The following is a 72,089-nucleotide window of genomic DNA, read 5'->3' as shown; positions in this document are numbered from 1 at the left end:
GCAGGTTGCACAAATATGACCAAGAATTCCCGAAGGGCAATTAGATGCTCCACAGATATGTCCTGTTTTCACCTGCTGCCTCAACCCCATGTCCTGCTGTAGATCGCTGCCTGAAGGGCTGGGATTACTGTCTCCTTTCAGTGTATACTACTCTCCATTATACTACTTTGCCCCATGCATGAACAGCATTGCTAAAACAGGCTGCAATTTTAATGGATTTTACTGAAATGAGGGAAATGAAAGAGAAGTAGAACCCAAAGAGTAACTTATAACCACTAATAGGTATATCTATTATTAGAACTCATAGGTCTAGATCCATCCTTGAGTTTGGACAGTACCACATGGTCCCAGACCATCCCAGACAGTCTCTATGATACAGAGAGGCCAGATTGCCTTCAATCTCTCCCACCCTTACCCTGCTTCTTGTTTCCTATCCCCAGATCAGTCTCTTCCAAGGATGATTGATAACACAAATGAATTACCTTCAAAGGAAAAGTTAACCCCCAAAGTCTTCTTACCCACATGCGTGAGATCCACCCCTGTGATACTTAGCTACACTAGAACCCAACAACCCATCATCGATAAAGGCTGAACTCATACAGTGTTTGAGATACTAACAGGCCAGTCTAGTCTGAGCTTATCCAAACCGAGTCTAATTCTTTTCCATAATTCAAGGTAAAGATTAGGCCGCCTATACATCCTTCCTGCAGGATCTCTGTTCATATGATGAAGCAGCAAGTTTTAGGCATAGTTCATTCTAGGTCCATATTTAAAACAGACTTAATTCTCTCAAGGACAGAGCTACAGCTATGCAACCCTGTCTATCATATAGACCATCTCTAGTAATGTCACAGAGTAGTTTACTTCCTTCAAATTACAGTGCCTCACAAAATCTTCAAGTTTGGAGTATGTCTTTTTACTTTTGCATAAAAAAAAATTTACTTTGGTTCCTCCAACACAAAGATATAACTTGCACCAAACGTGTATTCAAGTCTCCACTCTCAGCAAAACAGAAAATGATTAAAGCTTGAAAATAGACATGTAATTTTCTTCCTTTCTAGCTTAAAAGAACTATTGCATTTGCCTTCACCAAGAATATAAGCTTGTTTTAATTGTAAGTCATTGCAGTAAAACAGCTCTCTTCTTCAAACTCTAGCTCCAAGGATTCTCTTCAGTCTGCTACCTTTTCACTGGATCATTATTGCAGACCCTTCACTTTGATTCAAGTTCTTGTACTTCTCCCACCCATGGGTACAATTTTTGCACTGTAAGGAGGGCACCCTACCTGGCTCTCACGCAAATCCTACTTGTCAGCCTGATCCCATCCTGTGATTCAGCTCCTGAGATCCCAGTCTAGCTCAGAATTCTATTCACACACCACACCAGCCTCCAGCATCACCTGAAAGATAAATTGGAACTGTTATTCTCAAACAGTTGAGAACTTCAAGGACTCCTCTGTGAACTGATGTTGTGATGCACACACGACAGCATCTCAGAAGCCAACATAGCTCAACCTCACCTCCACTGGGATTCAGTGGATTGTAGGGAATCTGCAAACTTCATTCAACATGGGAAAAAATACGCTCAAAGGTTTCAATGCCAATAGCCTTCAGTATTGCCCCACTACCCCACCCCCTCACCGACCCTAACCCTTGCCCAGTGGCCAGTGATGGCTAGTGTTTTGTTCCAGAGCTACCTTTTCCCATAGCTATTCTAACAGTGCCCTCCAGTGGCAGGTGATTCAAATGCAATTAAAGAAGCCTGATGAGGGAATTCCCTGGCAGTCCAGCGGTTAGGACTCCACGCTTCCACTGCAGGGGGTCTAGGTTAGATCCCTGGCGGGGGAACTAAGACCCCGTGTCCCACAAGCCACATGGCGCAGCCAGAAAGGAAAAAAAAAAAAAGCCTGGTGAAGAATCATACCATAAAGGGATAAAGAGTCGATTTAATCCAATATCTACCCAGTGCCTAGGGATGATCTAAGAGCTATTCACCTATGACCTGGATGATTTCGAGTTCTCTGTCTTGTACAGATATCTGGGTACATGAAATAAGGGTCACACAGACTTTTTCTTCCAACTGGGAATCCACTGGTCAAAGACCAACTAGTCTGTCAGATAGTACTAGGAAAGCCATATCATCAACAATAGCACCACCATTAGCCACAGACATTAAGAAGGGGGTGGAAAGAAGGGCCTGTAGCTCTACATATAGAGCTACATATAACTATGTCTTATAGTAACGGCTTCTCACAGAGCATCTGAAATAAAATAGTCTAGTTCTATGGTCTCAGTTTTGGAAAGCAGTTAAATATGAGCTCTCTAATAGCTCTTCGTTATTTCAACCCTAGAAAGTGTTTAATGTTCACATTTTCTAGGCTGAATTCTATTAACTCAACAAGTTTGGGGTGGGGAAACAGGTTGGTAGAGTGGACAGGCAGGATATCCAATTCTGCCTCTGTAGAGGAGCCCACTGCCCTCTCGTCACCATGCCCTGAAGCTTAATGGAAGGATTCTCCTCATTCTGATGTAGTACAGCAGGCATTCCTGTGAAAATAATTGTGTATTCATGTGTGGAGAGCAACTTTATAAAACAAACGATTTATCATTTCTGTTCAATTTCCCACAAAAACCATAGGGCAAATATTGCCAATGGTCCCATTCATATTCCTTATCCCATTTGCCACCACTATGCTATGAATTCCAGATAAATGCACCATCTCTGGAGAAGGTGTATCAGACAAAGAAGTAAAAGTTCCCTTGGTGATTATGATACCCAGTCAGATTTGGGAAGAAATGCATGCTACCCTCAAGTACCTTCAAATGCTGATGTTCCCATAATGTTTTCGTGTTATAATTTAATTAACTATTCTCTTTAAGTGGGATTTGGGTTATTTCTAATTTTTCAACATGAAAAAAAAAATCCTGCAATTCAGTGAATGACTTAAAATTGAATTTCTTTTCCCTTTTTGGTAAATTCTTGGTCAAAGGATATGACAATTTTTAACTCTTTTTGGATAATATTTAACTGCTTTGTAGAAATACTAAATCCTCTAACAGTGCTACCAGCGGTAAATACACTGCCTAAAATCCTATCAACATTAAATTTTATCATGATCATTAATTTTTGTTAGTGTAGTGGTTATATAACAATATAGTCAAGCTGTTTTAATTTACATTGCTATGACAACCCTGCAAACTTCTATGTGATGGAAGCCTTCTGAATATCCTAGATATAAACATCTAGGCAAGATAAAACTCAAGCTAAATACTACTTGGACTAATAGATGTACTAATGCAGTCTTGTGATAAATGGATATTATTCTTTTCTAGGACAAAGTTATTCAATGAATATGCAATGAACTGAAAACATTCCAAAGGGATTTATTTTGGGTATACTGGGAATTTCCGTTTTGTCAACATTCCTTATTGCTATGATAGCAAATTAGGCAAAATCAAACACATTTGTTACCTCTCAACTTTCATGATCTCTGATGAGTAGCTACAGGGTTTTTAAATAGTGCAAATTAAGGCAATTTTTAGAGTGCTGAGTAGGTTTAATAAATCTATTTAAAGCTATTTTTATGATTCCACTAATGCAAACAATAAATGAGACCAAGGTAGAGTTATAACATACTGGAATCTTATTTATGCCTTTGGCTGCCACTAAAATCTGAAAGGAGCACAAGAGTGTAGTCCTAGGGTAAAGAACAAGATTACGAAATATTTCAGGGTCATATACCCATGGCTATGAATCTTTAGTAATAGGCTGAGGCAGACCTGAAACAGTCCCTAGGAATACAATCATTTTTTACTATTCTGGCTCCTATTCTGTTATTACTCCAAAGAAGACAAAATGAGAGCTGGTTAAACAAATATTCTCAAAGTTTGCATATAAACAAATTTTAATGCAATATCATAAGTATGTCCTTGATCTATTCTCTGCAAAGTTTTATCTGTAAATGAACTAGAAAGCACATGCATAAATGTGAGTGAGAAAAAGAGCTTAGGATAGAAGATATACTGGATGACAGATTCCAGATCTAAAAGAGCCCATTTGGGCCATAAATGGGAAAAATGAGGACAGAGGTATCTGGTTGGGGGGACTGTTGTTTGGGGGGGAGGGGGGTGGCGAGGTTCAGTATAAGCAAGGAACACTGTGAGGCAAATATCCCAAGATGTCTTTCTGTTGCTTGCCAGCCATAACGCACAGTCTCCCGTTTACCGATTTCAAGTCACGGAACTTGGCCCAAGCAAGCTCATCTTCAGCATCCCTTTCTCCTTGCTTTCTCTCAGCCACTTACAAAGCACAAGTTATTTTCTGCCTCCCTCAAGTTTAACAGTATATGTTCTTATGGTCAAGTGCGTAGTAAAGAATTGGGCTTTGCCCAAAGAGAGATCTGGCTTTTTCTCTTGGCTTCTGGGAGGTAATTTATGTCATATCTGATAGGAGTATTTTTGTTGAGGTGGAAGCTGGCCACACTGGACTTTTGGGTGTGGCCAGCCATACCCAATAGAATGGGGGGCTGGCTATGCCAGAAAGACCAACTATGAGATTTAAGATGGGGGCTTTGGGTCATTCAGTTTCAGTCGACCTGGAGACATTCAATTATGTGAGCAATCAATCATACCCACATAACTCCCAAATAAAAACTCTGGAATGAAGCTCAAGTGAGATTCCCTGGTTGCAATACTTTCTGTGTATTGTCACACATCAAGGCCAAGGGGTTAACACTTCCTAACTCCATGGAGAGAACAACAGAAGCTTCATTTGGAATCCTAGTGACTCTGCTCTTTAGCTAATTTTCCTTTCAGCTTTATCAAGATAAAATTGACAGATAACACTATGTAAATTTAAAAGATACACCTTGATAATTTGATATACATATATATTGCAAAATGATTACTACAATAAGGTTAGTGAACACGTCCATCACCTCACATAGGTACCATTTTCCTTTGGCTGAGTTTTACGTGTATCCTTTCCCGCAATAAACCTTAACCATGAATGTTAACAGACTTCAGTGAATTCTGTGAGCTCTCCTAGAAAGTTATGTAACCTAAGGGTGGTTTGGGGGACCCTCCAAACTTGCAGTTGGTGTCAGAAGTAAGAGAAGTCTGTGGACTGTGCCCTCACACCCCACAGTTTGGTTAAATCTGAATGTGTATATCTGCTATGTAGTATGTTTTGAGGTTCCTCAAAGAATTCATCAACTGTGTGCCTGTTCAAAGTGCTACTATGCATGGAAGTCAATTTACCTTATCTTATGCAAAATCCAAGTTCACTGCACTGATATGAAGGCAACCTTCTCATATGAGAGAAAACTAAAGTTTTTAACTTCTTTTTATCTTTTGAAAAGGTGAAATTTCTTTGTGTTTTATAACAGCTCATGCAGACCTTTGAGTTTATTCTCTTTAAGCATTAGAAATAGAACCATAATTTCAGGTAAGTACCATCCTAGGTGCTAACTGCAGCGGGTCAGTAATTTCTTTCACACAGAAATATGTGAAAAGTACTATATAGTAATAAAAATCAGGCACTCCACTTCCTAGCTGCTGCTTCATTCTCTTTTTTCATCTTCCTGACCTATTGAAATAGTATTTTATCTTTTCCAACATATGTTCTAGATACCCCAGAGATTATTTCACCCATTAAATATTCTTTACTAGGAGATATGCCTAAGGTCAATTTAATCAGCTGTTATAAAAAATGGAAAATTGACTTTTTAAAATGAAAAAGCCTCTTACTGCTCAGCAGAAAAGTGAAATTGGACCCTTAATTGACACCATATATAAAAATCAACTCAAAATGGATTAAAGATTTAAACATAAGACCTGAAACTGTAAAACTACTAGAAGAAAACACAGGGGAAAATCCTCTTGACAACGGTCTGGGCAATGAGTTTCTGAATATGACACCAAAAACAGAAATGGAAAAATGGGGTTGCATCAAACTAAAAAGCTTCTTCACAACAAAGGAAACAATGAACAAGTGAAGAGACAACCTATAGATTAGGAGAAAATACTATAATCCATATAGCCAATAAGTGGTTAATAAACAAAATATATAAGGAATTCAAACAACTTGAAAGAAAACAAACAACTCAATTTTAAAATAAGCAAAGGAACTGAATAAACATTTCTGCAAAAAAGATATACGGATGGCCAACAGGTATATGAAAAAATGCCCAACATCACTAATCATCGGGAAATGCAAATCAGACAATTATCAAGAAGACAAGAAATAACAAGTGTTGGCAAAGATGTGAATAAATAAAGAAAATGTGGTAATGACCTAAAATGGAATAACACTGAGCCTTAAATAAGAAGGAAATCTTGTCATTTGCAAACAACAAAGAGGAACCTGGAGGATATTATGCTAAGTGACATGGAAAGCCAAACATAGAAACATGCCAGATGTAGAAAGACAAATACTACTTAATCTCACTTATGCATGGAATCTAAAAATAAGCTGAACTATTAGGAGCAGAGAGTAGAAAAGTGGTTACCAGCGGCTAAGAGGGGGAGGAAATAGGGAGATATTGGTCAAAGTGTACAAAGTACCAGATATCCAGGATGAATAAGTTCTAGAGATCTAATGTACAGCATGGTGACTATAATAATAATGTATAATGTACTTGAAATTTGCTGAGAGAATAGATCTTAATTGTTCTCACCAAAAAAAAAAAAGATATAGATATAAAATAAAACAAAGGCTAAGAAAGTCATATCCATGCTTAGGTCTCATCAAAAGGTTGAGTTTTAATCAGCCTTTTTTATTCATAGTTGATTCTATTTTACAACCCAGTTTGAAAATCACCGTTAACGGTCTGTTAAACTCAGCCATAATAACCAGGAAGCACTACTGATATTCTGTTTCTTTCATCTCTACCAAAAGCCATGGGGTCATCTGGTATTTTAGCTGCCTTCCACGTTATTGTAGCAAACTTTATATCAAATATCTCACCACTGTGTAACTTGTGCTCCATCTTTCTAGCTTCCAATAATAGGTTCTTCACCAACCACTGCTCACCTTAAAGCCAATGCCACATATTTTCAGTTTTTATTACAGCAGGTCTCCACTTGGTGTTCTAAGCATTGACTTAATTAAGGCAAGTCATGCTATGGTACTGATAAAAAGTGATGCAAAATTCTCATTGGCTTACAGCAATGAACACTGATTTCCTGTTCATGGCTATCCCAGGTTACCTTTAGTTCTGCTTCACAGCACCTCCACTCCAGGACCCAGGCTGAAGAGGAAGCCCAAGCCACACATCCAGGTCTGTGGCAAAAGGAAAATAAAGATTGGCAGAACCACAGAATGGCTCTTAAAGTTTCTGATGAAAAGAAGTATATGCCACTTCTGTTCATAGTTCATTGTCCAAAACAATTACAAAGGCTTGTCTTGTATCAATGGAGTAAAGAAAGATAACCTTCTCAGAGGGGCAGGCAATAAACACCTTGGACAAAAATAAAATCTACCATACCATTGCTCATAGATCTAATGCATTTTTACTTAATCATTGACCACAAGAGTGAGGTATAATGGGTGTTGAGAATATAATTTAAAAAAACCTCATCTATTCCTTTTTAATTACTAAGGAATTTTGAAGGCATATCACCTTTGCTTAGTAAGTGAACAAGTGCAGAGGAGATGCACAAATAACTTGGCCTCCACGACTGCTGTCCCATCCTCCTCCAACCTTTCTCTAATTGTTTTTCTATAGTTGAATAACAAATTACCACAAACTTAAGCAACTCAAAACAATACCCATTTATTATCTCACAGTTCTGTAAGTCAAAAATCCTCTGCTTCACATCTCACAGGTCAAGGTGTTAGCCACCTGAGCTCTTGTCAGAGGGCTGGACAGAACCATTCTAAGCTTACTCAGGTTGTTGGCAGAATCCCCTTCCCTTGCACTTATAAGACTGAGGTCACCAGTGACTAATGAAGAGGAAAGAGGGCTGCAACATCAAAAAACGTGAAGAAAATGCAGCAAAGAAGCCATTTTTTCAGCCAACAAATCCCTAGAAAGATGATCTTGAAATTCTCAATACAATGTAGAGCAGGAGTTAGAAATGGAACTGAAAAGAGGATTAACTGATACTCCACATATGGAACTGTCACTTTTAATCCCTGCTCACCAGGATAACATAGATAATCGTAGATAACAGCCTGTAGGCAGTCATTTACCCCCAGTCAAGAAAAGGAGATGGACTCAGAGTTCATTTGAAAGAAATTAAATGAAGTGTTTAGGGAGAACTCTGTGGTGAAAAGTAAATAGACAACTGAGTATCAACAGACTTTTGAAGGAAAAAAAATTATGGCATAAAAAAGAAGGACCAAAACAAACAAAAAAGGAGGAGATGACCCCAGAGTAAACAGAGATATATCAAGGAAGAAAAAAGAAGTTTAAAATATTATAATAGTATTCTAAGAAATAGCTCAGAAAATATGATATCCATAAATCATAAACAAGCCACTGTGAAAAAATAAAAATAAAAGAAACCAGAAAGAGCTCTTGGGAAATCACAAAACAAGATTAACAAAATTAATTTTTCAATAGTCAAGTTGTAAAATAAAATTTTAAAAACCTCACCAAGAGTGGAAAGAAATGAAAAATAAAAAAGAAAATATAAAGACGTACCAAACCAAAAATTTCAGTACCTCTACCCAAGTAATAGGTTTCCCAAAAAACATATTACAGAGAACACAGGAAATAAAAAATTACCAAATAAGTAATGAATAGGAATTCCTCAATGCCAGTCTTCAAGATAAAATCCTAGCAAAGGAAATAAAGATCCACACCTAGGTCCATCACTGTAAAATTTGAAAATGCAAGCAATAAAAATTCTAAAAACATGAAGAAATAGGCACAAAGGCAAGCTGTTACTTGCTTAAAGTCGTAAGGGTTAGGAGAGAGTTAATATATGGGACCACAGTTCTTTATTTCTGATACCTATTTTCTTTCCTCTGTATCATGATGCATTTATAAGGTTGTTTTGGCAACTTCACAAATAGATTTAGGAAATTATTTCCTTTATCCTAATTTTCCCACTCACCCTCCTAGCCCTCCTCCCCCAAAATAATTCTTACTGGTTCACTTTTTCAGTTGCTTACTGGATATTTTAACATGGATGACTCTGTGCAAACCCAACATATAGGAACCAGTACACTAGAATTTTTAATAACTGCTCCAAACTTTTAGCCTCTCCCTGTCACAAATTCATCCTTCAAATGGCACCAGAGATATTTTCTAAACTATCAATACAAACCTGGTTCATTTCCTTACCTCTATAAAATGTTTCAGAGAGAACAACAAAATTATGGCTGTCATTCAATCGCATATAATATCCCATCTCCTTAATCTTCTAAAATGCTCATTTATACTTTTATTTATTCATTTAATTAATAATTAGAGTACCTGCCATGTGCAAGGTACTATTCTAGATGCTGTAATACATAGTACAACATGAATAAATCTCAAAATAATCATGGTAAGTGAACAAAGCCAAAAAGTATATAATATGTTATTCCATTTTATAAAATACTAGGAAATGCAAATTTATAAATAATAGATGGGTGCTTGTCTGGGAATGGGAGCAGAGCAGGAAAGAGAGGGAGAGAGAGATTATAGGACACAAGGAAATTTTGAGGATGAGGAAGAAGTTTATTATCTTGATTACCGTGGCAAAAGTTTCATGACTATATACATATGTCAAATCTTATAACATTATACATATTTCTTACTTTCAGTCACTGTATGTCAATTATACCTCAGTAAAGCTATTAAACCCACACATATAAAACACACATTTTTTAAAAGCCTGGTCACGGGCTGAATTGTCTCCCCAGACTTCATATGTTCAAGTCCTAACCCCTAATACCAAAGAATGTGACTATATCTGGAGATGGAGTCTTTAGAGAGGTAATTAAACTGTAATGAGGTTATTACGGTGGGGCTGAATCCAGTACGACGGGGTCTTCATAAGAAGAGGAAATTAGCACAGAGACACGCATGTATACAGAAAAAAAAACCTTGTAATGACACAGGGAAAGACAGCTATCTACAAACTAAAGAGTGAAGTCTTAGAAAAAACAACACTGCCAACATCTTGATCTCAGACTTCTAGCCTCCAGCACTGTGAGAAAATGAATTTTTGTTCTTTAAGCCACCCAGTCCACAGTGATCTATTATGGAAGTCCTAGCAAACTAATATACCTGGTAAGAGATTACACAATTTATATATGTAACTCATGCTCTCCATGTGGCTATAGCATGAGTGCTTTATTTCCCATCTCAGTGATTTCCTTTGTGCTTTTTTTTTTACAATATTCATGTGCTTCTGTGATAATTATAAAAATAGTCATAAAATGTTATATGGAACCATTCACAGGTTTCAATCTGAAAATCCTAACAACAAAAAAAAGCCATGGTGGAAAACGTCCCATTTTCTTATTCTAAAAGAAGTGTGTTTCTAGTATAGGAGAAAACACAGCAATTTTAAAAAGACAACTTAAAGAAAATTGGTAAGTATACTTTAAAAATCTTTCTATAAATATTCAGGAGGAAGCCTGCCGACTCTAAATTGCTGATACTGCTGTTTCAAAGATGCCTGCAACACACACAGGAAAGACTCAGTGGAACTATAAATGAGCTGTTCATTAAAGATACCTATGTAAATTACAAGACAAAAGGTAATATTCAATACAAAATGCTCCCATTTTCTCAGAAAGCTTCACAAAATGAGTTTTAAGTTGGCAGTGATTTCCAGCAATGTTTTTGTTAGGAGCTTCACAAGGCTTTCTTTTATTCTTAATTACTCTTGTAACTACCAACACTTATTCAGTTAGATATGTTAATAGTCTCTGGATTTCTGTACACCTGTTTCTTCCAGCTGTCTGCAAGGCTGGCTCCCCAACATCTGTATGGAATTGGTAGTTCTATTTTCTACCATTAAAATCACAAGAAAAGAAGTCCTAGGATCAGTATGGGGTTAAAGAGCTTAAAATAAAGACAAAAGTTAGTCAAGCACAAATATTCTTGCAATGAAATCAGTGCGATGAGAATAAAATCTGGGATGCATGCAATAATTACCAGAAGGTCCCCTATGCTTTCATAGATATAAAAGGAGGGTCCCTTACTTTATAAGCCTTCTGGTGCTTTGGTTGTATTTATCACTATATATATATATATATATATATATATATATATATATATATATATGGTCCAGGTTGTAGTTTTGATATGAAAATTAGAGCAAAATTTAGAGCAAAAAATTAGAGCAAAAATACTTTAAAATTGAGCCATTTATAATAGACTGAAGTATCTACTAAAAATGCTTTCAGAATACACTTTCCACCAGATTTTTATTAAGAAAATACTTATAGTGCACAGTAATTTAGGAGATAGGGTCTTCAGAGAAGTAATTAAATGAAAATGAGGTTATCAGAGTGGGACCTAATCCAATACAACTAGTGTCTTTATAAGAAGAGATCAGGACACAAACATACAAATATACAGTGGGAAAACTATGTGAAGATACAGGGAGAGTTTCCTAAATTCAGGAAGTACAGCAGCAAAGACAATGCCCTGGTCTCATGGAATTTAAAAAGGAGTAGAGGGGACTCATAAATCCAGATTAGTTAAGTGTTAGAAAAATGATATAAGATAAAATTACATTGAGTAACTGGTTTGCACAGGGGAATGCTATTTATGTATGGTAGTTAGTCTCTTCAAAGAGATAATATGAAAATGAGATAAAATCTTCAATGTATACAACAAAAAAGATTAAAGAAATAATTATTGTACCCAGTGTTGAAGAGCGCGCTGGAGAATGGGCACTGTAAATTGAAGTAACCTCTACTGAGAAGATGCAGGCAAAACAGAACATTATTTTAATGTACGTAAATTAAACTACAATTATATTTGTAGGATTTTATCTACAAAGTGTTTGCACTTTTACCTACAAAGTGTTTGCAAAGGTTTTATTCTAAGGCTGTTCACTGTATAATTGTTTATAGTAATACAGATTTTGGGAAAATTCAACCCCAGCTACAGAACACTCATTAAACAAATAAAATACAGTGCATCAGCAACACAGCATATTGTGCATCCACTAAAATGATGCTGTGCCATTTCTGATGCAAGAGGGCAGATCTTCCTTACCCTCTTCAGATTCTTTTATGATAGTAAGGGGATGTTTAACAGGCATAAACCTACAACAAATTAGAGAATAGCCAGCAATAAACAATGGGATATAAGTGGAAGAATACTGGCAGATGAGGCATATCAAAGGAAGCCACAGTCTGGAAATCATGTGGTATAAGCATCAATATAAAGTAAGAAGTTGATCCACCCAGCAAGTACAAGGAAAAGTATAAGAGGAAGGAATAGTAAAAAGAACTAAAAATGGTTGGTAGATGAGGGTCTATCTATATACAAAGATTTGTGAAGTAATTGGTCCCCCTCCTTTGCCTGCCTCTAGCGGCCTGAGCTTTATACTCAACACCAAACAACAATCCAGAAAGAACTAAGGCAGCTAAGGCTGGGTGTGAGTGCCACAGGAGAAATACTTCCTCATTCCATCAAATAGGTGTACCTTAACCTAATAACCAATTTCTGTCCCTTACCCTAAAGAAAGCCTGGCAGCAATAAACCTTAACTAGCACCACAGATCGTGCAGTCAGACTGAATTTCAACCAATTCTAAATGTGAGCAAATGAGACATTTGAGGAAAGGCTGCAGCATGCAAGAGAAACACCAAAATTTTAAAACAAACAAGGAAAAAATGAAAATAGCCTTTGGAAAAAGTAAGAAAAATAAGAAAATGACAAAGAAGGCCATTTGAGTCAGAGTCTTCAATGACATTTAAGAATATATCACTTCTCTAAAACAAAACACTACATTATAAAAGCAAAAACAAATCAGGGAGTAAGAAAGAACTCTTTAAAATTAAAATCTGGATTTGGAGAAGACAATCACTTAAACATATCCTACTGCCATGCCTTCCTGGTTCCAATCCAACTTTCAGCCTCTTGAGTGCAGAGCTGCCAAGCAGGCCTGGAGATCATAAGTCAGATCTTGGGCTCTTCTGAGGTCTGGATGAAGAGAACAGACCTACAACCTCTTCCCCTTGGGATGGAGATGAGCCAAGGATGGCGGCAAAAAGCCCAGGGACATGGAATACAACACCTGGCAACCAGGAGGGATGTCAGTCCTCTGTCAGCCAAGGATCCCTGAGAGGAAGGGAAATTCTTGAAGAACTGCAGGGAAACTAAACAAAGCACCTGAGCTGACCTTGGCCATGATGCTGGTAAAGGTCTAGCCTGGTGGTTCTCCAAATCGGAAACACCTGGGGAGCTTTTAAAACTCCCTGTGCCCAGGCCACATTCCCCACCAACTAAATCAGAATCTCTGGTAGTGGGATAGAACCATAAGTATTTCTGAGGTTTGTCAAGTGATCCCAATGCACAGCCAAGTTTGAAAACCAGTTGTCTTACAACTTGGGGCAGCAGCAGCATCTGGGAATTTGTGAGAAATGGTGAATCAGGTCTTACTCCAGACTTTCTAAACCAGAATCTGCATTTCAACAAGATGCTCAGGGACTTGTATTTATATGAAAGTATAAAACATTTTGCATCTAGCCCGAAAACTAGAAATCCAGACCAAATAAACCAGGGGTGGGGACTAGGCATACAAATGCCTAATTGGGAATTACTCCTAAGGTAATTCCCAAATGCACACAGGTTGAAGACCCCTGCCCTAGATATTGCAATTGAAGAGACAAGAGCAGTACAGAAGTCTTCCCTTTGGGACCCGAATGGGAGACTGACAATCATCACCTATTACATCATTGGCCATCAGGGAATGAGACTGCTGCAATTCTCATCTCTATGTAAGTTAGATTCTATATAACACAGTCAAGCAACCCCATACCCAAAAGATGAGACCTGAACAGATGAGGAAAAAAAAAGACATCTATGGAGCATCAGTCATCCAGAGAGAGGTATGTCAAGCAGAACACCTAGAACAGGCAGTTTCGAGCAAAAGAGCATTAAAAACCCTTAAAGAGATTCAATTACAGTGCAAAATAAAAGTATTTTTATCAATTAAAAACTTTTTAATGTTAAAATTTAATAGATTAATTAGAGGTGATGTTAGCTGTTGAAATAGGTGTCCTTGAATATAAAATATTTAAAAAGTCTCACAGAAATGGGTATCATGAGGTTAGAGACCTGGATGATGTGTGGTTGAATTGTGTCCCCCAGGAAGATATGTTAAAGTCCTAACCGCATACCTGTGAGTATCACCTTATTTAGAAATAAAGTCTTTATAGATGTAATCGAGGTAAGATGACATCATACCAGATTAGAGTGGGCTGTAAATCCGATGACTGGTGTCCTTGTAGGGAGTGAGAGATTTGAAGACACGAAGGAGACACAAGGAAGAAGGCCATGTGAATAAGGAAACAAATTGGAGTGATGCTGCCACAAGCCAAAAAATGTCAAGGATGCTGGCAACAACCAGAAGCTGGAAGAAGCAAGGAAAGATTCTTCTCTAGAGACTCAAGAGGGAGCAGGTCCTTGCTGACGCCTTGATTTTGGACTTCCAGTCTCCAGAACTGTTAGAGAGTAAATTTCTATTGTTTTAAGCTGCACAGTTTGTGGTAATTTGTATCAGTAGCCCTTGGAAACTAACACTGATGATCAATCCAGAAGACCTAACATATAAATGGAAAAATAATAATTAAACAACAGACAAAATTTTATTTCCTTGTGTTTAAGAAATTTTTGAGGCTTCAAATTGAAAAAGGTCACTGAATTCTAGTATTGACTGTAAGAAACATGCACCCAAGGCACAGCTATCCTAGTAAAAAACTCCTGTCTCCAAAGATCAACCTCTACCCTCTTTCTTATGTAAAAGAAATACATAATGCTAAATAGGTTATGATTTAAAATAGTAAAATGAACCTACTAGGACACATATCTTTGTACACATCAGTAAGGCCACACATTTTAGATGTAATTTTTAGCTGAAATGGATTCAATGCTGACTACTTAGTCCTTTTATATATCAACTCTCCTACTTATAAACTTATTATTTTGATTTGTCCCTTATTTATTAGAGCGTCTACAAAAGGTTTTTTTGCTTGTTTTTTCCCACCCTTGAGAGATGCAAAGGCGGTAACTTTTCATTGCTTTTACATTGAAGAAAAACTGTTGTAGAAATTTCTATTTTCCTTCAAAACATTGCTCTCCTCTCTTCTAACATCTTTCATGACAGATAATAAGTTTATTTATGATTATTTCCCCCTTTAGGTAATGTGTTTCTGCCCCTCTACAGGCCTGTACGGTCCTTTTTAGTTTTTAAAATACAATAAGCTTATCTGAAGAGATTGTGTTAGTTGTTTTTCATTAATTGTGACTGACACATGGAGAGCCCTGCAGATAAGCAGATTAAGATCGACCTTCGACTCAGTGTTTTATATTTAACTTCTGCTCTGTTCTGTTCTTTCATTTCTTCTGGTCTATTCTATTCTCTTCCCTAGGAGCACAAATTGTAGGTATGTTGACTCATCATTATCTTATTTGTCTCTCTAATCTTTTTTTATTATAATTTTTATAAAAATCATGTATCTTTCTCATTGGTGTTCTGGGTAATTTTCTCAACTATGTCTTAATGATCCATATTTTGCAGTGATGATTTTGTTCTTTACCACTTGAAATGCTTTAATAACATTATTATTTTTATTAAATTTACTTTTTTAGTTCCTTAATAAAAATCCTTGTGGCTCATTGTTAAAAATAATATTCATGTTCATTTCAGACATGATGTTTTCCTTAATAACAGCCCCAAATATATAGTAGCTAAAATTTGATTTTGTTTCCCTGGATAAGTCTTCAAATATATGCCATTCGATGAAATTTTCACACTATTATTGTAGAATGTGTTAATCCCATTGGTTACCAAGGTATGAGGGTGGTGGGTTTAGGATAATGGATTAATTGACAGCACGAGACCTTCTACTGGCACTGATCTTTCTTGATTTTTTTCCCAGACATCTAGAAAAGTATGCTCCTGAAAAGTAAGCAGGAGGGTGATGAAAGAGGTTGGTGTCACTTCAGTCATGCGCTGGTTTAAAGAATGTGGGAAGGAAGTAACACTACAGGAAGTTGCAGCCAAAGTATCTTTTCCCTAAAGCATTTTCTCTACATTTGTTGAAATCCACTGCATGGAAGCCAAACCAACTAGGTTTGGAGAAAATCTTTTCCCACCATGGGGTATGCTTGGTTCCCTCCAGTGGCCATATAGGCAAGAACTTATATCAGGGGGGAAAAAAGCACTGTTAGATTTCTTTCTATGTGATAAAACTACATGTTTTCGCCTTAATTACTACTTTTGCTACTAATGATCTAAAATTGTTAAATGACTCTAAGTTGATATTCCCCTATCCTTCAAATGACTTATCCTCATTTCCAGGGCTCCTTGATCTAAGTCAGTGGATGTAGCAGCAAACAGAGTCTAACAGGGTCCTCAGCAGCCGCCACTGCCTGGTATTTTTGCCCCAATGAATCCCCTCCCCTTGACTGTGGCGAGATCCATGACTTGCTTCTCATGGACTAAAGCAAAAGGGAAGGAATATCACATGTGTGATTGTTACATTAGATTGCAACTTTTCTCTCGTTAGCAGACCTTCTCTATTCAGGCTCTCCCTCACTGCCTTTGATGAAGTGCACTGCCATCTGTAGAGACTCATGTGGCAAAGGAACTGAGGGTAGCCTCCAGCCACTAGTTAGCAAGGAGCTGAGGCCCTCAACCTGACAGCCCACAAGGAACTAAATACCGCCAACACCCACATGTGCTTGGAAATGGATCCTTCCCAAGTTGAGCCTCAGATGCCACACCAGGCTCAGACAAAACCTTGATTGATGCTTGTGAGAGACCCTGAGGCAGAAGACGTAACTGCACCATGCTCCGATTCCCGGCCCATAGAACGTACATTGTTTTATGTCACTGCATTTGTGGTAGTTTGTTTTACAGTAATATATAAATACTACAGTGGGTTTCTTTCTCAAGTCAGAACATCACTACTGGAAAACCATTTTAGAGAAAAACACGTAGTTTTGACTGAGCCGCTGTTGTCTTGCAATATAATAGACATTTATCAGGGAAAAGAACTCCAAAATCATTCCCAAAGCTTATTTATACCTCCAATACCTGGAGCCTCCCTATTAGAAGATATTGGTAGAATTTTCTAGGATTTTTTTCCACCTGCAAGCAACAACAATGAACTCATATAAGGTGTCTTTGAAACATTTAGTTCCCTAGAAGCAGAAACTTTGAAGGGGGTTGTGAAAGTGTTTCATTGAGTGCTCTCAGGAGGGAGGGAGTAAAGCAGGAGAGGCCACAGGAGGAAAGCTAAGCAAGATATGATCTCCCAGCTAGAGTTTAACTTTAATCCTGGTCGCTTAGGAACCTCTGGAGCAAAAACTGCAGCTCAGAATGGATTCCATTTTAGGCAAGAGGCCTAGTCTCTTGTGCCCGATGTCAACTAGTCATTGGTCACTAGCTCTCCTGGAGGGGTCTGAGAAGATTTGGATGAAGAGGGATGCTGCAGTCATTAGCAGCCAACACTCACAGCAACCAGAAGGCTGCACATGCTCAACTGAAGGGCAGGGCATCAACAGTATCCACCAAAACAGTAGTTGTGCTTTGCTTCCTGGTGTCATCTTTGAAAGTGTTATAAACTATGTTATATCTGACAACAGTCTTAAAATGTTTGTAATTGACAATATCTCTAAGTTCTGTTGGTCACTTCATTTACTTTATGTGTGAGAGTTTACATACGGAAACTTATTCACCCCACTATCTTTCCCAAAAGTTTCCAGGTTTATGAAAGTGGGGTAAACCCATGAGGTTATTTATGCATTCTGCATAGGCAAATTGTGAATTAGGAAAATCTGCAGTGTACATTTAGGACCTATCATTAATCTCTTATCCCACTCCACCGCCCAACAAGCAGTCTGTCAAACATACCTTCTGAGTTAGAGATTTAAGCTTCTGCTTCGGAATGAAAAATTACTACTAACACAGATTGTGGGTTCGCTGGCCTCGTTCCCAATTGAGTGAGGGGCACAGCGTCTGAAAAGCAAGCCTTGCAGCTCAGGCTATCCTCTCACAGTGCCACCGGGGTGGCTGGCAAGGTTTCTCCCATCACAGCTGGTATCATCCTGAGTTACTCAGCCAGAGGAAAATTGCTTCTTAATGGAAGCTTAAGCCCTCCGTTCAATTTTCCCTTACGGTCTGAAGAGTTCAATCCCAAGGACTCATGCTAAGCAAGGCCTCTTCAAAAATTATGGTCTGTGCTCATTTAAAAGTCAGAAATTTTCAATTATATAGCCTCCCAGGATACATTTTAGGGAAAAACAAAACATGATTGTTTTGCTCACTTGTTAAACACTAACCATTTTGTTCCTAGCTCCATTACTTTTTCTTACTTTATCCCTTTTATGCAAATAAGCAGCCCATTTTCAATCTTCCTTGAAATATAAATGTAGGCTCTGTGTATGGGAAAAATGTGGTTTCGGAGTTTGCTTTAAAAATTATCTTTGAGGGACTTCCCTGGTGGCGCAGTGGTTAAGAATCCGCGGGCCAATGCAGGGGACACGGGTTCGAGCCCTGGTCGGGGGAAGATCCCACATGCCGCAGAGCAACTAAGCCCGTGCGCCACAACTACTGAGCCTGCGCTCTGGAGCTCATGCTTGCAACAAGAGAAGCCACCATAATGAGAAGCCCACGCACAGCAGTGAAGACTGAATGCAGCCAAAAATAAATAAATAAAATAAATAAATTTTTTTAAAAACTTATCTTTGAGAACAACCTGAATTTCTTCAACACTTTAAAGTTTCAAAAGTGTCTTCACAACCATTGCGTCATTCGATTCCCACCACAAGCCTGCAAAGTAGACAGGTGTTATAACCCCCAATTTACAGACTAGAATTCAGAGATCACCTAACTTCTTAAAATCGTGTTGCTGAGAACAAACAGAACTGAGACAAAAACCAGATTTTCTGACTTTAGTCAGATGCTGTTTCTCCTCTTCCATGTTGCTTTTTAACTGTCAGGAATAGGCATTCTCAATTACCTTCTTGATCCCAGGGATATTTGCTTTATTATTATTTTTTCACTCAGGGATCCCATGAACACACAACAGGACTTAGCGACACCCCATTTAGTGTCATTCAGGGCTAGCATTGCCTTTAGGTACTTCCACATTCTCTAATAAGGACCCTGCCTTAATTACATAATCCATACATGTTATTTTACCAGTGTGACTCCACGATGTGCTGGCGAGTCCCAAAACTAGCATATTGGTGCAGTTTATTTGGATTTTATTGTATCACCCTTATGCTTTATTTCTATTGCATTTCAAGACAATCTTTAGCATGCGTAGTATCACTTAAATAAGACATAGCGCTGCAAAATAAGAGTTCTCTAAATATCCTCTGTGCAATCACAAGAGGCCCTTTCCAAACCGAAAAGCTGTGAATCTAATCTGTGCATTCTGTTGTAAATTTTCATCTGGAGGCATGTTTAATAGCTTTTCAGCGACTATTATATAGGGAATATTTACTTGAAATGATGTCTGCTTATATTATTTCTTTGCCAAATTGCTCCCAGCAACGAGAAAATCTGCTTCTACCTCTCCATCAGTATCCTCCCTGGAAAGGAGACATTTTCTGTTGTGTACTGCATGAAGTATTTTATTTTACTTGATGAACTTTAAAGTTCAGCCAGAAGGACAAAGAGCTCATCCAATAATTCTCAATCTTTTCACCACTAAGGGTATTTTTGTTATTTCACTCCTCGATATGAAATATCTCATCTGCCAAACTTCACATTTACCAAGAAATTCTTCATTTCCCCATTTTTAGTAACAATAAACATATATAATAATAGCAAACATGTAAAGTGCTTAATGTGCTGGGTGCTGTGCTAATGATTTAACTTTTTTGACATCACAGGAGGTAAGTACTATTATCTTCATCCTATGTACAAGGCACAAAAAAGTTAGGCAACTGGCAGCAGGTGCTAGCTAAACTTTAGCACAGGCAGCTAAGCTCCAGAGTCAATGTTCTTAACCTCTGCATGTGCTGTTTCCCATTTGTAATACGTATCCAGTTAGCACAGATCAGTGAAAACATGTGGCTCTTTTAATTTCAGAAAGGTAGAACCAGTGAAGGCATGACTCCCTCCAATGGGCAGACACCCCAGGTGGAAAAACCACTCTCTTGGAGTCAGATGACTAAAACCCAAGCTCCCACTCCTCCCTCTGTCAGCTTTATAACCCTGAATACATCTTTTAAATTCACAAGTCTCCAATTCTTAGTGTGAAAATAAGAATATTAAAATTTATCCCATCTCATTCATTAGCTTAAAAAAAAAAAAATCCTTCATAGCACAACCTCATATGTGCCAGGCACTGCTAATAGATCTGGGCATGCAAAGATGAATGGGGTGAAATCATTTCCCTGAAAGAATTGAGTCTAGATTGGAGGTATAGGAAAGGAACCACATTTACATACAATGTGACAGGTTTATGCCATAGGAGTTATTGAATAAGAGGGGAATGGAGAGGAAAAAATGTACCACATTTCTCCAGAGTGGGCAGGAGGGGGAGGCAATGTCAGGAAAACATCATGGAAAAGACAGTCCCTGAAATGAGCCTTGAAAGACCAGGAATAGTTCACAGGGCACATAATGATGGGGAAACAGGATATGTGAAAGCATGAAGATAAAAAGAGAAAAAATATGCCCTAATTTCAAACACTTCCAAAAATGTGGAAGACGTCACTCCTGGACAGTTAGCAGGAGAGGACACTGACACATATATACAGCAGGAAAGATAGGATTTGGGTGACCAAATAAAGCATTTTATAAACTCCGAAGCATGCTATAAATAGACCACAGTATTTAGGATGGTCATTACTAAGGACACCAGTCAGTACTGATGGCTCAATGTGCTCCTGAATTCCAGACTATCAGCACAGGCACAACTCTGGACAAACCTAGAATACAGAAGCCCCCTAAACTTAACGGATGCTCTGAAAAGTTATTCCTGAGCACTGCTCCAGAATCATGTGAGGTGCTGAAACCATGACTTCTTTATCCCCTCTCTGCCAGAATTTCAAATGATACACTGTACTTCTCCATCAGATGCTTTGTATCAGGAAAGGCCAAATCTGTGTTTCTGACAGAGCTTACAGAAAGCAGAGGCCTAAAGCATCCTAAACAAAGAACGTTCAGCTATCCCCTTTTGCAGACACATGAGGGCCTGAGACGGAAAGCCTGGATTATTTAGATAATTGCTTCAATTTTCTATTTCACTTTGCTTTTGTAAATGAGGGAGGAAATGATGAGCAGAATAATTTAATCCAGCTCTCCTGAAAACACATTCATTCTCCCTTCCCTCATTCACTCTCCATTTTACTTTTTGAGAATTTCAGTAAAAAAATCAGAATATGCATTGTCTGGGGAAATCACACTGGCATAATAAGTCATGAAATTTTCAATTGGGCACAGGTGGTGAAGAAGACAGCTGTTGCCCCTTTAGGCAAATGTGCATTTTTTTTTTTAAGGAAACTGTGTATAAATTGACCAAAATAACAGCTTTCCTGAAGAATTGAGATTATTGACACCAGTCTCCTTTTTACTTTGTTTATGTAAGCAAAAGTTTTGTGGTCTTTAAAGATGCTGTTATATTTCTTTTGCCTTCACTTTCTCAGGTGCATGAGGAGGATATCCTTAACTGTATCTATACAAAACTCACGTGGAATTGACCATTTCATTATGCAGCTCTAGGTTGTTTTGTTATGTGTGTAGTCTATGTTACCCTGTGTCAAATATCAAAGCCAAAACAACATTCATGGAGCAGAGATTACCTGTAAGGCACCACATTAGGCTTTGGGTGGCAAAAGAGAAGTCCAACATCATGGAACCAGCTTTCAATTAAAGTGGGGATAAATGTGTAACAAGTTTGCAACACTAACTCATACTTCAAGGGGATGTGGAGAAATATATAATTTTTAAGCTACTTTGATGTTTATCTAAAGCCGCAATCTGATTAGTGATAATAATAATGATAATAACTTTTATTCCTATCGAACTTAAACTTTAGTTGGAGCCAATATTATAAAGAGTCCCTATTCTCTAAGTAAAATGTGTTTAACTTTCTCAAGTAGTTTCCACTTCCCCGTCAGTCTTCCCAAGATAGTATCAACTATACAGGGAAGAGGTGTGACATGACAAGGCTGCCAAGGGTGGGGAGAGGTGGGAAATGCGACCCCTGACCTCATGCCTGGCCTCAGACTTGCACTGACTCTCACACTCTGAAAGGGGCTTTTACCTTCTGGCATTTTCAGCTGCAGGTATAACTCCTGATGTGGATTCTTTCAACTTGGTCAGGCCCAGTGTTAATCCCTGGAAGACTCAGCCTCCCAGCACCTTCCTCTACCCAACCAGCCCTGCAGCCCACGCCGGCCTTCACTCCAGTGTCCCTTGCCTCCTGTGCCACACAAGCCCTGTGGCAGGCCCACCGCCCCTCAGCTTGGAATTAATAGCACACAGGAACCCCAGAGATCTCCACAGCCCGCACTCACACCCCACCTGCCCGCCACCTGACAGCACTGTGCTTTTAGTCCTATGTAACTGTCACTTCTCTGAATAAAACACTTCCCTGATGCCTGAGCCTTGGAATGAAAAGAGGAAATCAGAATACCTCTCTTTCCCAGTACCCATGTATTAAACAGTGTGGAAAGATTCTAACTAGCAGCAAAAGGATGTTCTTTTATGATTAGTCACCACAACAGAAAGATGTTCTGGGGGCCAGACATGTAATCCTCAGTCTGCAGGGTGCCCCTTCCTCCCTTCCAAGAGCAAGAGGTCATTGGCCCACATTCAGTTAATTCACTCAAATCACACGTGACAGGCACTGGTGCAGGCCTAGCATCCCAGAGATGAAACGCAGTCAGGCCATCAGAGTGTTCCCTCTCTAGTGGAGAAGACAGAGAAACAGAGGCAACCCCAGCACACAGAAATCGGCTGTGATGGAGGAAGCACAGGGCACTGGGGAGCACAGAGGGGGACACCTAGCCAGGCTAAGGAGGCCAGGGAAAGCTGCCTGGTGAACCTGTGCCTGAGCTGAGTCCTGAAAAAGAAACAGGCACTGTCTAGGAAACGACAGCAAGAACATGTCACGAGAGGAAGCCGCACTGTAGAAAGACAGGGAGCTGCAAGAGAGTGTGGCTCATTAGCGGCCCTGCCGAGTTGCTTGGTAAGGCTACCCTGCACATGTTACACATTCATCTTTCCTTCCCTCTCCTGAGAGGGTTTGATTTCCCACAGCTATGGACAAAGGCTTAAACGCAAAGCAGAAATGAACAGGGTCATAGGAAATGAAAAACTTGTAGATGGGTAACTTTGGAGATGAAAGCAGAAACATTTTATAATATTCCTTAAAAGAACATGATTCTGCTTCTAAAGACTTCAGGCTGCCTCTTGGTTTCAAACAGCAGAATAATTGGCTATTGTTGTTGGTTTCTTTTTCTCCCTATCTAAAAGAATTGCTTTTAATATTCTCTACCAATTACAGAGTGGTAGGAAGGTAAATCACAAAGGAAAATTCCAGAATTCATAAATGCCATAGAAACAAAGCAGTCTACCTAAAGAATGCACTGTTTAAACTATAGAATAATTGGAAAAGAATAGCACTGAATATTTTTTGCTATGGTGGACTATCTGTCTTTGTTCCTACCTTTATGTAAATGAGAATTCTTTAAAATGTACACATTCTACATTTATTTAGGCCATGCAGAAATAAATAATATAAATTACAGAGAATGATATCAGCATAGAGGATAGTCCCAGTACCTCACAAGAAAATGTTGAGGGGATGACAAAGCAGTAAAGATTGAGTATATTCCTAAGGTACAATTCCTAGGAAATTGTGCTAATTGGAGTCCTTTTCCTTGGAATGGATGAAGCTATCTCTAAGCTTAGAACTGGAAATATTTATGCAACTCACTAGAACTACCAAGATTATCTATCTACACACTATATTTGAGAGAAAATATTTAGGAAAAAGGTAAACAAATGCTTGCAAAAATATGTTAAATATCATTTTAATTAGACATGGGAATTCCACCTGCTAGAATAGCATATAAAAAGGTTTAATTTGAAATCTTGGATCTTTCCCTGCCAGCTAAAAATAATAATAATAATTAATATTTAACCACACAAGAATGTATCAGCATTTCTACATTTTGGAGAAAAGAACTCCACCCTTTCCCCTCAGCACACTAGTCAACCTCTTTCTTCAAACGAGTAGATCTAACAAGTACTACTCATTCTTCTTAAGGTGTAATTAGCTGAAGTTTCCTTCAGGGAAGTCCATGAGACATCGCTTGTAACAGAATTAGTCTGGGGTGTTGAGGGGAGAGAGGGCATGGAAACCAAGCTGAGTGTTTATTTATGGAGTGAAAGGGTTTCTTTCTAAACTAATGTGATTATTTCAATACCATTACTCCAGAAGTCCCAGTGTAGAATATGCTCAGTGTTTCTTAAGGATTGCTGGGGCTAGTGTCAAGAGATTAGTTTACAAGAAGGACTTTGAAATCTCCCTCATAAAGCTTTATCCTCAAAATAGAGAGGGTTACAATGGCCCACAGGTTGGAGACAGGAATGATAGGCCAGTGATAGAGACTGGATGAAGAGGGGAGAGGATTCTAAGGCCAAAACAGTGCCTTGTCCCTGAGCTTGTTTTCTGACCCAGCCTTGATAGTCCAAAACATGAGTTTTGGGGAAACAGCCAAAATAGAAGAGCTGGTATCACTATGCTCTCTAAAGCACTGAAAATAAAAGTCAGTGTCTACAGGAGCTTTCTCCAGATTTCATTTGCTTGACAGCAAGCTTACAGATGTTTCACTTTTATTAATAGGCTCAGCATGGCATCAGGACCCAACGTCCTCACCACCAGTCACCACTGTGGGAATCTGTAGACAGAAATGGAGACAAGGATATAGCAGACAACGTATAACATGGTTGCATGTTCAGTGACACCTACTCTACTAAGCTCTCCTAAGAGTGCTACTAAGAACTTAAAGAGAAGAGAGACTTGGAACGGGGCTGAAGTTGCTGTCATTATAGAACAATGCAGAGAAGTGTTATTTTTATTGTGAGATTATTATACATAGTTTCACTCCCAGGCTGATGTGAGCTGAGAAGTAAGAATCACATGGTAAACTTTCTTCTGTGGCATTCAATCATGTCTCAGAGATGAGAGTTTACCAGCTATGTGATCCACTCACAGTTCATTATCTCTTTGCCTTCTTGTGAACCGATTCCCAGAAAACAGGGAGAAAAAAAATCAGAGGACACAATAAAGATTCCAGTTCCTTCTCCATGAAAAAGCCCTAAGTTCCAAGTATACTCATTTTACTGGGACTTTAGAAATAATAGTACACTGCAGGGAAGTGATTCCTCTCTGCGCTGTCATGAGATGTCTCATGACACCAGAAGACCCAGCCTCCTCCTTTGGCTGTGCTGGGCTCTGCCCATAAGGAAACTGACTGGGCAGTGGACACTGCAGCAGACGTGCTCTAGAGGAAGAAAGCGACAGCTGTCGATTCCACGTGAGGCTTAACTTTAAACTTAGTGCCCAGAGGTGGGCTTCTCCTACTTGTACTGACCTCAGTTTTCTCACCTCTAGTCCTTCACGGTTTTTTTTCTTAAGGATATACCAGAACATTTGAGGTGATATAACAGACTTCTGTGTGTCATTCCTTACTAAGAGGGATGGGACATTTTTGCTTTGTAACTGGAGAAATGGAGGAATTTGCTCCAGGGACAAGCAATGAAATGAGAATGACAAGGGAAGGAGAAGTCCCCATCTGGCTCCTAGGACTGTATTTAAGATCTATTTTTAGAGGGATGAAGGACCAACTGTTAGAGACCTGTCTTCATGGGGTTTTAGTCAAGAGGGATGGCTGGAATTTTACTCATCCGCTCAAATGAGACTTTTGGAGACAAGAGAGCTGCTTTGAGGGCACTGAGGACAGAGTGGGGTCATAGTCAAGGAGCAAATAGATCTTCCACCTTCCTCAATTTGCATGGAACTCAGAAGTCTGGTCCCCTGAGGACTGGATATCTTAGGAGCAACTGGAGTTGGCATCCTTAACAAGGACATTGGGGTTCTCAGGGGAAGCAACTGGCAACATCTTGGGTTCTCTGAGCCAGGTGATTTAGTGGTGACAGCTGCAGGAAAGTGGGATCCAGAGCAGGAAAGGACAGACAGCATGTCTGCTAGGTACAGGTGACTGTAGCTGATCCACTGCAGGTACAGAGAGGTCCACCTTCCAAAACTCTCAAAATAACTCCCATCAGAAAGAAAACTGTGTGAGTAAGAACTCTGATTTATTCTCTATTCAGTACCCCCCAGTTGGGTGCTTGGTAGGTGCTCAATACATCTCTGTTGTGGAGTAGATTCAGGATGCTTTTAGGGAGGCTGATTTCCAAAAGTTAGTTCAGTGAGTACTTGACTAGCATCCTTTGATCATTAAAATATTTGTGACAAGGGAGACCTTCAAGATGGTGGAAGAGTAAGACACGGAGATCACCTTCCTCCCCACAAATACATCAGAAATACATCTACATATGGAACAACTCCTATAGAACACCTACTGAACGCTGGCAGACCTCAGATCTCCCAAAAGGCAAGAAACTCCCCACGTACCTGGGTAGGGCAAAAGAAAAAAAAAAAACAGAGACAAAAGAATAGGGACGGGACCTGCACCAGTGGGAGGGAGCTGTGAAGGAGAAAACGTTTCCACACACTAGAAAGCCCCTTCACTGATGGAGACTGCAGGTGGCAGAGGGGGGAAGCTTCGGAGCCACAGAGGAGAGCTCAGCAACAGGGGTGCGGCGGGCAAAGCGGAGAGATTCCCGCACAGAGGATCGGTGCCGACCGGCACTCACCAGCCCGAGAGGCTTGTCTGCTCACCCGCCCGGGGCGGGAGGGGGCTAGGAGCTGAGGCTCGGGCTTCGGTCGGATTGCAGGGAGAGGACTGGGGTTGGCGGCGTGAACACAGCCTGAAGGGGGCTAGTGCACCACAGCTAGCCGGGAGGGAGTCCGGGAAAAAGTCTGGAACTGCCGAAGAAGCAAGAGACCATTGTTTCAGGGTGCGCAAGGAGAGGGGATTCAGAGCACCGCCTAAATGAGCTCCAGAGACGGGCGTGAGCCACGGCTATTAGCGCAGACCCCAGAGACGGGCATGAGACGCTAAGGCAGCTGCTGCCGCCACCAAGAAGCCTGTGTGCGAGCACAGGTCACTACCCACACCTCCCCTCCTGGAAGCCTGTGCAGCCCGCCACTGCCAGGGTCCCATGATCCAGGGACAACTTCCCCGGGAGAACACACGGTGCACCTCAGGATGATGCAACATCACGCCGGCCTCTGCCACCACAGCCTCGCCCTGCATCCGTACCCCTCCCTCCCCCCAGCCTGAGTGAGCCAGAGCCCCCGAATCAGCTGCTCCTTTAACCCCGTCCTGCCTGAGCGAAGAACAGACGCCCTCCGGCGACCTACACGCAGAGGCATGGCCAAATCCAAAGCTGAGTCCCTGGGAGCTGTGAGAAAAAAGAAGAGAAAGGGAAATCTCTCCCAGCAGCCTCAGGAGCAGCGGATTAAATATCCAAAATCAACGTAATGTACGCTGCACCTGTGGAGTACCTGAATAGACAAGGAATCATCCCAAAATTAAGGCAGTGGACTTTGGCAGCAACGATAAATTTTTTTTTTCATTTTTCTCTTTTTGTGAGTGTGTATGTGTATGCCTCTGTGTGTGACTTTGTACAGCTTTGCTTTTACCATTTGTCCTAGGGTTTTGCCTGTCCTTTTTTTTTTTTTGCACTTGTTATCATTGGTGGATTTGTTTTTTGGTTTGGTTGCTCATTTCTTTCTTAGTTTTTTTTTTTCTTCTCTCTTCTTTGTATTACTTTTTAATTTTTTTAATTGTAATAATTATTTTTTATTTTACTAACTTTATTTTATTTTATTGTTTTCTTTCTTTCCTTTTTTCTCCCTTTCCTTTAGAGACGTGTGGCTGACAGGGTATAGGTGTTCCAGCCGGGTGTCAGGCCTGAGCCTCTGAGGTGGGAGAGCTGAGTTCAGGACACTGGTCCACCAGAAACCTCCCAGCACCATGTAATATCAAACGGCGAAAGCTCTCCCAGAGATCTCCATCTCAACGCTAAGACCCAACTCCACGCAAAGACCAGCAAGCTACAGTGCTGGACACCCTGTGCCAAACAACTAGCAAGACAGGAACACAACCCCACCCATTAGCAGAGAGGCTTCCAAAAATGATAATAAGGTCAGAGACGCCCCAAAACACACCACTGGACACAGACCTAACCACCGGAAAGACAAAATCCAGCCTAACACCAGAACAGAGGCACTAGACCCCTCCACCAGGAAGCCTACACAACTCACAGAACCCAATGTAGCCACCGGGGGCAGACACCAAAAACAACGGGAACTATGAACCTGCAGCCTGTGGAAAGGAGACCCCAAACACAGTAAGTTAAGCAAAATGAGAAGACAGAGAAACACACAGGAGATGAAGGAGCAAGATAAAAGCCCACCAGGCCTAACAAATGAAGAGGAAATAGGCAGTCTACCTGAAAAATAATTCAGAGTAATGATAGTAAAGATGATCCAAAATCTTGGAAATAGAATGCAAAAAATACAAGAAATGTTTAACAAGGACCTAGAAGTACTAAAGAGTAAACAAACAATGATGAACAACACAATAAATGAAATTAAAAATTCTCTAGAAGGAATCAATAACAGAATAACTGAGGCAGAAGAACAGATAAGTACCTGGAAGAAAAAATAGTGGAAATAACTACTGCAGAGCAGAATAAAGATAAAAGAATGAAAAGAATTGCAGACAGTCTCAGAGACCTCTGGGGCAACATTAAATGCACCAACATTCAAATTACAGGGGTCCCAGAAGAAGAAGAGAAAAAGAAAGGGACTGAGAAAATACTTGAAGAGATTATAGTTGAAAACTTCCCTAATATGGGAGAGGAAAGAGTTAATTAAGTCCAGGAAGCACAGAGAGTCCCATACAGAATACACCCAAGGTGAAACATGCCAAGACACATATTAATCAAACTGTCAAAAATTAAATACAAAGAAAAAATATTAAAAGCAGAAAGGGAAAAATAACAAATAACATACAAGGGAATCCCCATAAGGTTAACAGCTGATCTTTCACCAGACACTCTGCAATCCAGAAGAAAGTGGCAGGACATATTTAAAGTGATGAAAGGGAAAAAGCTACAACCAAGATCACTCTACCCACCAAGGATCTCATATCAGATTTGATGGAGAAATTAAAACCTCTACAGACAAGCAAGAGCTAAGAGAATTCAGCACCACCACACCAGCTTTACAACAAATGCTAAAGGAACTTCTCTAGGCAGGAAACACAAGAGAAGGAAAAGACCTACAATAACAAACCCAAAACAATTAAGAAAATGGTAATAGGAACATACATATTGATAATTACGTTAAATGTAAGTGGATTAAATGCTCCAACCAAAAGACACAAACTAGCTGAATGGATACAGAAACAAGACCCATATATACACCATCTACAAGAGACCCACTTCAGACCTAGGGACACATACAGACTGAAGGTGAGGGAATGGAAAAAGACATTCTATGCAAACAGAAATCCAAAGAAAGCTGGAGTAGCAATTCTCATATCAGACAAAATAGACTTTAAAATAAAGACTATTACAAGAGACAAAGAAGGACACTACATAATGATCAAGGGATCAAGCCAAGAAGAAGATATAACAATTGTAAATATTTATGCACCCAACATAGGAGCACCTCAATACGTAAGGCAAATGCTAACGGCCATAAAAGGGGAAATCAGCAGTAATACAATCATAGTAAGGGATTTAACACCCCACATTCACCAAAGGACAGATCATCCAAAATGAAAATAAATAAGGAAACACAAGCTTTAAATGACACATTAAACAAGATGGACTTAATTGATATTTATAGGACATTACATCCAAAAACAACAGAATACACTTTCTTCTCAAGTGCTCATGGAACTTTCTCCAGGATAGATCATATCTTGGGTCACAAATCAAGCCTGGGTAAATTTAAGAAAACTGAAATCATATCAAGTATCTTTTCCAACCACAATGCTATGAGACTAGATATCAATTACATGAAAAAATCTGTAAAAAATACAAACACGTGGAGGCTAAACAATACACTACTAAATAACCAAGAGATCACTGAAGAAATCAAAGAGGAAATTTAAAAATACCTAGAAACAAATGACAATGGAGACACAACAACCCAAAACCTATGGGATGCAGCAAAAGCAGTTCTAAGCGGGAAGCTTAGAGCAATACAATCCTACCTCAAGAAACAAGAAACATCTCAAATAAACAACCTAAACTTACACCTAAAGCAATTAGAGAAAGAAGAACAAAAAAACCCCAAAGTTAGCAGAAGGAAAGAAAGCATAAAGATCAGATCAGAAATAAATGAAAAAGAAATGAAGGAAATGATAGCAAAGACCAATAAAACTAAAAGCTAGTTCTTTGAGAAGATAAACAAAACTGATAAATCATTAGCCAGACTCATCAAGAAAAAAAGGGAGAAGACTCAAATCAGTAGAATTAGAATGAAAAAGGAAAAGTAACAACTGACACTGCAGAAATACAAGGATCATGAGAGATTACTACAAGCAACTATATGCCAATAAAATGGAAAAACTGGAAGAAATGGACAAATCCTTAGAAAAGCACAACCTTCCAAGACTGAACCAGGAAGAAATAGAAAATATAAACAGACCAATCACAAGCACTGAAATTGAGACTGTGATTAAAAATCTTCCAACAAAAAAAAGCCCAGGACCAGATGGTTTCACAGGCGAATTCTATCAAATATTTAGAAAAGAGCTAACACCTACCCTTCTCAAAGTCTTCCAAAATATAGCAGAGAGAGGAACACTCCCAAATTCATTCTATGAGGCCACCATCACGCTGATACTAAAACCAGAAAAAGATGTCACAAAGAAAGAAAACTACAGGCCAATATCACTGATGAACATAGATGCAAAAATCCTCAACAAAATACTAGCAAATGGAATCCAACAGCACATTAAAAGGATCATACACCATGATCAAGTGGGGTTTATTCCAGGAATGCAAGGATTCTTTGATAAACACAAATAAATTAATGTGCTAAACCATATTAACAATTTGAAGCAGGAAAACCATATGATCATCTCAAAGAATGCAGAAAAAGCTTTTGACAAAAGTCAACAATCATTTATGATAAAAACCCTCCAGACAGTAGGCATAGAGGGAACTTACCTCAATATAATAAAGGCCGTATATGGTAAACCCACAGCCAACATCATCCTCAATGGTGAAAAACTGAAACCATTGCCACTAAGATCAAGAACAAGACAAGGTTGCCCACTCTCACCACTATTATTCAACATCGTTTTGGAAGATTTAGCCACAGCAATCAGAGAAGAAAAAGAAATAAAAGGAATCCAAATCAGAAAAGAAGAAGTAACGCTGTCACTGTTTGCTGATGATGTGATACTATACATAGAGAATCCTAAAGACGCAACCAGAAAACTACTAGTGTTAATCAATAAATTTGGTAAAGTAGCACGTAACAAAATTAATGCACAGAAACCTCTTGCATTCCTATACACTAACGACAAAAAATCTGAAAGAGAAATTAAGGAAACACTCCCATTTACCACTGCAACAAGAAGAATAAACCTACCTAAGGAGACAAAGACCTGTATGCAGAAAACTATAAGACACAGATGAAAGAAATTAAAGATGACATAAACCGACGGAGAGATATACCATGCTTTTGGATTGGAAGAATCAACATTGTGAAAATGCCTCTACTACCCAAAGCAATCTACAGATTCATTGTAATCCCTTCAAACTACCAATGGCATTTTTCACAGAACTAGAACAAAAAATTTCACAACTTGTATGGAAACACAAAAGACCCCAAATAGCCAAAGCAATCTTGAGAACGAAAAATGGAGCTGGAGCAATCAGGCTCCCTGACTTCAGACTATACTACAAAGCTACAGTAATCAAGACAGTATGGTACTAGCACAAAAACCGAAATATAGATCAATGGAACAGGATAGAAAGCCCAGAGATATACCGACATACATATGGTTACCTTGTTTTTGATAAGGAGGCAAGAATATACAGTGGAGAAAAGACAGCCTCTTCAGTAAATGGTGCTGGAAAAACTGGACAGCTACATGTAAAAGAATGAAATTAAAACACTCCCTAAACACCATACACAAAAATAAACTCAAAATGGATTAAAGACCTAAATATAAGGCCAGACACTATAAAACTCTTAGAGGAAAACACAGGCAGAACATTCTATGACATAAATCACAGCAAGATCCCTTTTGACCCACCTCTTAGAGAAATGGAAATAAGAACAAAAATAAACAAATGGGACCTAATGAAACTTAAAAGCTTTTAAAAACTTAAAAGCAAAGGAAACCATAAACAAGACGAAAAGATAATCCTCTGAATGGAGAAAATATTTGCAATGAAGCAACTGACAAAGGATTAATCTCCAAAATTTACAAGCAGCTCATGCAGCTCAATATCAAAAAGAAAAAAACAACCCAATCCAAAAATGGGCAGAAGACCTAAATAGACATTTCTCCAAAGAAGATATACAGATTGCCAACAAACACATGAAAGGATGCTCAACATCACTAATCATTAGAGAAATGCAAATCAAAACTACAATGAGGTATCACCTCACTCTGGTCAGAATGGCCATCATCAAAAAATCTACAAACAATAAATGCTGGAGAGGGTGTGAAGAAAAGGGAACCCTCTTACACTATTGGTGGGAATGTAAATTGATACAGCCACTATGGAGAACAGTATGGAGGTTCCTTAAAAAACTAAAAACAGAATTACCATATGACCCAGCCATCCCACTACTGGCAATAAACCCTGAGAAAACCATAATTCAAAAAGAGTCATGTACCACAATGTTCACTGCAGCTCTATTTACAATAGCCAGGGCATGGAAGCAACCTAAGTGTCCATCGACAGATGAATGGATAAAGAAGGTGTGGCACATATATACAATGAAATATTATTTAGCCATAAAAAGGAACGAAATTGAGTTATTTGTAGTGAGGTGGATGGACCTAGAGTCTGTCATACAGAGTGGAGTAAGTCAGAAAGAGAAAAACAAATACTGTATGCTAACAATTATATATGGAATGTAAAAAAAAATGGTCATGAAGAACGTAGGGATAGGACAGGAATAAGGAAATAAAGATGCAGACTTAGAAAACGAACTTAAGGACATGGGGAGGGGGAAGGGTAAGCTGGGACGAAGTGAGAGAGTGGCATGGACTTATATATCCTACCAAATGTCAAACAGATAGCTAGTGGGAAGCAGCCACATAGCAGAGGGAGATCAGCTTGGTTTTCTGTGACCACCTAAAGGGGTGGGATAGGGCGGGTGGGAGGAAGACGCAAGAGGGAGGAGCTATGGGGATATATGTATATGTATAGCTGATTCACTTTGTTATAAACAGGAACTAACACACCACTGTAAAGCAACTGTACTCCAATAAAGATGTTATAAAAAATTTTTAAAAAATATTTGTGACATAACTTTGCAGACACAGAGTAATGGGTTGTATTTGTTTTATGGACAGATCAATTTGATTTGTGTCACTCTTTGAAGGCTTTTCTCTTTGGGATGGGGCTAGAAGAGAGAGAGGGAATTAGGGTGAAGTGTGGGAATGACTTCTGCAGTGGCAAATCTAGTGGGTCTGAGTAGTGGTTCTACCTTTACGTGAGGAAGGATGTTGTTGTTCTCCTCCAACTCTTTGCAGCCTCATTGATCAGACAGAGAATGGCTGTAGGGAGCCTCAGGGCCCTCCAGAATTACGCTCTCCTTTGTGTGATTGTCAAATACCAAGACATGGTGACTACAGCAATGCCCAAAGTTTCCTTTGAATCAAAAAATTCCTCACCCTAGTCTATACCAAGGCTCTGATAATCCCACATCAGGCAGTCTCTCAGCATAAGGTGCCTATTTAAAATGCAAATAGATTACCTTGGAGGGGTAACGCATTAATCCATTACCAGCCATTAATACTACAACACAAATTAGCTTATCAGTCAGTGACTGAGAAGGCACTGCCTCAGGGAACAGTACATAGGGCAAATTTGTTCATTTTCCCCTGTCTTAGACTATGATTTATTGTACAAACAAAAACTGCAACAGCAATAAAGAAATCTAAAACAAGGACTAAATTCCCCCTTGTGGTCCTACTGCAATAACATATTAATTGTTTTATCTGGGTTCCCTTTCAGCTCCTATTCAAATTCAGAAGCAGCTTCAACACAAATGTTTTCCATTTTTCTGAATAATAATAGCTAACATTTATTAAGTGCTTACTGTGTGCCAGGCACTGTCTCAGAGACACTTAAACGAATTAAATCATGTCATCTTAACAACAGCTCATGAAGCAGGTACTGTTTTATCCTCATTTTACACATGGGGGGATTGCAGTCTGGAGAAGTTAAGGAACTTGCCAGTCAGTAAATAATCTACTGAAACCCAAGCATTTGGCTCCAACGTCCATGCATTTTTTTTTTTTTTTTTTTTTGCGGTACGCGGGCCTCTCACTGTTGTGGCCTCTCCTGTTGCGGAGCACAGGCTCCAGACGCGCAGGCTCAGCAGCCATGGCTCACGGGCCCAGCCGCTCCGCGGCATGTGGGATCTTCCCGGACCGGGGCACGAACCCGTGTCCCCTGCATCGGCAGGCGGACTCTCAACCACTGTGCCACCAGGGAAGCCCAACGTCCATGCTTTTAACCCCTGAACCAAACATCCTATTTACCAGGAAGGAAACTGAGGCATCATGAGTTAATTAACTTGTCTACAGTTCCATACGTAATATATGGCAGAACCAGAGTCTGAGCAAGCTGCCTGGGCGTGAGCCCACTCTCTTAACTGCACTGTACACATGATAGATGTTATCCTAGTTGGTACTCACAGCCTCTGCATGAGGTTGATGTCATTATGCCCATTCTACAATGTTGAGGTTCAAGAAGACTGGTTAATTTGCCCACACGCAGATCATAAATGACAAATCCAGGTTATAAATCCAGATTTTCTGACTCTAAGTTCAGTGCTTGCTTGTTTATATTCTTTTTCAACTGCCTCTATTGACATTCAAATTTTTCAATACAGTTTAAACAAAACACATGACCCGTCTATTTCCTACTTTATTCATTTCATGTAATTCAAGAACACTTTCCCTTGTTACTAGGTAGTTTCCAGAATTATCAGTGTATTGGCAGCCCAACAGGACCCTGCAGTGATAAATCATAATGTATTTAAACACCCTGTTGAATTTCTTTTATATTTTTCTGCTATTATAAATAATGTCACAAGAAAGACATCTGTGCAATATCATATTTCTTTTAAAGTTTTTCTTCAGCAATTGTTAAGTGCAGCTTCTCTCATTTTGCTTGATTTTCCAACAACTGATTCAACCTTATGCAGAAAACAGAACATCACCTCCCAGCAGACAGCAGTAGCAGCAGACACTTTCCCACACTTTCCCTGTGTGAGCTGCCTGGAGTGATCTACTCTGTGACTGTTTCAGAGGCATTCAGCAAATCGAGTTATACCACCTACTTGCTGGCAGAGTGTCCATTAGCCGGAACATGGCCTTCTGTCTTCTGGTGGCATCTTCCTTATGGCTGCTGCATGCAAGGACCCAAGCCTGAATCTCAAGAATGGGTGCCAAGGTTGGGCTTTGGATTGATGCCACCTATCTGGGAGCTGGAGCATACTTTTTGGAATTGCCTAAACCTCTGAACACCTGTCCCAACTGTGCCTGCCGGTTGGGCTAAAGAGCACAGATGCCTAGTAATTAGTTGGGCATCTCAATATTGTCATCAAGACAAAGTAAATTCTTATCATTCTCACCTCATCTGTCCTCTGCAATATAAATTCCTTGGGAACAGAAACTATGTCTTTGTTGAGTCTCAGTGTGGGTCCTATTCCCAAATGATGCTCAAATATTAACATATGTCTTCATATGTTGGGTAGGGGCTAGCCTTATGTTTTATAGTTAGTTAAGTCAAACAACAGCTTTCACTAAAATGAAAGATTGATGATTATGGGGAGAGTTTGTGTACTTTGGATTGCATTACAGAAGTAATCTATTTATGCTAATTATCATGTCTCATTCCATAACATTTTCACTGTGTGAAATATTGATTTTTTTAAAATAAAAGTCACCTTGAAAAAGTGATAACATATTCAGCATAGAGTTGATAAAAAAGAATTATTTTTAATTAATCTAATCTCACTACATAAATAGATTTGAGAAAATAAGTTATTTTGCAAAGGTTTACTACTATAAATTCTTCTCAGGGTTATATTTCTGGAAGCATTCTGACTTAGAAAGAAAATAAGGTCATCATAATCTCTTCTTTCAAAATAAATTATTGAGTTAAAAAAAAATTGGAGTTAAACTTTTGATGCCAGGATAGAGGTAAATATTCACCTATCTCAGCCACACATAACAGCTTTCAATTACTAGATGCAAAATATGAGCTTTGCAGGCTTCCCTGGTGGTGCAGTGGTTGACAGTCCGCATGCCGATGCAGGGGACACGAGTTCGTGCCCCGGTCCGGGAAGATCCCACATGCCGCAGAGTAGCTGGGCCCGTGAGCCATGGCCACTGAGCACGCGCGTCCGGAGCCTGTGCTCCGCAACGGGAGAGGCCACAACAGTGAGAGGCCCGCGTACAAAAAAAAAAAAAAAAAAAAAATGAGCTTTGCTCTTGAGGAAAACCTATGTCTTAGGGCTATTTATTTCACTGCCACTTTGAACATTTTCAATATTTAATTAAGAACTTTAAATTTATCTTACATTCTGTATAGCAGCTAAATATGAATTGTTACCAGCTGGGAAGTAAGAAACAGAAATATACTGTAGCAACCTCTAAATATAAAAATATTAATACATCAATGTTTATAGTCAATAGCAAAAGTGAATTACAAGCTATTAAATATTATTGTTAGATAATTTTCCAAGTTCTATAATTTTCAAAATCTATAGAGCAAAATTAATGAGTACTTGTGTTTTGATCTAAATTTCAAATTCTGTTTTATAGAAAATAGAAAAGAGAAGGGTCAATTGTAGAAATAATTAAATCATTTCTGAGGTTTGTCTCCGAGATAAAATTTTCTGGAAATTTTCTGTTCTTTTCCAGCTCTGCAATAAGTTGGGTTCCCACTGATAAGTCCATAGAGCATCAGAATAGATGGTTAATGAAAAAATTCAATTACTTTCAAACTGTTGAGAGAAAGTATAGTGTCCCATGTAGGTACATGACTACCTACTGCAGCAGTGGAGGGAGGCAAAGGACTCAGGGATCCCAGCTCTCCCACTGCTTTCCAACAGAGTGGTGCCATTTTTGTCTGTTTTTGTTTTGTTTTGCTTTTTGCGGTACGCGGGCCTCTCACTGTTGTGGCCTCTCCCGTTGCGGAGCACAGGCTCCGGACACGCAGGCTCACCGGCCATGGCTCACAGGCCCAGCCGCTCCGCGGCATGTGGGATCCTCCCAGACCTGGGCACGAACCCATGTCCCCCTGCATCGGCAGGCAGACTCTCAACCACTACGCCACCAGGGAAGCCCATTTTTGTCTGTTTTATAGATTGGCTTTCCCTCTAAAAGTTCTTTCCTGGGGAATCACAGGGGATGAGGTGCTCGACTGATATAATTTAATTGAGATTTTATAGAGTAGGTCTACTCAGTCATTTTTCTCTTTTTAACTTCTTTTTGGCATTCTAGACAAAACATAATTTTTGTGCAGACTTAACGGATGACTTAAATCAATCCACAAAGTGAAGGAGGGGTTAATAGAGACCAAAAGGAATACATTTGGATCTTTAAGTGATCTAATATACTGAGAACAGAGCCAAAACTGAAGAGGACTAGAAAAGTAAATCAAGTGGTAGGGAAAGGTAAAAGAACTTAAGAGCTAAAAGTCCAGAGGAAAAAATGTAAGAAAATATGCTTTCACTTGAAGCTTTGGTTCAGACATTTGAAGTGGGAAATGTTACTTTTCCAACATTGATTTTGGCTCATCACAGCCAAGATTTTTTACAGATCTTCTTCAATTGGGATTATAAACTAGAAAAAGAAAGGGCTAGACCAGGAAACAAGACTCAGGGAAGTGCAGAATGTAATAAACTGTGAGGCATCTCCAGGAACCAAGGTTCTCCTCTGTCTGGTAGAAACTCCAATTTACTCTTTTATCACGTTATTCCTTCAACAAATACTAATTAAGCTTGCCAAGTTCCAAGCTATTTTAGGTCCAGTAAAATATAGTGGATGACTTTATTGTCTTCATTAGAAAGGGGGAAATTACACAGTTGGGAACTTTTCAACCCCCACTCCTATCCCACCTTCTTCTGGGTTCCTATAGTCCTTTCTAGTATGTTTAGTAGTGTCTATCACATACTTTTAAAAATATACTTATTTTTTCATGTTATTCCCTGTACTGCAAACACCTTAAGGTACAACCGTGCCAAGTTCCTTGAGTCCTGACATGTTGCCTTCTACACAGCAGGTGCTCAACATGTGTTTAGTGAATTAAATTTTATAAAACCATAAAGGTAGATATCATTTAAATTAGAGCAAACAGAAGGTGAACTTTCTTCTACTTGCTATTATACTAGGGCATGCTTAGAGTTACACAGTGCCTTTCCTCAAAGAGCTAGTATATGTTTCATTTATTTCTACCAGTGGCCTTGAAGGTGAGTAAAGACAGGTATATTAACTTTAAATATAGAGCATCTGAGTAGCTGAAATCATATTAAATATTTATTTTATAGTAGAGAAATCGAGATCAGGAATGCAGTTCTCCTATTTCATACTTCAGTATCTTTTTTAACAAGTTTCCACTATCTAATCATTAGCCAGTGCACTTAGCCAGCCTCTCTCTTCATTTTGGTCATTTTGACTGGTTACACAGGGAGAGAAAACTTCACATTACTGTTCACACATCAGACAGTGCTTGTCAAATACCTATTCAAACAATCAGATCTATACGTTGGTGAAGGTCACCTGAGAGTTACTTAATGCTATGTTCAGACATGAGATGCTTATAGTGCATACAGATGTTCCAGGTGAAGAAACAAAACATCACCTATGTGTCCGTTTATTACGTACACATTTTAGAATATTTTAAATATTTACTATGTGCTAGGCACTAGGAAAAAATAAAGTTTACAATGTAGTGGGGAGAAAAAATAATAAGCAAGCAAACCCCACTAATACCAAAAAGTTACTAAATACAAAATGCAATTAAAAAAATCTAATGTAGTACTATGATAGAGAATAAAGTGGGAAATGAGCCTATTTAGAAAGAATAATAAAGCCTCATATCACCCTTAGGAGTTGAGAATTAAGCTGAGATGGAACCAGCCATGTGAAATTCCAGAGAAAGAGCATTCCATGAAGAAAGGATACAACAAATATTCTAAATTGGGTAAAATCTTGGGAGGGAAAGTAAAAGACAGTATGAGCAGAGCACACTGAAAGATATGAGTTGAGATTCTAGAAATAAGCAGGGGTCATTTCATTTCAGGTCTTTTCCAATATATGAAGTTTGGATTTAATTCAAAGTACAATGGAAATCCACTGAAATATTTTAAAGAGATCAAGTGGCAAAATCTGCTTTTAAAAGATCATTCTGGATGCTATATTATAAGGAGAATAGATTGTGAAGAGAGGATCAGTAAAAGGAGTAGGGACACTAAGAAGACTACTGAAGTAGTTCCAAGTACTACAGTATTATACAGCTTAAATTGGAGTGCTGGTAATGGATGTGGCAAATGGTGAGATATGAGATGTAATTTATGAGTAAAATGTGCAGGACTGCAAGCAGAGGGACTGGGAGAAGAAAGAATAAAGGCCTTTCCTCAAGTTTCTGGATTAAGCAGCTGAGGAGAAATGTTGTACCATTTACTGACTTGACATGAGGAAGACTATGGATGGAACAGGATTCACGAGACTGATGCTAAAGGTGGGATATACATAAAACATCCAAACAAAGATGTCAAATGAGCAGTCAGTTGTGTAACATTGGAGGTCTAAGTTTGGACCCAGAGATATAAATTGCAAGTCACCAGCATATAGATGGTATTTAAATCTGTGGCAATGTATGAGATCTACTACTGAATAAAGGCTTTAGGGAGAACAAAGACAGGCCTATTACCAAACACTGAAGAACTCAAAGCACTTAAAGATGAGTTTAGAGAGAATCAGCAATAGAGGCTGAGATGAACAAAGGGAGGGGAAGAAAACTAAAAAAGAGAGATGTTACCAAGCAAAAGAATGTTTCACATAGATTCTCACTGTCAAATATGTTGAGAGGATAAGCAAAAGAAGAAAAGAAAGCGTATATTAGATTTGGAGTCCATACGTTTGTTCTCTACATCTGTGTCTCTATATAAACGTGTCAGAGCTCTTAGCAAGAGTGGTTCTGTGGAAATGCTGGAGACAGAAGCCAGATTGGAGTATGACTGACAAATGAAGAGCATCTGATAGTGCTCAGAGAACTCTTTGGAGAACGTTGGCAGTGTAAGGCCCTCCATTCATTTGCTTCTTTTTTCATGTTCCTAATTCAATTTAGTAAACAAAGAATGTCTAATTTTAGCAATGAAATTTTCTGATGATCTCTTCAAGATACATGAGTTGCAAAATGTACCTACAAGTAATAGAATGACTTGATCTGATACAGAATTGTTGACTGTTAGCCAAATAGTTGTAAAGAAATGTCTGTCCAAAAAAACTGATGATTTTGGTTTTAAAACAGCCGATCTTGAGCCATTTTTCTGACAATAATTAAAAGACAGGACTGGTTATCTACTGAGACCATTATTAGCATATGTTAATAAAACCTTAACATGAGAAGATAAGAGAATATGTACCTCTTTTATCTCAGTGACAGGAACCTTATATATAATTCAACAAGAAGTTGCTTTGGGCCACTGAGGTGCACAGAAAGTGGTAAACTTAAATCTTTGTTCTCAAGATGCTTAAACTGAGACATAACATAAGCAGTTTTAAACTATAAAGAAGGATAAGCATGACTGACAGAAATGATAAGAGCTGTGAGAATTTGAAGAAAGATGAAGGTAGATCTCTTATGTTTTAATTAAACTTACATATTAAACAACTAACTTTTATGGATCTGAGCTTCCATATAAATGCATGACAAAATTGTAGAATATACGTAAAATAGATGCTTCATTGAGCCAGGGATATATTGTGAATGTTATAAGAAACCTCACTCTTTTATAAAGAAAACATGATTTTCCTGTCAAGCTGTACCTTTCAGAAGCTTGTTGATATACTGTTTTCCAACATTTTCTCCTTATCCGAATATAAGTTCTGCAGGGATTGTCATCATCTATCATCTATTACAAAAGGAACAAAATTAAGTCACAAATATTAGTACTTCAGTTACAAGTGACAGAAGACAGAACTCAAAATGGCCAGTGGTAGGAGTAATCCTGCCTGAATCACATGACGAAAATGAGAGATGGAACCTTTGCCAAAGATACTCCTAGAAAGGTGGGAAATGAATATTATGCCATAAATAGATGAGGTCCATTGCAGCCAAACAGGGTCAAAGCCACATCAAAGACCTTTCTAAAAACTTCCATGAGTTATAGAGATAAAAACTAGAGTATGAAAACTATCATTTCACAGAGTAAGCTACTGCTCTAAGATGCCTTATCTAGGTCCAATTCTTTGAGAATGCCAAATTTTAATTTTCCTTTTTAAAAATTATTTTAGGTATCATTACAGAAATGAAGAGTGATTTCCTACTGCTCTAATTAGCTTTTCATATGCCTCCCCAGAGAATTTTTCTGATTTACAAACTAGCGTGATACATGAAAGGTTTACCTACATATTTTTAAATAATCAACATAAATATGAATTTTTATCAGGGAACTAAAACTATATATAAATTCTTCTGACCTATGACTCTTAGATAAGAAATGGGTTATCTACTAATTAGTATCCTTCAGGGTCTTCCCACTTAAAGGTAGAATTCCTAAATCTATGTTATTTCAGGCAGAATACCACACAAATGATATTTCATCTTTATCTGGGAAGGCCTACGCTAGCTAATCTGAAGAAATGAAAATCTGTCATATTTCTACCATATCAAGTTTATAATATATAAAAGAAAATGCTTATGTGTGAGTGCATATGGTATCTTCTCAACCTGAAAAATATCTTCATAACGACTATCTTTGTACTAAATGATGAACAAACAGAGCTACTTTTTTTTTTGGCCGCGCCATGCAGCATGCGGGATCTTAGTTCCCGGACCAGTGATCAAACCCGTGCCCCTTGCATTGGGAGCGTGGAGTCAACCACTGGACTGCCAGGGAAGTCCCCAAAGCTACTTTTTAATGTCAACATTGACCATCTTTAGGTTTTAATCCCAGAGATTATGTTCAATTTCTAAAACCAAATACTTCTGAGTAACTAACTCTAGTTTCACAAATAAGTGTCAAAAAATATGCCAAAAAATAATTTAATATTTGTAAAGGAGTGTTTTCCAGGATGTATAATTTCTGCTTTTACAGTACATCCTAAAGTTCTATTTTAATTAAAATGCTCTGTGGACTCCAACACAATTTCCTTCACTTTTTTTTTTTTTTTTTTGTGGTATGCGGGCCTCTCACTGTTGTGGCCTCTCCCGTTGCAGAGCACAGGTTCTGGACGCGCAGGCTCAGCAGCCATGGCTCACGAGCCCAGCCACTCCGCCGCACGTGGGATCTTCCCAGACCGGGGCACGAACCCGTGTCCCCTGCATCGGCAGGCGGACTGTCAACCACCGTGCCACCAGGGAAGCCCCTCCTTCACTTTTAAGATCTGTGGGTTCTCAGCAATTGTGCAAGCCTTTCCTATTCTGAGGTATCTGGACTTTCAGAGATCTGCTTGGAATAGTCAAATCAGAGGATAAATTCATCAGGCAGGGCTAGGATATCTGTGGGTAACAGTTTAATATCTTTCAAATTTAGGATTATAAAGAGACATCATGAAGCTGGATATGGTCTTTTGGGGGAAGGGGATGACTAAACATGGTATGTCAAAAATCCTGAGAAAATAACTGATTTTTTGAGTCAGGAATTGATTTTTTCAGGCTCAGAACAGAGGGTAGACTCTATAAAAATGGCAAGTGGAAAATGGCAGAAATCCTTGGTCAGAAGATGGCAAAAGAAACCGATGTACTATGAAGCAAATGCAATTTAAGGACACTTTTTCTTTTCTTTTCTTTTCTTTTTTTTTTTTTTTTTTTGCACATGTCACTTCCAAAGTCTGGGCAAGGCTCCAGCATTGTATTCACATGCTCCTCTATTTTTGTAAACTTGTCCAAGTTGGACATTTTAAGAGTAGTCCCTTATGACCCTGTTTCTCCACTCTGACTTTTTGTCTATTTAGCCTCCTATCTGGTGATATGGAGTAGCTGTGGCCACTTTGGAGATCTAGCTAAAGGGATATTGAGCAGTTGCATTAACTCATATATAAAGAGAACTTGACAAAGGATTTCGCAAATTTGACAGCTACTAAAAATGTACATGACATAATCAATAACAAGTTGTGAAACTGACAGAAACATTTGTACACTATCAATAAAAACAAAAACACAAAATTCCATGCTTCCGGCCATGGCAGAGTAACAGGTTTCAGGCTTAACCTACCATAAAAAACAGCCATGTAACTGTACAAAATATATGACATAACTATTTTGAGGCATTAGACTACCAACAAGTCTGTAATTCTGGAGAGAACGAAAGTACATTGGATGAATCCCACTTTTGCCCTAGCTTTCTATCAGAGAGCAGTTTCCCATCATGAAGCAAGGAGTTGAGGCCCCTGCAAAAAGCAATGGTCTTGCTGAGCTGAGAAGGCAGAGAATGAAGAGCAGGGTGCTGAGCAGGGCACCAGAAAGGTGGGAGCTATAGAAAGAAGTAGGTATGGGTTATTCCCATGGGTCCTTGGAAGAGGCTGGGCTGCACTTGTGTGGCACCAAATTCTGTAAGGCCAAACAGAAAGGAATGGTTCTGAAGTCAAGAACTGAACTGAGATGTCTGATAGTGTACAGCGCTGGGAGACTGAGTTCTGGCCCGAACAGAGTGGACAGACCTTGCTAAGCATCACTGTCATTCGGTTGAGACCCAGAAAAGCTACATAGATGAGTCATGCTACAGAGAAAAGGAAAAAATACTGACGAAGAGCAAAAAGATAGCAAGCCCCAATCCACATGTGTATTAAGCAGAAAAGCTTCACAGTGAATCAGCAGAGCATCCCAGTTGGCAAAGTTGGCAAAGCAGAGAGACAACATATCCAGGAGGCCTGGAATCAGTAAACGTCAGGAAAGTCAGAGTTCAGCCACCAGAATGGGTTTTGGGACAGGGTTTTAGTCCTGGGAAAAGCCTGGGAGAGCATGACAGCATCCCAGGACCTGAGGAACACGACATATAATCAAAACAAAGTCCCAGTCATGAGAACAGGACCCCAGTTAAGAAAACTTGGGCTTATGTGAGGATCAGACTAACAGCAAGTAGGACAATTTTGGAGGTAGAACTATTTCAGTACTTCCTGTCTCCGGTCAGATTTAGTTCTAGGAATTATGGGCAGGACCAACACTGCAGGTGGAAGCTAAGTGGTCCTAACCGTGAGGACCTAAACAGAGGGGGAAGATGGGGAAATCACACAGTCGACGAGGGGAGAAAGCTTGGTGACTATAAGTCTGGGTTCAGAGGAGAGCAACAGCCATATCTGGACAGGAGAGGCCTAAATGGAACAGGGTGGATGGAGAAGAAGCACAATGTGAGCCCAGGTGGGCAGAGGCTGTGAGACCCTCTGATCAGAAAGGACAGGTTGGAACTAGGAAGGCAACTTGCCTCCACTGCAAAATTGCCCTGTGGACCAGCCTGAGTTTTCTTCCTGCTGTTTTAAATGCAGTCTGGTTCCTAATTAGGACCATGTGTCACTCACAGACCAGGCTATCAGTGACCATTATATGCTTCTAAAATTACCAACAAGTGTGTATGTGAAAGAAGAGCTGCATTCCCAAGGCGACAGAGACACTTGCTAGACTGACATTGTCAATACAGATCAAAGGACTAATTAACAAACAAAGGGAATAGTTTTGCCACACAGAGCAATCTAAAGCTGACTTCGTCTGAATACCTTGGCAGTCCTAGGAAATCAAGCATTAGGAATCTGCTATGGATCCTTCGTGCCAGAAACAGCCTTGCCAGTGATAATTATGAGACTGATTGGGCCAAACAACAAAGGAAAGAATAAGCCAGGCTTGGTAACTGGGAGCCCTGCTATGCAGGCCTTGTTGGTCATCGCCAGTGGCAACAGCAGGTTTCTGTGTTTGTTTCTACAAAATCTGTACAGAAACAAAAAGCAGAAGTAAGAGACAAAACTATTGTAAAGGAATAGATACTGTGAACTATTATCAATGAAATGATTGTGTATATAAAAACACAAGTAAACGAACTTTCTGAGATAATCACCAAGGTCATTAGAGAAAAAGAAAATGCACACAAAACCCAATATCCCTCTAATGTTAATGCTTCTATTTCTACCAACTTCCCCACTCATTGCCTGATCTAGAATTTTATACCCAGGTTTTTAATATTACATTTTAATAATTTATATTATTAATATTCTCTTTAAAATTTGTTTTGAAATTTATATTTTGATTATGTTGGTAATCATTATAATTACTTATGCTATTCATTTAACTGATTTTTACTATAACTGCCAGTACTCTTATAACTTCACCATTCTCAGTTTCTTCATTATGATTCATCTCTTTGAGAATATCTCTTAGTAATATTATCTGGATGGAACTTTTGTACTACATCTCATGAGTTGTGCATATTATACAGTATCTTTCTGTTGCCACTGTACAAAAAAGGCAATATGTCTCAATGTGGGATCTTTAGTCATAACATTGTCGTTATCTTCCCACCACTTTAAATATTGCTTCTAGCATCATCTTCATATCTTAATCCTCTCACTCTGTATCCTGGAAAAGTTTCCCAAATGTGTGTCTCACATCACTCATTCCCTTTTCTGTGGTGTCAGTTTTTATCTTTATTATATCTAATGCATATTTTATTTCTCACATGGCAGGTTTTAGTATCATCCTGATATTTACTTACCTTGTCTGGCTCTGTTTTCATCTCGGTCCTTTGCCTTATTTCCTCTTTGTTCTCTTGTTTCACAGTGTTCATGTTTTGAATTATTGAAATTACAGAACAATAGCTTTTAAAATTTATCGCCACATACTACAATGTATTACCACCATATCTGCACCTGCATTTTAAATGTTCTTCTCCTTGTATGCCACAAAACCTGTACATAGATCTCATGTTAGTACATACTGTTTTCCTATTTATTCATCTTAGAAATCAGACATAATATCTGCCCTTAATTGGGGGTGAGAGGGGAAGAACTATTCATGATTTCTCTACTATCCACCTGTATGCTCTTAAAATCTCCATCTCAAATATAAATCTGGAAACCCTGGTTAGTCTTCACATCTCCTTGGCTGTGTTCTAGTACTTATAATCATGGAACTAGTCTCTCCACTGACCTGTACGTGGTCAGCCAGACGTCTAGATGGACACATATTCCTGCATAATCATGGGCAGGGAGAGGACCCAGAGCTAGCAAAGGGCAACCAACCCATGGTCACCCTTTCTCACTAACACCTTCAGGTCTCACTTATACTTTTTTTGCCCCTAATCAAGGTTAAATTACTAAGTATTGTAAACCCTCAATGGATATAAGAGACTGGTTGGAAAGACTGATATGAGAGTGGGGGTAAATTGGCTGCAGCTGCCTCTGATATGTGGTTGACTAGGATCTTATACCTTTGTGATAGATGTATTCAATGAGGAAAATGAAATCACTCAATTTTCCTGTCTGACTTACATTGTGCCCTAGATCTCTAAGATCCCAAAGTAACTGGAAATTTCTCCAAGGATCTGGCAAAGCATTGGCCAAACAGTCCTAATTCCACATTATGAATGCATGTATTTCTGTGACTATAATAACATTTAATTGAAATTTGTGACTGTATCTGCATTTAATCAAAAACTGTAGGCCATTAAGGACAGGACATACTCAAGACTCCTTCCTCCCTTACATTCTTTCCCCTTCTCACTCCAGCCTGCAAATACTGGAAGGAAAAATTTTATTAATCTGATCGATCAGATTCATAAAGAATGATCAGACTGCCACTGCTGGTGGAAGAAGTAACTGTATATTTAAGAGTCTTATATATGGGTAAAGCTCTCTTCCTCTGCTGGGAAAGTAAGGTCCCCTAGGGTCTGCCATCCCTGAACAGACCCTATCACTTTTCTCTTTCTCCTGCCCTTTCTTAAAAGTAGCCAGAGGGTAGTGAGGTCCAAGATATGGGTCTGAGGAGAAGTACTGTCAGTAGGAAGCCGAAAAGTCCACGTTCTAGCTCAGCCGTCCACTTGGGACACAATCCCAGTTGATGATAAAGTGACAGTTCATTATGTCCCTATCTCTGTGGAACTGTATGAAGAGGAGAAGCAATGATCTGAGGCAGGATAGAGTTGTTCCTTGGTCTCTGGCCTAATTTTATCTAATATACCTTAATTTGTTCCAAATGTAATGGAGAGTAAGCCAGTAGTCATTTGTCAGTTGCTTAACCTAGCTTGTATTTGTACTAATTTAACTCATATTTAAAATATTGGAAAGAAGTATATAATATAAAAGGTGACCAAGAATAACTCCTATAAGGAGCACTCTATGGAAGGCAACAGAAAACCTGGTATTGATTAGTTTTTCATTGTTTGACTCTTCAGAGAAAATAACTGTTTATTGACCAAGTGGTACTAAATTCTTCAAATTCCATCTCAAACTTCTGCTACCACAATAACAATACTGTCTTAATTATTCAAATAGTATATTTATATTAATTTATTATCTTTCCTAATGATTTTTAATTAACACAGCTCCTCCCACTCAGAACTACCAACTATATCAATTATATGTAATATATATTAAATATAATAATTTCATTATAATTACATGTAATATATATATATATATACACACACCACCAATTATATTACAAAGTTATTAACAGAGAAGTGTATACAATGCCCAGACACAGTTTCAAGTGTGTCTAATACATACATACAAATAAGAACTCCCAATCAATTTCAGTTTGCAAACACCAAATTCCTTTACCCACACTTATTCAAAGTATATCTTCTGTATGACTCTTTCTTAAACACTTGGGGTATAAATAAGAATAAGACAGAAAGAGTTCCTAGTATATACCATTGTTTTAATTCCTTTTTTTTAAATGGGCAGGCAAGGCATTGGTTACACTTCCTTGCTTGTTTAAACCTGAAATAATTTAGAACTCTTCCACATACACAGCATTTTTTTTTTTTTTTGGCTGCGCTGGGTCTTAGTTGCGGCACACGGGATCTTTAGTTGCAGCATGTGGGGGTCTTTTTTTTTTTTTTAGTTGTGGCATGCAGGCTTCTTAGTTGCGGTATGCATGCAGGATCTAGTTCCCTGCCCAGGGATTGAACCCAGCCCTCCCGCATTGGGAGTACAGTGTCTTACCCACTGGACCACCAGGGAAGTAACACATGCACAGAACTTTAGAAAGGACCATGAATTTTTTCTCAGCTTGATATCAAATAGATTATTAGTTCCTATTTCTGCAAGTACTGGAACAACCTTCTTAGTTACACACAGATTGTGACAGGCTCATATTCCGGAAGGCACAGGCCATGCCTAAATTACTGTAGGTGATCACTATGTCACTTTTCTTCTTTCCTTCCTAAATTTTCCTGAACCCCAGGGTCACTTCTTAGCACCAGTTGTATTTTTCCAAGGGTTCTTCAGTTTCCATCCCTCACTACAGTTTATCACTTTATTATTGTCTTACTGTATTTGCCACAGTAGAATTACAACATATTTTTGTTTCATATGGAGGGTCTGCATTTACCTGAATAGAATTTGTCGGTTAGCAAAGTTGTCAGAGCTGTCACAATTACATTTCATCACCCTCAAACCTCTTGTTGGTTAAAACACTGCATTGGCTACAGGTGTCGAGATGTTCAATAAGTTTTTGTTCCTTTTGAATTTCAGCAGTCATTTATTACAGTGACTTAGGGTGAAGTTAGCCTAGGGTAGGTATTTGTGGCAATAAAGCACTGTCCTCTAGAAGATTTTCTAGTTCCTTACCTGTTTATTCCTGCTCTCACATTGAGTACTGAAATGCAATCACTCTATATCAGAACAATTGTTCTCCCATTTATGAGCTAGTCTTTTACAGGGTATGACAGAACCTATGTGAAAATTTCTTGCAGGCAGAGTTTTAGACAGCTACAATCTTAAAAGATTTCTCAAAAATCTTTCCAAGGAACCCAAAGTTTCTGGCTATAACATTTGTACTTTTGAACTCTGCATTGTTGGTACATTCACAGTAAGTGACACACTATGAAATCTGTCTTTTCTGCTGAAGAGTGGAGCATGCTATAGCAATTCAAGAGTTATGCTTTAAGGTTTAACACACAAACACACACACACACACACACACACTTCTGTCTGTCATGGCACTTACATTCTGTGCTTCAGATTTTCCTTGACTTCCAACGGGGTCAGGTCCTGATAAACCTATCACAAGTTGAAAATATTGTAAGTCAAAAATACATTTAACACACCTAACCTTCCAAACATCATGGTTTAGCCTAGCCTACCTTAAACGTGCTCAGAACACTTACATTAGCTTCCAGTTGGGTAAAATCATCTAACACAAAGCCTATTTTATAATAAAATGTTGAAAATCTCTGGTAATTTATTGAATACGGTACTGAAAGTGAACAACAGAATGGCTGTATGAGTTCAGAATGGTTTTAAGGGTATCATGTGGCTGACTGAGCTGTGGCCGCTGCCCTGCCCTGCGTCATGAGAGTATCACAGCCCAGGATACTCCATATTGCTGACCCAGGAAAAGATGAAAATTCAAAATCCGAAGTGTGGTCTACTGAATGCGTATCCCTCTCACACCATCATAAAGTCCGAAACTCAGCAGTCAAACCATCCTAAGCTGGGGACAATCTACTTGAAACCCAGTCACCAGGAACTGCCCACATTCCAAACTAAGAGAAAATGAGGAAGTATGTTATTAAAGAGATAAAGGTAGAGAGATGTTAGATATAGTCTTCTATCTAAGTTTCTCACTAGTCAGCTGATGATCCTTCTGTGACCAGATAAATATCCTGGAAGACATTCACCAATAAAGATTTGTGAATGCATGCTGTCTTACTCCTAGCTCTTCAAGCTGTTTGTTGCCTTTTTGCTTCTTCAAAGAAAAAGCCACCAACCCTAGACTTCCCAATATGCCTGTTTTCACACAGTACCTGGCTTTATCACCTCTTTCTCATGCATCTTGTGATTAAAGGCTTGACCCTATTTCCACCTCAGACTAGCAGTTTTAAAAGGCAGTTCCCAAATTTGCAGGACTATGAAACTGGATCTGGTAAAATCTTTTTAATGGGTGAGAGAAAAGTATCCACATGTCAGCCAGCCAGCAAAGACTTCTGATCTTCTGACTGTGCTCTGTGGAATGGACCAGATTGACCCAGGGACCCAGGCACCACTGGATATCAGGGACAGATATGGAAAGCCAGAGAATCCAACTAACCTGAAATGTCTGCTCTGATAAATCTAACTTCTTCTGATTTGGACTTCAGGCAGTGTGGTGTAATAGCAAGATGCCTGCTATAAAAATGAGTCTGGGGTTTGAATATTTTTATATAATTTGGTGACTTCATCATGACATCTCTTTGAGCTTCAGATTTTCCTTTCTAAAATGAGGAGAGAAGGCTAACTATCCTGTTGGCTTTTTTGCTTTTGTTTTAATGTAAATGGTTTGTTGACCAGAGGGGAGGAAAAACAGGGAGAAACCAAAAATGATTCAGAGCTTAGATTCCGCATACATGCATGAATTGAAAATTTATTTCGTTGAGTTTTGTTTTTTTTTTGAAAAATGAGCCGTTTGGGTGAATTTCCAGTGTGATTTGCAATGAACTAATTCAGTGCAATTATCTGCCATGTTTGTGGAAAAGCCTAATACTCTGAAAATGACTAAACAATAAAAACTCAACAGAAGTTTCATAGACCAGGGAAGAAAATCACTTAAGTATGGTTTATCTCCTTTTAAACACAAGAAGAAATGCAATTTAACAATGAATTAGCAAAATTTGGATAGCCAAAGAAGATATAGGAAATAACCGTTAGATGAAGTCAACAGTTAGCAGAAACACAAAATTGGCAAAGTGAAGAATGGTTCAGTGGGAATAAAAAGTAAGAAATAGATAGCTTCAAAGGATCATGCATAGGGAGAGACAACAGCCTTTTTATGATGGATCAGTTATAGAGGGAGGTACAGAGAAGTATCAATCCCATAGCCATCACTATAGTTCAGGTCTTCATTAATTCGCATATGAGTTTATGTCCTATGCTTGTGTGGTAGATAGAATAATGGTCCCCCAAAGATGTCCGTGTCCTAATCTCTGGAACCTGTGAATATGTTATAGTACATGGCAAAAGGGGACTCTACAGATGTGATTAAATTAAGCATTTTGACATGGGGAGATTATCCTGGATTATACAGTTGGGTCTAATGTAACCAGAGGTGTCCTGATAAGAGGGTGATAAAAGGGTCACAGTCAGAAAAAATGTGATTATGAAAGCAGATGTTCATAGTCAAAAAAATATTCAAAAATATTATCCTATTAGCTTTGAAGATAGAGGCAGGGGGTCACGAGCTAAGGAACACAGGTATCCTCTGGAAGCTGAAAAAGTCAAGGAAACAGATCCTCCCCAGAGCTCCAGACAAAGCACAGCCTGGCCTACACCTTAATTTCAGTCCAGTGAAATCCGTTTCTAACTTTTGACCTCCAGAATTGTAGATAATAAATTTGTGTTATTTTAAGCTACTAAGTTTGTGGTAATTCCCTATAGCAGCAATAGGAAACTAATACTCCTGGTTTCCCCAATCACTCACTCCTGTTTCCAATTGATCCAATACATAGCAACAACTTATCTAAAAAGTCATTTTTATCATAGCACTTCTCTGTTCAAAACCTTCAGTGGTCCCTCAATTCTCAACTGAAAAAAATTCATTCCTGAGCTGAAAGTCATAACATCCCCATCCCTTTTTTTGAAGCACTTCCATTTCTTAAAAATTTTCATTGAGATAAGAACACAACAAATTTTAAGAGTACCATACATTATTGTTGACTATGTGTACAATATTGTACATCACATCTTCAGAGTTTATCTTATTTAACTGAAACTTTGTGTTGATTAATAACTCCACATTTCCTTCTCCCCACAGCCTCTGAGAACCACCATTCCAGCCTTTGAGTTTATAAATTTGACTATTTTAAACACCTAATATAAGTGGAATCATGCAGTATTTGTTTTTCTATGTCTGGCTATTTCACTTAGAATAACGTCCTCAAGGTCCATTCATATTGTCAAATATTGCAAAATATTAGAAAGAAAGAAAGACATCCAAATTGAAAGGAAAGAATTAAAATTATACCTGTTTTGCACATGACATGATCTTATACATAGAAATCCTTAAAGACATTAAGAAAAACTGTGACAACTAACAAATGAATTCAGTAAAGTTGCAGGATACAAAATCAACACAAAAAAAAATCCATTCTTTCTATACACTAACAACAAACTATCTGAAAAGGAAATTTGGAAAAAAATCCCATTTACAACAGCACCAAAAAGAATGAAATACTTAGGAATAAACTTAACTAAGGAGGTGACAGATTTATATACTGAAAACTACAAAACATTGATGAAGGAAATTAAACAAAACACAAATGGAAAAACATCCTGTGCTCATAAATTAGAAGACTTAATGTTGTTAAAATGTCCAAGCTACCCAAAGACATCTACAAATTCAATTCAATCCCTATCAAAATCCCAAAGACATTTTTTACAGAAATGGAAGTCAGATCTCTTAACTCTATCACCAACCAACCACCTTCCCAAATTTAGGCATCAGTACTGATTTGCACAAATCTTTATTCCAACTAAACTAGTCTTTCACCAATTCACAGTCTCTTGAAAGGCAATGTCTATAATATATCTATGCACAATAAAATCTCCTGTCTGAGAGCATTTCTAAACTTTATTTAAATAAAACATAAATTGACAGATTAAAATACGTAAAATATTCACTGTTTAGAAAATAAACTGGGAAAATATTTAAGACAAGCATAACAGAAGAATATTTTTCCTTGTTTAATATATAAGGAATTAATATAAATGATTAGAAACACATAGATGACATTAGGTGAATGCATAGAAATGTCAAAAATGTATTTCACATAAAAAATTTCAACTGATTGGAAAGTAAATGGATAAAATATTCAACCAAATAAATTCAACTTAAATAATTGCATATTATTTTAATCTATAAATGAGTAAATACGAAAAATTATAATTATAATGCCAAGTGTATGGTGAAACACATCCTTAACAACGGCTTTAAAAAGTTAAAATCCTAGAATACAGCATTAAAATTGTAACCTCAACTTTTGATTAATCTATTCCTAGAAATTCAGAGTTCAAATTGTCTGAGTGGGGAATTGCTTAAATTATGGTACATGTATTTTATGGAATCTGTATATTCTAGAAGTTTTTAAGAATTTAGGAAAATACAATTTAGAGAATTGTATGTAGAGTATGTAAAACAATATAAGACATGAAAGGCCTTATGCATGAAAATGTTATCAGTACTCATCAAAAAGTGATGAAATTGTTTTACATTTTTCTTGTAACATTTTGGAAATATTTTATTTTGAGTACATATTAGTTTGCATAAAAATAAACTTTATTTTAAAAAAACATTTCTACCCATGTTTCAAGTCTCACCTTAACTTTGATTCCCCTATATTTTTCTTTTCTTTTATCAGACCAATGGAATATTTTGCTTCTTCACTTCCAAAGCAAGCACACAAAGCAGTTTTCATGAAACTCTCGTCATACTACTTTATTTGCAATTATTTATGAGCATAGAAAAGGGGACAGTCATGCATATTTTTATAGGACTTTTAAACACATAGTTCAACGCCAAAAATATAGTAGCTGATCAACTAGTGTTTGTTGTAACATTAACCTAACTCATTTTAGTACAGTTTCTGTGTTCCAAACAAGAGTGGATGTTTTTCCCCCATACAATTGACAGATATTTTTAAAGACTGAAATTCTAAGAGGAAAAATTTTGTTTAACATGTTTTGCATCACTGATATAATAAAAGAAAATCTGAATGATAGGACAGGGGTATCCCTATTCAGTTATTTTTAAAAGAAAAAAACAAATTAGTTTCTGATAAAACCTGGACACTCAAAACTCTCCCGAAGAATCTCTGTCCCTTAGCTGCTAGAATCATTCAGTCCCCAATGGTTTATCTCTACCAGTGTTTCCTGCTGGGTGAGAAGCACTGTCTCTGATGCCATATGAAACACCTCTGTGACCACACCCAGGACAGGACTTCTCCATTTTACCAGAGCCACTGAATTAATAATTCATTGTCAAGGTACTGCTACCTTCCTGAGTTTGGAAATCATCGCTACCACTGATGTTTACTCCAAAAGATATAAGTGCCAACCCTAAATTATGTGTGAGCTCACCATATCTATTTGCATATTATCTGACCATTCCCCCTATGGGCCAGTTATAGAGCTATGTCAATTTCCCTAGCCCAGTCCAGCTTCTTTTCCTTTGCCAGAGACCCATGCCACTAAGGTCCCTGCATGCTTCATGGTAAGGACTGTCCCACTGCTGACATGTCCTCTGCAGAGAAAAAGAAATAGCTATTTGATGTTTTCTCTTTACCTGATACAATATCAAGACTATAAACCCTGTAACCATTGGCTTCTTTCTGAAATAAGTATTAATATACTTTTAAAGGAAATTTAGTAAAGTATTGAATATTTACTGTACTTAGCAAACAGAGGTAAATTACAAAGACTCAAACCTCCATGTTTAAACTGATATCCAATGAGGAGCAGAAAAATCTGCAGCATGTGGTGTACAGCCTAATATTAAGCATCACCATTATGTGCTGCCTTGACATCTGGTGAAATAGGAGAGACCTGAATGCTCTAACTGCAAGGTTGCCTCTCAACTCTCGTCCCTTAGATGACGTCTCCTAGCCAAACAGTCGTCCTTATCAAAGGGGTGAGACACAGTTCCCGCCATACCTCAGTAGCTGGTTTTAACTTCCTACCAATCTGCAAAATTCTTCAAACAAGCCAAGCACATCCTCCTATGGGTGCCAGGGAGCATCCTACCCTCTTACTGTGACAGAGCTTTTCACTCTGTTCCCAAGTCCAACACCTGAATGACCCTGTATAGCATACAATATCCTCCTCCTCAAGGCTATGAGTATGTGGGACTACCGAACTACCATCAAACTCATCTGTCCAGTGTCAAGTCTCAGGTGTTTGACCATCCTCACAACCCTAGGATGGGAATCCCTCCCTCACCAACAGGGCGAACAGGAAGCAATTAAAACATATCAATAAAGGAGCTTCTTGAAAATGTACAGCATGCTCACAAATATGAATTTGGTTTTGTTATTTTTTCCCCTAAGACTAGAGCTCTTGGGAAGATACAATTTCTTCTTATAAAATCTTCACAATTGGATTTGGCTGAGTGGTGGATCTGCATCAGCAGCTTTGTATTCAGTGTTACTCTGTTCCTCTCAAGCACAGCAAACATACTCAGCAATATCCAGAACCACAGATCTCTATTTTCTTCCCCTAAAGTCTTTAAGCCGCATACACTGAAAATAGTATCATTATTAAAATCAGCATCCAAGTCCAGGTCAAGGATTTCTGTGAGGGTAGGACCAGAGGATGCTGATATTTCAGTACACTGATGGAAGAAATTTGTTCCTAGCAAGGGTTTTCAAATGTTCGTAGGCCAGAATCAAAGTAATTATAAATGATAGCTTGAGTGAACATTTTATATTTTCCATCTGTTTCTTTGTGTCCTTGTGCTTTTGCTACCTTCCTTAAGGAAACAGGAAAATGAATTAAGGGGTGGTGTGGAAGAGTGCAAGTTGTCTCTACCATCCAGTCTTTAGCTATCATCTTAATTATGGCTTAGAAATATAGCATCCCAGTTTGGAGACTAAATTTTCCAGCTTCCCTTGCTCCTATATATGACTGTGTGGTAAAATAATAAACAAAGAGATATAAAGAAAAATATTGTGTGGGACTTCTAGGAAGTTTTCTAAACGGAAGGCACCGAACCTTTTTTCCCTCCATTTGCGCACCTTCCTGCTGGCTGGGGTATGGCGTGATGACTAGATTTAGAGCAGCAGCTTTTGAACCACAGGACACAATGCCAAGTATAACAGAGCATCAAAGAGAAGAGAAGGAACCTAGATTCCTAGAGACTATCAAGCTACCATAGCAGCCCTGAACTACCTACCTTCAGACTCTCTTACATAAGAAAGAAAAATAAACATCTGTCTTGTTGAAGCTAACTGTTATATGCAGCAGAGCTTCATCCTAACTGATACAGCTGGCATACCTAGAGCTGCTTTTCAACTAGTTCATACCAGCATAGCCATGCTGAATACTAAATTACGAAATTCTGTTATATGGGTTACTGAGACAAATTCCACCTGGAAGTGCTGTACAGCAGCTGCAGAGGCAGGAACTTCACCCTGTGAATCTTGCCAGTACAAGCCTGGGCAACCCCTGGTGGACTGCTGAGTGGACAAAGCTAGTGTCAGTGGCGTGTTCTGGGCCCACCTGCTATTTTGGAGGAGCACAACATTTGCAGGGGCAAGGTAGCAGAGCGGATGACAGGAGTTGTAGCACTGGTGGCAATATTATCATGACTATTATTAAAAATTCAGGGTCTCCACACATATAGGCAGAGCAGCCAACCACCTCCAAGATGCTAAAGGTTCAGGTGCCACGAATATTCACTATCCTTTTAATAAAAAAGTAACTTAAATAGTATACATGCTTCCCAATATCAAATAATGGCTCAGACCACAGCAACGGCTAGACAGTAAAATCCATGACAAACAAAAGACCAAGCTATTCATTTCTAAATAATTCAACAACTCATTAAAACTATTAAATTAGATGAATGATTTATCTGATTAAATAAGTAATTGTATGATTTTATACACATACATATATAACTTAGAGAATAAAAGGAGAGGGACCTTCAAGATGCCGGAGGAGTAAGATGTGGAGATAACCTTCCTCCCAACAAATACATTAAAATACATCTACATGTGGAACAGCTCTCACAGAACAGCTACTGAACGCTGGCAGAAGACCTCAGACTTCCCAACAGGCAAGAAAATCCCCATGTACCTGGCCGTGTGGCTTACAGGGTCTTGGTGCTCTGGCCTGGTGTGAGGCCTGAGATTCTAAAGTGGGAGAGCCAAGTTCAGGACACTGGAACACCAGAGACCTCCTAGCCGCACATAATATCAATTGGCAAGAGCTCTCCCAGAGATCTCCATCTCAACGCTAAGACCCAGCTTCAACCCAACGGCCAGCAAGTTCCAGTGCTGGACACCCCATGCCAAACAACTAGCAAGAAAGGAACACAACACCACCCATTAGCAGAGAGGCTGCTGAAAATCATACTAAGTTCACAGGCACCCCAAAACACACCACTAGACGTGGTCCTGCCCACAAAAAGCCAAGATCCAGCCCCACCCACCAGAACACAGGCACCAGTCCCCTCCACCAGGAAGCCTACACAAGCCACTGAACAAACCTCACCCACCTGGGGCAGATACCAAAAACAACGGAAACTACGAACTTGCAGCCAGAGAAAAGGAGACCCCATACACTTTGTAAGTTAAACAAAATGAGAAGACAGAAAAATACACAGCTGATAAAGGACCAAGTTAAAACCCACCAGAACAAACAAATGAAGAGGAAATAGGCAGTCTACCTGAAAAAGAATTCAGAGTAATGATAGTAAAGATGATCCAAAATCTTGGAAATAGAATGCAGAAAATACAAGAAACATTTAACAAGTAACAAGAAGAACTAACGACCAAACAAACAATGATGAGCAACACAAAAAATGAAATGAAAAATTCTCTAGAAGGAATCAATAGAATAACTGAGGCAGAAGAATGGATAAGTGACCTCCAAGATAAAATAGTGGAAATAACTACCTCAGAGAAGAATAAAGATAAAAGAATGAAAAGAATTGAGGACAGTCTCAGAGACATCTGCAACATTATTTCTGTCCAGACTTCTGCAGGACATATTTACAGAAGACAGAATGGTGGAATTCACTGCTGCAGAACAGAATAAAGAAAAAAGAATGTAAAGAAATGAAGACAGCCTAAGAGACCTCTGGGACAACATTAAACGCAACAATGTTCACACTATAGGGGTCCCAGAAGGAGAAGAGAGAGAGAAAGGACCCGAGAAAATATTTGAAGAGATTATAGTTGAAAACTTCCCTAACATGGGAAAGGAAATAGCCACCCAAGTCCAGGAAGCACAGAGAGTCCCACACAGGATAAACCCAAGGAGAAACACACCAAGACACATAGTATTCAAAATGGCTAAAATTAAAGACAAAGAAAAATTATTGAAACAGCAAGGGAAAAATGACAAATAGCACACAAGGGAACTCCCATAAGGTTAACAGCTGATTTCTCAGAAGAAACTCTACAAGCCAGAGGGCAGTGGCATGATATACTTAAAGCGATGAAAGGGAAAAACCTACAACTAAGATTACTCTATCCAGCAAGGATCTCATTCAGATTCAATGGAGAAATCAAAAGATTTACAGACAAGCAAAGCTAAGAGAATTCAGCACCACCAAACCCGCTCTACAACAAATGCTAAAGGAACTTCTCTAAGTGGGAAACACAAGAGAAGAAAAGGATCTACAAAAACAAACCCAAAACAATTAAGAAAATGGTCATAGGAACATACATAATGATAATTACCTTAAACGTGAATGGATTAAACGCCCCAACCAAAACACAGAGGCTTGCTGAATGGATACAAAAACAACACCCGTATATATGCTGTCTACAAGAGACCCACTTCAGACCTAGGGACACATAAAGACTGAAAGTGAGGGGATGGAAAAAGATATTCCATGCAAATGGAAATCAAAAGAAAGCTGGAGTAGCAATACTCATATCAGATAAAATAGACTTTAAAATAAACAATGTTACAAGAGACAAGGACGGACACTATGTAATGATCAAGGATAAATTGAAGAAGAAGATATAACAATTGTAAATATATATGCACCCAACATTGGAGCACCTCAATACATCAGGCAACTGCAAACAGCTATAAAAGAGGAAATCGACAATGACACAATAACAGTGGGAGACTTTAACACCTCACTTACACCAATGGACAGATCATCCAAACAGAAAATTAATAAGTAAACAGAAGCTTTAAATGACACAATAGACCAGATAGATTTAATTGATATTTATAGGCCATTCCATCCCAAAACAGCAGATTACACTTGCTTCTCAAGTGCGCACAGAACATTCTCCAGGACAGATCACATCTTGGGTCACAAATCAAGCCTCAGTAAATTTAAGAAAATTGCAATCATATCAAGCATCTTTTCTGACTACAACGCTATGAGATTAGAAATCAATTACAGGGAAAAAAACATAAAAATCATAAACACGTGGAGGCTAAACAAAACGATACTAAATAACAAAGCAATCACTGAAGAAATCAAAGAGGAAATCAAAAAATACCTAGAGACAAATGACAATGAAAACACGACGATCCAAAACCTATGGGATGCAGCAAAAGCAGTTCGAAGAGAGAAGTTTATAGCTATACAAGCCTACCTCAAGAAACAAGAAAAATCTCAAATAACCTAACCTTACACCAAAAGGAACTAGAGAAAGAAGAACAAACAAAACCCAAAGTTAGCAGAAGGAAAGAAATCATAAATATCAGAGCAGAAATAAATGAAACAGAAACAAAGAAAACAATAGCAAAGATCAATAAAACTAAAAGCTGGTTCTTTGAGAAGATAAACAAAATTGATAAACCATTAGCCAGGCTCATCAAGAAAAAGAGGGAGAGGACTCAAATTAATAAAATTAGAAATGAAAAAGGAGACGTTACAAGAGACACTGCAGAAACAAAAAGCATCCTAAGAGACTACTACAAGCAACTCTATGGCAATAAAATGGACAACCTGGAAGAAATGGACAAATTCTTAGAAAGGTATAACCTCCCAAGACTGAACCAGGAAGAAATAGAAAACATGAACAGACAAATCACAAGTAATGAAATTGAAACTGTGATTAAAAATCTTCCAAGAAACAAATGTCCAGGACCACATGGCTTCACAGGTGAATTCTATCAAACATTTAGAGAAGAGCTAACACCCATCCTTCTCAAATTCTTCCAAAAACTGCAGAGGAAGGACACTCCCAAACTCATTCTATGAGTCCACCATCACCCAGATACCAAAACCAGACAAAGATACTACAAAAAAAGAAAATTACAGACCATTATCACTGATAAATATAGATGAAAAATCCTCAACAAAATACTAGCAAACAGAATCCAACAACACCTTAAAAGGATCATACACCATGATCAAGTGGGATTTATCCCAGGGATGCAAGGATTCTTCGATATATGCAAATCAATCAATGTGATAAACCATATTAACAAATTGAAGAATAAAAACCATATGATCATCTCAATAGATGCAGAAAAAGCTTTTGACAAAATTCAACACCCAGTTATGATAAAAACTCTGCAGAAAGTGGGCATAGTGGGAACCTACCTCAACATAATAAAGGCCATATACGACAAACCCACAGCAAACATCATTCTCAATGGTGAAAAACTGAAAGCATTTCCTCTAAGATCAGGAACAAGAAAAGGATGTCCACTCTCACCACTATTATTCAACATAGTTTTGGAAGTCCTAGCCATGGCAATCAGAGAAGAAAAAGAAATAAAAGGAATATAAATTGGAAAAGAAGTAAAACTCTCACTGTTTGCAGATGGCATGATACTATACATAGAGAATCCTAAAGATACCACCAGAAAACTACTAGAGCGAATCAACGAATTTGGTAAAGTTGCAGGATACAAAATTAATGCACAGAAATCTCTTGCATTCCTATATACTAATGATGTAAAATCTGAAAGAGAAATTAAGGAAACACTCCAACTTACCATTGCAACAAAATGAATAAAATACCTAGGAATGAACCTACCTAGGAAGACAAAAGACCTGTATGCAGAAAACTATAAGACACTGATGAAAGAAATTAAAGATGATACCAACAGATCAAGAGATATACCATGTTCTTGGATTGGAAGAATCAACATTGTGAAAATGACTATACTACCCAAAGCAATCTACAGATTTAATGCAATTCCTATCAAAATACCAATGGCATTTTTTACCTAACTAGAACAAAAAATCTAAAATTTGTATGGAGACACAAAAGACACCGAATAGTCAAAGCAGTCTTGAAGGAAAAAAATGGAGCTGGAGGAATCAGACTCCCTGACTTCAGACTATACTACAAAGCTCCAGTCATCAAGACAATATGGTACTGGCACAAAAACAGAAATACAGATCAATGGAACAGGATAGAAATCCCAGAGATAAACCCACACACCTATGGTCAACTAATCTATGACAAAGGAGACAAGGATATACAATGGAGAAAAGACAGCCTCTTCAATAAGTGGTGCTGGGAAAACTGGACAGCTACATGTAAAAGAATGAAATTAGAACACTCCCTAACACCTTATACAAAAATAAACTCAAAATGGATTAAGGACCTAAATGTAAGACCAGACACTATAAAACTCTTAGAGGAAAACATAGGAAGAACACTCTATGACATAAATCACAACAAGATCCTTTTTGACACACCTCCTAGAAAAGGAAATAAAAACAAAAATAAACAATTGGGACCTAATGAAACTTAAAAGCTTTTGCACAGCAAAGGCAAACATAAGCAAGATAAAAAGTCAACCCTTAGAATAGGAGAAAATACTTTCATATGAAGCAACTGACAAAGGATTAATCTCTAAAATATACAGGTAGTTCATGCAGCTCGATAACAAAAAATCAAACAACCCTATCCAAAAATAGGCAGAAGACCTAAGTAGACATTTCTCCAAAGAAGATATACAGATTGCCAACAAACACATGAAAGGATGCTAAATACCACTTATCATTAGAGAAATGCAAATCAAAACTACAATGAGGTATCACCTCACAACGGTCAGAATGGCCAACATCAAAAAATCTACAAACAATAAATGCTGGAGAGAGTGTGGAGAAAAGGGAACCCTCGTGCACTGTTGGTGGGAATGTTAATTGATACAGCCACTATGGAGAACAGTATGGAGGTTCCTTAAAGAACTAAAATTAGAACTACCATATGACCCAGCAATCCCACTACTAGGCATATACCCTAAGAAAACCATAATTCAAAAAGAGTCATGTACCACAATGTTCATTGCAGCACTATTTACAATAGTCAGGACATGGAAGCAACCTAAGTGTCCATCAAGAGATGAATGGATAAAGAAGATGCGGCACATATATACAATGGAATATTACTCAGCCATAAAAAGAAACGAAGTTGAGTTATTTGTAGTGAGATGGATGGACCTAGAGTCTGTCATACAGAGTCTAGCAATAAAGACGCAGATGTAGAGAGTGGAGTTGAGGACATGGGGAGGGGGAAGGATAAGCTGGGATGAAGTGAGATAGTAGCATTGACATATATACACTACCAAATGTAAAATAGATAGCTAGTGGGAAGCAGCTGCATCACACAGGGAGATCAGCTCGGTGCTTTGTGACCACCTAGAGGGGTTGGATAGGGAGTGTGGGAGGGAGATGCAAGAGGGAGGGGATGTGGGGATATATGTATACATATAGCTGATTCACTTTGTTATATAGCAGAAACTAACACAACATTGTAAAGCAGTTATACTCCAATAAAGATGTTTAAAAAAAGAATAAAAGGAATTTTAAATGTATTTCTTTTATTAATTTATACTGCCATATTAGCTGTAACATATTTTGAGTATTACCCCTGATCATTCTCAGATAGAAGCAAATCCTATAAAGTTAGAATTTTGTAAAAGGAACTGCTTTTCTACTTTCCACACTCTGGACACCAAGTTCTTGACTGTGATTACCACTTAGTACCTACCCAGTGATGATTTACCTATCTATAAAAATAGTTGAGGGATGTTTAACTTTGGGACTTCATATTTTTTAAAAGAAGACACTCATGGGGAAATAACACCATTAACTAAGAATGATGAAACATGCAATGAGGAAAGAACTATAAAGATGTCAAAATAAACGTAAACTATAAGACACTGTGATCAACATTAACTCATAATCCATCTTTAGCAGGAAACTGGTGAAATCATTACATTAGCTATCTGTTGGTAAGGAAGTATGTCTCTTTTAGTTTGTCTACTATTTTGATTTCACCATAATGATTTACCGATCTTCTTCCACATTTTAAACTCTAATAATTAATTTTGGAGGTTGTTCAACTTCTTGTATCAAGGACTTAATAATAATTGCAGAGAATTCTGTCTCCTCTCAATTGCTCTTTTGTCAAAACTTAAATATAGAGTCTTTGTCAATTGTGTCTTTTAAGATTTTTCTTTCTCTCAATTATGATCTGCATAATTGTTACTCCCAGTTACTAGGAGTAGTGGTTCTCAAATACTGGCCTACTGCATCAGAATCACTAGAGAATTTGTTTAAAATTCATATTTCCAGACCAAACTCTCATAAAATGTTCTAGGTGGGACCTAGAAAACAGTAGTTTAGTAAGATGTCTAGACTCAAAATCAAAAGCACAGCCAGATCTGGGAAACTGATTAGAGAAAGGTTGCCCTTGCTACCTGGTGAGGCTGAAGCACTGCTCTTTTTGCCTCTCCTAAGTTCTTTGGGATATTCCTGTTACTACAACTATTGGGTGGGGAATGGGAAACGGTTAAAACCCTCACTCTGAATTTTGATAAATAGATGTATTTTTTAGATTTAAACATGGTATCAACTCAATGTGAAAAGTTCAGTCCCTAAAAGGCAGAAATTTTTATTATGTTTCTTCCTCAGAAACATCATCATACCTCCTGTGATTGCAATCACTTCAGTTTTTACTGTATATTTCACAGTCATTCTCAGGTAACTAACTTAGATAACTCAGGGGCAGGACAATGAAAAACTATTAGGAAAACTGTAGAATAACCAAATTAAAGCATGAAGTATCATGCCCAAGCATTGATGAGGCTGGTGATCATCAGACAGAAGCAAAAGGAAGAGTTTTGAATTCCAACCAGATTTGAGCAATCAGATGTGAATCGGAGGTCAGAGGAGGCAACGGGTCATGAATCCGACAAGTCCTGAAACGTGGGTCTTAAAACAGAAGTCTAAGGTCAGCAGAAAGCAGGAAAGGGTTAAGTCCATGGTTTTAGGCAAGGCTGGAGAGATCAGCAGAATCTTGAAAGTCAAAACAAGTACAGAATCCAACAGCTTAGAGAATTTGAAGCCGTGGCATTCCTGGGTAGAACCAGAAAAGAAGCTCTGAGCCTAAGGCAGTGAGTGATTTTCTCTGCTCGTGTCGTTTTCTACCTCCTGTTGGATACACGTGGCACTGAGACCACAGGTGTATAATCACTGACAGAGGATGTTTGGAGACTTGAAAGGTACAATATGTACCTGACTGAAGTAAGAGCAGAAGTGTGACAGTTCCTGGTCACTCTTAAACATTAGAAGTGCCCAGCGGGCAATTCATTCTACCGTGCTTATTAATTCCTTCCCTGTACGTCACAATGTACAAATGCAAGTGCTGGCCCCTGCCTCCTGTATGTTTATAATATATAAAAGACCTGGGGAAATCTTTCAGCTCAAGTTTTTTAGGCAGCTTAATTCCTCATTAACTTTCATAAAGGGCAATTCACTAGGTCAAACTCTGTTGTTGAAATTAAAATAGTCTAACCAGTAAAAGGTTCTAAGCATCCACTTGAATAAGAAAATGGAAGTTGTTAGTGGGAGGCATGGAGTTCTCAGCCCTCACAACAATGTAGGATAAAAAACAAAAACTAAACTGTGACCTTGCATAAGTCGTTGACTATTTCTAGGCCTCAGTGTCCTCCACTGCAAAATCAAGAGGACAGCACTGCCCAGTATTTGGCCAGTATTTTCTTTTAATTAAATGAGTATCTAATTCCATGAGTATCTAATTCCAAATACTCATATTTTGATGACACAGAGAACAAAAACATTCATAAAAATGGACAAAATTTTAACAGTTATGTAGTTTTTAAAAAGAGTAAATAAGAACTAGGACTGGAGAAAATACAGTCAAAATTTCTCCAAAGGAGATATACAGATTGCCAACAAACATATGAAAGAATGCTCAACATCATTAATCATTAGAGAAATGCAAATCTTTTTGTAATATGTATTTTCTTCTTTCTAGTTGCACAAAAACATTAGAGAAATTATAAGTAGTGTTAAATTTGATACTGATTGATATTTGTATCTAAGTACAGGGTTAGTTCTGCTTTTGATAAGCAAATTCCCAAGGAACATATGGATATAGAAGTAAAACATGGCAAAGAACCATATCACTCCTGCCTAGACCTCTATTCTACAGTCCAACTGAGGACTCTATTGAACTAGTGTGAGCCTTGAGAAGAACCTCAGATATCCGCCTTATCCAAATGATTCTGAGAGGCTTGGAACCAAAGGTAGCTGAAAGGCTTTGCTTATTTCTATATCCATGGTCAACGAAATCTCTATATTCTTACCTTCCTACTTCTCCAATGCAAGAAAAGACCAATAAATAGCACATGACCAAGTGAAAACAGAGAAGCTAGAGAATTAGTGCCAGTGCCTTGAGTATAGCAGGCATAGTCTACACACTCAGACATACTCGCTGCTTTCACAGGCAGAAATGTAGCTCACATGTAGGAAAAAGAAAAATTATACTGAGAAATGACAGCTGAAAGCGTTCAACCCTTAGCCCTTTCAAAACTCTACTTGCTGAAAATGTTCCCCAATAGAGTTTCTCAGAATGATAATTATTGGAAATATAGTCAACAAATTTATTCCTAGTTAATAATTATTTGTATTTAATTTCTGTTGAAATGACTGGTGTGATTTGTCTCCTGATTGGACCCTGACTGATAGAGTACAGATGGTATTTAAGCCATGAGGCTAGGTGGCATCACTAAAAGAATATAGATAAAGAAGCCAAGAGTTCCAAAGAGTGAGCTTTGGAGCACTCCAACTAACTGACAGGTTTCAGGAAATGAGAAGAAAAAACAGCAAAAAAAAAAAAAAAGACAGGAAAACATGAGCAACTAGGGAAGTAGAAGGAAAATAGACAATGTGATACTCCAGAAGACAAGTGAAAAGTCTTTCAAGGAAGACAGATTGATCAATGCAGGCAAAGTGGAGATCATTGGTAACCTACAAAATGATGGAGGAAAAGGCTTGATTAGTACATGTTTAAAAGATCACAGAAATCATGATATTAATGCCAGATACTGTTGAATTCAGGGGAAATGTATAAAATTAGGAAAACAGAGTGCTTTAAAATTTTTAAATGCTCAATTTATAGTGAAGGATTAACATTTATTAATATTTACACCAAATAACATTAAAAAGCAAAAATTACAGAACATAAAAAGATCAACAGAAGTATTTAAAATAATGTGTCTCAGCTCACGGTAGCTTAACTAGACAAAATGCATTGTTTAAAATTAAATGTCATAAATGAAAAGTATATGTAATTGATATATATATAAAATTCTATACCTTGGATATAAGTAATATACCTTCTTCAAGTGTTCATGAAAGTCACAAAAACTGATTATATATTCAACCACCAAAAAACTTCAATAAATTCCAAAATTTAGAAAGAGTACAGGTAACATTCTCTGATCATGACAAAACCAAGAACAAAAATTCCTCCAACTGGCATGCTACACTAGTGCTTCTCAACACTATTTCTAGTATTTCTACTTTTCGTCATTCCATGATGTGATAGGACTGTATTTCTCTACACCCTTGAATGTAGGCATGGTGTTGTGACTTGAATTAGCCAATAAAATGTGAGCAGAAGTATTTAAGGTGCTATTCTCTATTTCTCTCCAACTTGTGCTGCAGTGACTGGCAACATTTCAGATGGTTCTGAGTAAGCATTAATGGAGCACAGCCCTTGACTGACCCTAATAACCATGAAGTTAGTGCTAATCTATTCTGAATTGACTGAAACAAACACTTGAATTAAACTAGAAAGTCAAATTGAAATTATAGAATATATGCAGAAAAAAGATAACAAAAACGTTGTATATCAAAAGCTATGAAAATACACTTTGTTAAAAGTTATGCTTTAAGTACACATAAAAATGTTCAAGAAGACCCTTTCTTCTAGAGTGTTGCCATTAATATGACCCAGTTTCAAAACTCGAAGTATCCCTTCCTCTTCCAAAATTCACATTTCCAGGAATTAAAATCCTATTGGCCCAGCTTGGGATTAAATAACACAGGCATGGCCTCTTAAGCTTTTGAAGCCCTCCATTGTGTTTTTAGGCCATTTCCGGAGGGGAAAAGTTATTATTTTATTACATTTTACCACTTGACTACCTGCTGCCTACAATGACTCAACTGTCTAGATTCTAGACTCAGCGAACAGTGGCACCAAGACAAAGTTGCTAGATGGAAGATTACTATATGATGTTCAGTTGTCTTCCATGAGAAAGTACTTGGCATTCGTTATACAGGACAGGGCTGTCAGTTGAACAGGAAAGTAAATAACATACATGGAAAAGTGTATGTCCTATGCCAGTTTCTACCAGAATTGTCATGAATTCTAAACTAAGAGTCTATAAACTGATCAAGCTTTTTTATAATGCTAATTTCCTGTGTACATTCTATGGGAAGAGAAATTGTGTTTGTGGAGATAAGCACGAGGAGAAGCAACCTGCAATTCTTTGAATTAATCAGGTAGGTCATATTGTCCCAACTTTGTTTTGGCACTGTTGTATGTCGTAACTCCTACAACCACTACAAATGTCCAGCGCAGGTTTTCCAAGCTTTCTCTCTTGTCCTCTCCATCCAGAGGATTTTCATCTGACTTGACTCTTGCCTTTAATGGGACAAAAGCCAATTTAATTCAGCAAGGCCCACTCTTTAAGCAGCTTCCAGAGCAGAATATGTACTCCAAAAGGCGTCATGGACATCACTAAACCCTCCTCAGTGGCAAGAGCAGGGGGAAAAAAAGAGCATCCAGATGGCTACGTTAGAAGTCTTTTCTCTCTTCTGGAACTACCCAGGGATGGATTTCTGATCAAATGAATGCTACTGCCCTCCTTTCAAGGCATTAAATGTAATTAGTTGTTAATTGTTATCGCTAAAGGACTCTGCTGAGTGGCTATCAGGGTACCATCTGGACAGCTCATCACATTCACTGGGGAAACGCTGAAATCTCCATCCAAAAATGTGTGTCACTTGAAGACATTTACAATACTTGTCAAAAACCCTTGTATCGACTGGGAAACTTGTTCACAGATGGCTGATATTAAAGACAGAAATGCTCTTTTTTGGGTCAAAAATCCACTTTATAGTAATATTTGTACTTCTTTAAAACGATCAGTTTTGAATGAGGATAAAGAGTAACATGTTTTCTTACATCTTTAACAACACTATCTATATCATCTGTTGCATGTGGTTGCAAACTGTAGAAAATTACATAATAATCTGAAGCAAAAAGAGAATTTATTGGAACGATATTAGAAGATTGGAGGACCACGCTTGAAAACTTGACAGGTACCAAGTGAGTTCTGGAGGGCTACGCAGAAGGTCACATCATGCTAACAATCATTGTATTGTGCTATCACTTGCAAAAGATTCAAAGTCCTACAAGATAATACCTGTTGGCCAAGCCTGTGTCTTAGCTTTACCATCTGATTTTACTGGTATGAAAATAGAAAGGAGACATATCTCCTTTAGTTCATACAGTAGAATATAAGTACTGCCTTCAAGCAAAAGGTCTCCAAATTAATATAAGTACAACTAAGAAGCTTGCCTAGAAGGTGAACATCCCAAAGGTGGCTAAACTATTTTACCACAAATCAAACCCCTCCATGACAGCTTTAAAAAAAAACTGTCTTCCAATTATATTTGGAAAACCATGTATGATCCAGTCATTAACCAAATTTATATGCACATTCTGTTAAGAGGGTCATTATAGGGAAATCTTGGGAATTGTAGATGAAGTGGTACTTTCCTTGGCTTTTGAGACTAACATCATAGACGGAAAAAAAAAAAGTTCTTCTCCACGAGAGAATACTGGTTTAAGTGGACCATTTTTTGACACCTAATGGTGTTTTTAAAGTTTCATTAATTATTTATTCCACAGGCATCTATTAAGTTATTTATGTGTCACTGTGTAAGGTGACGGTGGGTGGACACAAAATAGTACTTAGCACTGTCTCTACTTAGTCTAATAGGGAAACTAACATATATCTACCCAAAACAATTAGTAAATAAGATAATGTAAATAATATACTTTGATGAAAGTCAGTTAAAATTCTATATATCCTTAAACAACAAGGTTCTACTGTATAGCCCAGGGAACTATATTCAGTATCTTATAACTTACAATGGAAAAGAATCTACTATACATATATTTGAAACACTTTGTACACCTGAAACATCATAAATCAACTATACTTCAATAAATAAAAAAACTGAAGACCAAAATAAAAAAAATTCTATATATCCTGATGCTTACTTAATATTCAATTCTCAACAAGTGTTCTTGGGCCTAGAAAATAGATATGGCAGGAAAGCCAATTTTGTCCTTCCCATCTGTTATGTAATAGGCCAAATGTTACAAATTTGCTCCTTTTACCCAGATATTTAGATATATCTTATCTAGTTCTAGCAACCTATATGCTCCTCCCTTTTCCTCTTATTAACTCCAGTTCATCCTTCAAGATACAACTCAGATGTACCTCCTGTAGGAAGCATTTCCTTATACACACTCCACAGATCCTTAATCTGTGTTCTGAACATCCTGTTGCATGTGGTCTTAATGGCACCATACCCTAATCACTCAGGAAACTTATTCCCACCCCTGCTCCCCTACTTCACTTCACTTCACCTACCCTTTGAAAAGGAGGAAAAGTACCAACAGGGGTCAAGGACAAAATGAAATTCTCAGGGACATACATGTAAACCAGAAAACCATAGAATGACATTTACATTTGGGGGATGGGTGGTGAATAAAAGGATTATAAAAAGAATTTGATGAGAAAATATTGACCTTTGGAGACTTGGCAGGGCCCCGAAGTTCTGAACAAGTTAAGTAATGACTCCTCAGCAGAATCCAACATTTCCCTTCTTTAGCATGCTTAGCTGATTATCAACCGCACTATGGCAAGACTTGTGAATTAACGTTATTATTGTATCTCAGTGCGGAATAGGTAGGAAAAGATTCGGGCTCTGCACTTCTATGGTAACAGAGTAACACTGGGGCCTACAGTAAACTTTCCTGCAAAATAGATGTATCAGTCACATCACACTCATCAGTGATTTTAACAGAGATTTAATAGAAAGAATTAATAAATAGGATAAAAGAGGTAAAAAGGCAAAAAGTAAACAGAGAGGTATCACAGAAATGGCAACTAAAAGAAGTACCTACTGCCCTATGGTTCTAAGAAATTAGAAGCTTAGAAGAAAGATCCTGAAAAACTGGATGTACATCTCCAAGAAGGAGCCACTGCCAGATGGCACTAGTACCTCAGGAGTTCAGAGGAGGACCTGGCAGAGCCAGGACTCAGACTTACAGGAGGGACACCAGCTAGCTAGTGCTGGTAATCTGGAAAGATCCAGTGATGCTGGTACAGGGAGTACAAAAAAGAAAATGGAACTCGGAACCACCTGCTGCTACTGGAACCAAATGCCACATTCTAAATGAAGTACCATTTCTAGGATGACTCTGATGGGATCAGGAAACAAAAAAAGAAAGAACAAGCCCCATTTCCTCCTTCAGCCTTCCAATTTCTCTCTAGTTCTCCATCTTTATAGTGCCTAATAGGAGTCAGCATCCAAAAGGGACTGTAGTTTACAGGGTCCCAACCACAGTATTACAAAGCCGAAGCTGGGAGATAAGCACTTGGCAATCAGTAGGGAAGGCAGTGGGCAGGAAAGGAATCTCCAGGTAAAGTTAGGTGTCAATTCCTCTCCTTTCTGTCCCTTTTTAGATTTTAGACTCTCTTACGGTTTTCAAGACTTCTAACTGAGGATCATACTGTCATGATTCTTACAGTTATACTTTTTTATCAGACCTCTGACATGAACCAACTTGTCCATCCATCAGAGGATAGACTCTAAGTTGCTTCTGAACTGTCAACTTGTCCATTCTCTATGTTGCCTTGCTGATTAAAAAAAAAAGTTCATAGAAAGTGACTGATTTTTTGCTTCTTTTATCACCCTAACTTCTGATCCAATTAGAAAAACTTTTTTTTAAATGTCAATTTCCCTTTAATTCTCAGGAACAGGGCTTTCTTGATCTTGTCTGGAAATGTAGGGACCCATTCCACTCTGAAAAATGTCTGACCTTCTAGATAAAAAATTAACACACTATACAGGGAATAATGAGTCCCATCTCTAGTCAACCATGAGTCGTCAGTCACATTTA

This window comes from Delphinapterus leucas, chromosome 6 (assembly GCF_059928025.1).
Source record: "Delphinapterus leucas isolate spDelLeu-1000000601 "Yukka" chromosome 6, BTC_Dleu_Yukka2, whole genome shotgun sequence".
Classification (NCBI taxonomy): domain Eukaryota; kingdom Metazoa; phylum Chordata; class Mammalia; order Artiodactyla; family Monodontidae; genus Delphinapterus; species Delphinapterus leucas.
The sequence above is the reverse complement of the archived record's forward strand: the minus strand, read 5'-3'. Positions refer to the sequence as shown.